At 45.9% G+C, this 72,089-nt stretch overlaps 1 protein-coding gene across 1 annotated transcript; it reads left to right on the top strand.

Annotated features, from left to right (window-relative positions):
• The first annotated feature begins 15,186 nt into the window (after window positions 1-15,186).
• On the top strand, window positions 15,187-39,196 carry mpc1 (mitochondrial pyruvate carrier 1). The gene is made up of 6 exons (XM_033026263.1): window positions 15,187-15,202; window positions 15,240-15,399; window positions 26,867-26,870; window positions 29,092-29,188; window positions 31,954-32,086; window positions 38,719-39,196. Exons 2-6 carry the CDS (start codon window positions 15,329-15,331, stop codon window positions 38,756-38,758), a joined length of 345 nt encoding a protein of 114 aa, XP_032882154.1. The 5' UTR covers window positions 15,187-15,202; window positions 15,240-15,328; the 3' UTR covers window positions 38,759-39,196.
• The last annotated feature ends 32,893 nt before the right edge of the window (window positions 39,197-72,089 follow it).

Genomic DNA, 72,089 nt, shown 5'->3' with positions numbered 1-72,089 from the left:
AGGCACAAATACAGAACAGATCAGTGTGTCCATATACCATTGTATAAATATATACACACACGAATAAATAAACTGATAAAGTGCAAATAAACAGATTATGGGCTATTAATGTTCAGAGTTTTGTCCGAGCCGAGTTTAATAGCCTGATGGCTGTGGGGAAGGAGCTATTCCTGAGCCTGGTCGTTGCAGTCTTCAGGTTCCTGTACCTTCTACCTGAAGGTAGCAGGGAGATGAGTGTATGGCCCGGATGGTGTGGTTCCTTGATGATGCTGCCAGCCTTTTTGAGGCAGCGACTGTGATAGATCCCCTCGATGGAAGGGAGGTCAGAGCCGATGATGGACTAGGCAGTGTTTACTACTTTTTGTAGTCTTTTCTGCTCCAGGGCGCTCAAGTTGCCGAACCAAGCCACGATGCAACCAGTCAGCATGCTCTCTACTGTGCACCTGTAGAAGTTAGAGAGAGTCCTCCTTGACATACGACTCTCCGTAATCTTCTCAGGAAATAGAGGCGCTGATGTGCTTTCTTTATGATTGCATCAGTGTTCTCAGACCAGGAAAGATCTTCAGAGATATGCACGCCCAGGAATTTGAAGCTCTTGATCCTTTCAACCATCGACCTGTTGATATAAACGGCACTGTGGGTCCCCATCCTACCCCTACCGAAGTCCACAATCAGTTCCTTGGTTTTGCTGGTGTTGAGGGCCAGGTTATTGTGCTTGCACCATTTGGTCAGTCGGTCGATCTCACTTCTGTACTCTGACTCGTCCCCATCAGTGATACGTCCCACAACAGTGGTGTCGTCAGCGAACTTGATGATGGAGTTCGCACTATGACCGGCTACGCTGTCATGAGTATAGAGTGAGTACAGCAGGGGGCTGAGCACGCAGCCTTGAGGTGCTCCCGTGCTGATTGGTATCGAGGCTGACACATTTCCACCAATACGAACAGACTGTGGTCTGTGGATGAGGAAGTCGAGGATCCAATTGCAGAGGGATGCGCAGAGACCCAGTCCTGCGAGTTTGGTAACCAGCTTGGAGGGGATGATTGTATTAAATGCCGAGCTGTAATCAATGAATAACAGCCTGACATAAGAGTTTTTGTTGTCCAAGTGGTCCAGAGCAGAGTGGAGGGCCAGCGAGATCGCATCCACCGTTGATCTGTTGTGGCGGTAAGCAAACTGCAGAGGGTCCAGGTTTTTGTCGAGGTCGGAGTTGATTTGCTCCATGATCAACCTCTCAAAGCACTTCATCACCACCGGCGTTAGTGCCACTGGTCGATAGTCATTGAGGCACGTCACCTTGCTCTTCTTGGGCACGAGTATAATTGATGCCCTTTTAAAGCAGGTGGGAATCTCAGACCTCAGAAGTGAGAGGTTGAAATGTTGGTCTGCACAGGTTTTTAGAGCACAATCGGGTATACCATCAGGTCCAGGTGCTTTTCGAGGGTTCACCCCTCTGAAGGATTTTCTGACGTCGGCCTTCGTAATTATTCCTTCGTAATTTATTCCTTCGTAATTAAGAAATATATCCGCTTTATTAAATGTATTTAAAGATTTGACCTCCACTACCTCTTGTGCTGGAGAAACCCACAAGATCACTACCCTCCTGAGTAAAGACATTTCTTGATCTTAGTTCTGAATGCCAGAGCACATATCCCGTAGCTGACTTTGAGGGCTTGGGAGGTATGAGCCCCGGGTCTTTTCACCAGCCCTTTGTCCAGCATCTGTTGCAGTCGCCGTCTCTCTCCACCTCCTCTCCGATTCCCGGTCCACAAGGGCCGGACTCGCCAGCCATCCCTCTCTGGGTGAGCTATCGGTTTTATGTTGGTCAAAGTCGGGCTTGCGGTTGGGATACAATCGCAGCTTACCGGGCATCCGGGTCGAGTCCCAGGCCGACCCCTTACTCGACTGCCGGCCCGGCCTCGATCTCCGGCGCCTTCATCGACGGTCGGCCCGACCTCGATGTCCTCAGCAACCCGATACCCTCGACGACTGCCAGTGCCCTCACCGACCGCCGGCCCGACCTCAACCGTCGCCGGGTCCACTTCTAAGTCTGGCCGCGGTGATCCGCCGCCCGACTCCTCCGCGGCATCTTGGGAGGCGTTTGCCACTTACGGCCTTCTGGGCATTGTTTCGGTAAATGTTAAAAATCCTAATACAGATCTTTAATTTCCTCTTTCTCCCCTCTACTACAATCATCTGGGAAAGGGCCCCAACCCAAGGCACTGCCTCTCCATTTCTTACACAGATGCCACCTGATCGGATGGGTTACCCCAGCTCTTTGTGTTTTGGACATATATATGGATAGTAAGGGCTCATTGAATTGAATACAGGGGCTATGGGTCAAATGCAGGCAAATGTGACGAGCTCAGTATGCCAGCATGGTCGGCATGAAAAATGTGGGCCGAAAGGCCTGTTTCCATGCTGTACAGCTCTATGATTCTATGACCCTATTCAGAAGAAACACAAGAAAATTATCCCCAGCTTCCTGACCACTCTTTATCGCCCAGGGTATATTATTGAAGCAACTCATCTGGTCATTATCCCATTACTGTTTTTGTTTAGTCATAGAGTGAAACAGTATGGAAACAGGCCCTTCAGCCCAACTCGCCCACACCGGCTAACAATGTCCCAGCTACACTAATCCCACTTACCTGCGCTAGGTCCATATCTCTCCAAACCTGTCCTATCCATGCCTAACTGTTTCTTAAACGATTGGATAGTCCCAGCCTCAACTACCTCCTCTGGCAGCTTGTTCCAAACACCCACCACCCTTTGTGTGAAAAAGTTACACCTCGGGTTCTTATTAAATCTTTTCCCTTTCACCTTGAACCAATGTCCTCTGGTCCTCGATTCCCCTACTCTGGGTAAAAGAATCTGTGCATCTACCCGATCTATTCCTCGCATGATTTTATACACCTCTATAAGATCGCCCCTCATCCTCCTGCGCTCCATGGAATAGAGACCCAGCCTGCTCAACCTCTCCCTATAGCTCACACCCTCTAGTCCTGGCAACATCCTCTAAAATCGTTTCTGAACCCTTTCAAGCTTGGCAATATATTTCCTATAACATTGCGCCCAGAACTGAACACAATATTTTAAATGCGGTCTCACCACCATCTTATACAACTACAACATGACCTCCCAACTTCTATACTCAATACTCTGACTGATGAAGGCCAAAGTGCCAAAAGCCTTTTTGAGCACCTTATCTACCTGCAATTCGACCTTCAAGGAACCATGCACCTGTGCTCCTAGACAACACTACCGAGCCTACCATTTCCTGCTGCAATCGTTCACAACCATCTTCACTATCTGCAAAACCACTAACTTTTGTATCATCAGCAAACTTGCTAATCTTGCCCTGTATGTTCTCATCCAAATCAGTGATGTAGATGACAAACAGTAACGGGCCCAGCACCGAACTCTGAGGCACACCACTAGACGCAGGCATCCAGTCTGAGAAGCAACCTTCCACCATTACCCTCTGCTTCCTTCCATGGAGCCAGGTTGCTATTCATTCAGCTATCTCTCCTTGGATCCCATGCGATCTAGCCTTCCAGAGCAGCCTACCATGTTGAACGCCTTACTGAAGTCCGTGTACCTTTTTGGTCATGTCTTCAAAAAAATCAATCAAATTTGTGACACACAACCTCCCACGTACAAAACCATGCTGACTATCCTTAATCAGCCCTTGCCCATCGAAATGCCTGCATATCTTATCCCTCAAAATACTCTCCAGTAACTTACCAATCACAGATGTTAAACTCACCGGCCTATAGTCTCCAAGGTAGACAAAAATGCTGGAGAAACTCAGCGGGTGAGGCAGCTTCTATGGAGCTAATGAATTGGCCTATAGTTTCCAGCATTTTCCGTGCAGCCTTTCTTGAAAAGAGGTACAACATTTGCCACCCTCCAGTCTTCCGGCACCTCTCCTGTATTGAAGGACGAGTCATTGTCAGGGCCCCCGCAACTTCCTCTTTAGTTTCCCACAATGTCCTCGGATATATCAGATAAGGCCCTGGAGATTTGTGTAGCTTCAGTACTTTTTTGACAGTAACCTTGACTGCTCTCAAGACACTTCCAGTGACTGCTTTAAATTTCCTCCGTCCTACTGTCTTTCTCCTTGGGAGAAACAGAGGAGAAATACTCATTTAGGACCTTGCCCATCTCCTGTGGCTCCACGCGGAGGTGACCGCTTTGATTCCTGAGAGGTCCCACTCTCTTTCTAGTTACCATTTCCCCCCCTTATGTATTTATAAAATCTTTTGGGATTATGCTTAATGTTACCCGCCAGAACTATCTCCTGGCCCCTTTTTGCCCTTCTGATTTTCTTTTTTAGTTTACTCCTTATGCCCCTGTCCCACTAAGAAACCTGAACGGAAACCTCTGGAGACTTTGCGCCCCGCCCGAGTTTTCCGTGCGGTTCCCGGAGGTTTTTGTCAGTCTCCCTACCTGCTTCCAGTACCTGCAACCTCCGGGCAACCACCTGCAACCTCCGGGAACCGCACGGAAACCTTGGGTGGGGCGCAAAGTCTCCAGAGGTTTCCGTTCAGGTTTCCTAAGTGGGACAGGGGCATAAGTTCCCGAATCTTTCAGTGCGCACCTTTACTGCCATGCTTCCTACAATACAACAGCGATTGCATTTTAAATGTACTTCCTTGTCTATAAAGGTCATGAGAGCTGCTGTACAAATACAAACTCTTTGTGTTAAGTTACTGATTTACAACCATTTTTCCAGGAAGTGAGCTGGAGTTAATCTGTTCCTTCTGATTGAAATTTGAACCAAAGTGTTTTTAATAGTCTGTTATTTAAGCAAAGCCATCTCCTCAATCCATAGGATAATTCCTCCTCAACTGAACCATTGCACGCAAGTCTGATTCATTGTCATTTCAATTATTCTGCAAGAAGCACATAAAAGGCAGATTCACCACATCAGTAGTCATCTCTGCTGCCAGTAATCTGACTAAGTTTGACCAATTAAGGCAGACGAGCTGTAATGTGGAAAGGCTTTGCCTACTAGGTAACTTAAAAGCTATACCCCCTGGGTTACCAGACAACCTCGAGGCATATGACATAGTTCCAAAGAATACACTACATTAGTTTCAACACGGGACGGAAGATCAATGGGACCAGGCAGTCAAGAACCATGTTGTCTTGTTCTGGCTGTTTTGTCAATATGGGAAAAAAAGAGACGAGTTTATAATCACACATTTCACATCAGCTCCTAGTCATGTATAGCCAATTAAGAACTTTTGAAGTAAAGTCACTATTGTAATATAAGAAATAAATTAGCCAATTTACACTCGGCAAGCTAATGGAAACAGCAATGGTTCAATGCGCCAATTGCCTTCGCTCTGTACTGTAGTTTACTTTACATGTCTAAAGTGGCAGAACCTCATACAAATGCTTTAACATCAACACAGCAAAAAACCAGGCTGCTCAACCTGTGAAATTTTATCAACTTGTTACCACTCTCTTTATACATAAAGGTAAGTGCACTTGTTCTACAAAAACAGTAGGTCATCGTTTATTTCTCTAGATTTCCTGAATGTTCAGATGAAGTTAGCTTCACATGCATGTGTGTGCACACTCCTTCATAGATGAAAACATTTCTCAAACATTTTACTTTGCTAAATGCATCAATAATCCATGAAAGCTGAAACTGCCCATGAATAGCTATACCCACTACACCATTGTGAGTCTCAGCCAATGCATAGAAATAATTGGCTCGGATTGTTTATTGGGCAATGAACCTAAATGTTGTTTCTTCCATTCCGATGCCGGAGCTCCATCATCCCAGCGAGAGGGCCTGAAACATCGGGCCGCCGTTGCGGCAACTGCGGAAGGCTCAATAGGCACCGGCCACGGGTGAACAAGAGGAAGATGACTGAACTATGTTGCCTTTCCTCACAGTGGGAAACGTTAATTCCGCTGTGGGGGGGATGTTTTTATGTTTTATGTTAAATTTTATAGTGTTGTTTATCTTGTTTGTGTGCTGCATGGTAACTCAAATGTCACTGCACCAATTGGTGTATGTGACAATAAATGTCCTTGCCCTTTGTCCACTTGTATAAAACAGGTTTGGCCACATTTGGAGTATTGTGCAGTTCTGGCCATCATATTGCTGGAAGGCTTTGGGGAGAATGCAGAAGCAGTTCACCAAGATGTTGCCAGGATTAGAGAGTAAAGTCCATAATGAGAGGTTGACTGACTTGGATTGTTTTCTCTGGTGCATCGGAAGCTGAGGGAAACCTGATAGAAGAGTATAAAATTATGGAGAGGTATAGATAGTGTAGATAGTAAGAGCTTACTATAGGGGAATTCAAAACTTAAGGCAATAGGGGAAACATTTTAAAAGGGCTACTTTCAATGACTAGGTGTCATGGTACACCAGTCATTGAAAGTAGGCATGCAGGTGTAGCAGGCAGTGAAGAAAGCGAATGGTATGTTAGCATTCATAGTAAAAGGATTTGCGTATAGGAGCAGGGAGGTTCTACTGCAGTTGTACAGGGTCTTGGTGAGACCACATCTGGAGTATTACGTACAGTTTTGGTCTCCTAATCTGAGGAAATACATTCTTGCCATAGAGGGAGTACAGAGAAGGTTCATCAGACTGATTCCTGGGATGTCAGGACTTTCATATGAAGAAAGACTGGATAGACTCGGCTTGTACTCGCTAGAATTTAGAAGATTGAGGGGGGATCTTATAGAAACCTACGAAATTCTTAAGGGGTTGGACAGACTAGATGCAGGAGGATTGTTCCCGATGTTGGGGAAGTCCAGAACAAGGGGTCACAGTTTAAGGATAAGGGGGAAATCTTTTAGGACCGAGATGAGAAAAACATTTTTCACACAGAGAGTGGTGAATCTCTGGAATTCTCTGCCACAGAAGGTAGTTGAGGCCAGTTCATTGGCTATATTTAAGAGGGAGTTAGATGTGGCCCTTGTGGATAAAGGGATAAGGGGGTATGGAGAACAGGCAGGTACAGGATATTGTTGGATGATCAGCCATGATCATATTGAATGACGATGCAGGCTCGAAGAGCCGAATGGCCTACTCCTGCACCTATTTTCTATGTTTCTATGTTAAATGACAACTGCTTTACACAGAGGGTGGTGCGTTTATGGAATGAACTGCCAGAGGAGGCAGTTAAAGCAGATAAAATAAAAACATTTAAAAAACATTTGGACAGGAACATAGATTGGAATGATTTAGAGGGATCTGGGGCCAAATGCAAGCAAATGGGACTAGCTTATCTTGGTTGGCACGGACAATTGTGGCGAAATGGCCTGTTTCCCTGCTGTGTGACTCTATGACACTACTAGAATTATGTTTACAAGAACCGTAACAAACTTTGATAATTTATGTTAATATATATAAAACTAGCAAATAAATAGCAATACAGATAACAAGTAAGGCTTATGAAGTTTAATATTTAGCTAAGAGTAAAAAAACAATGCAACTCCAAATATGAAGTTTAACAAGATCTTGTGTGTTCAACAAACAGACCACAAATACAGTAAATAATCACACAGCAGATAGTACCAGTTCTGCTTGTGTCCAAAACTGTAGTTTATTCAGAGAATTATGTGCCAGCCAAATTCCTAAAGCCCAGAAATGGAAGCAAAAGCGGACTTTCGGCAAACAAGTAATGTGTTGTCACATTTTCAATCGTTAAATTTGGGAAGATTCATGCAGCAACAAATTATAGTGGCCAATGACATCAGCTGGGTTGGATGTGAATGGGCTTCCATGCCACTTGTCGTTCTTGTTTTGCTGCAGGGGTCAGCATGGTGGCCCAGCGGTAGAGCTGCTGCCTTATAGCGTCAGAGACCAGGATTCGATCCCGACTACGGGGGCTGTCTGAACGGAGTTTGTATGTTCTCCCCGTGATTGCATGGGTTTTCTCCGCCTGCTCCGGTTTCCTCCCACACTCCAAAGTCATGCGGGTTTGTAGCTTAATTGGATTTAGTAAGATTGTAAATTGTTCCTAGTGTGCAGGGTAGTGTTAGTGTACGGGTGATCGCTGGTCGGCGTGGACTCGGTGAACCAAAGGGCTGTGCTGTATCTCTAAACTAAACAAAACATTATACAACTTTCTTGGATTGAAGTGTGAAGATCAAGGCTCCCAACTTCTGCTTCCCCCCCCCCACCTGAAACATCTAGCAATGAAGTGTCGCCCCTTCTACTTCCCAAGGGAATTCATCGCCGTTGTCATGACTGCAGACTATATCCTGTCCCAGGCAGATGTTCAGCTAGCACTTGAAGCACTACACACAGTGGTCAACAAACACTAACCAGCATAACTGAATGCCTACTCCATCTTTGCTGGGGACTTCAACAAGGCTAGCTTGAACAAGCTATCATCAGCATGTGTCCTGCAGCATGTAAGCACTATCGACCAGTGCTACTTCACCATCAGGGATACCCATCCCTCACCCACACTTTAGAAAATCGGACAACCTAGCCGTGCTCCTTCTTCCTGCATAAAAGCAATGACCGAAGAGTGCAGCTCCAATGATGAACACTTTACAGAGCCGGTCGGAGAGGCATAGGAGCGACTTTGTGACTGCTTAGACTCGATTGACTTGCCGATGATCAAGGTCACGGCAGTTGACGAATGAAAATGCCATGGTTATTACTAACTTCACAAGGAAATGGCTGGAGGAGTGTGTTCCTACCAAGATCATCCAATGTTCCCTAACCAGAAGCCTTGATAAATTGTCAATTCCATTATCTATTGAGATCGAGATCTGTGGCATTTAAGTCCAGTGATCCAGGGTCGTATGAGAAGTCCAGATACAACTCCAGCAAGCCATCGCAATGCAAAGAGATACTTCCGGACTAAACTGGAGGCTCGTATGGACTTACTTCAATTGTGCACGCCATCATTTCCTACAATGTGAGGCCGACTAGGACATCTGACAGTGACCCATCACTCCCGGACTAGCTCAGTGTTTTCTAGGCTGGAGTCAAAGGAAAAACAACAGTTTATCTTCAATAGCTTCCAGAGTCCGATCGCTCCTGTGATCTCAGTCTCGAAAGCTGACGTCAAGCTGACTGGTTGCATCATGGCCTAATTCGATAACTCAAACGTCCAGAAACGAGGTTGCAGAAAGTGGTAGACATTGCCTGGTTCATCATAGATACTAATCTCCCCACCTTCAAAGGGATCTACAGGAAGCGTTGCCTTAAAAAAGCAGCTAATACCATCAAAGACCCACCAAACCTGACCACATTCTCGTTTTGCTGCTAGCATTGAGAGAAGGTACGGGACCGAAGAACCGTGACCACCAGGTTCAAGACCAGCTTCTTCCCATCAACCATCGGGTCTAGCACCACCCTACACAACCCTAACCAAAATCTTACCTCAGCACCAGACTGGTGGAAGGTTTCAATTGGAACGTTTCAATAGACAATAGGTGCAGGAGTAGGCCATTCGGCCCTTCGAGCCAGCACCGCCATTCAATGTGATCATGGCTGATCATCCCCAATAAGTACCACGTTCCTGCCTTCTCCCCATATCCCCTGATTACGCTGTTTTTAAGAGCCCTATCTAGCTCTCTCTTGAAAGCATCCAGAGAACCTGCCTCCACCGCCCTCTGAGGCAGAGAATTCCACAGACTCACCACTCTCTGTGAGAAAAAGTGTTTCCTCTTCTCCGTTCTAAATGGCTTACTCCTTATTCTTAAACTGTGGCCCCTGGTTCTGGACTCCCCCAACATCGGGAACATGTTTCCTGTCTCTAGCCTGTCCAAGCCCTTAACAATCTTATATGTTTCAATCAGATACCCTCTCATCCTTCTAAACTCCAGAGTGTATAAGCCCAGCTGCTCCATTCTCTCAGCACATGACAGTCCCGCCATCCCTGGAATTAACCTTGTAAAACCTACGCTGCACTCCCTCAATAGCAAGAATGTCTTTCCTCAAATTAGTGGACCAAAACTGCACACAATACTCCAGGTGGTCTCACTAGGGCTCTTTACAACTGCAGAAGGACCTCTTTGCTCCTATATTCTATTCCTCTTGTTATAAAGGCCAACATGCCATTTGCTTTCTTCACTGCCTGCTGTACCTACATGCTTACTTTCATAGACTGATGTTTCAACATCATCCCACAGATGCTCTTTGACCCACTGAGTTCCTACAGCATTGTTTGATGCTCCATGTCATTCTTATTTTCTCCAGCCTATTTGCTGTTTTGAATTTGCTGGAAGTAGAATAACGTATTCGGCTAGAAATCTAATTTTACTAGATTCTGGTCTATGACCCATCCAGAGTGCTCGCATTATATTCCTTTGATGTACAAGACGCAATGTCAGGAGCGTGAATTAGTACACTGACCTTATTTTTACATTATTTTTTCCCTAACATGGAATGTTTTGAGCTTAAAATACAGTAGATAAACTGTTCAACAATGAGCTCTATATTGCTGGGAGATTTGCATTTTAATTTACTTATCATTCAGCTTCCCTTGAATATTTAATTACACATCGCAACAGCCAAAAATTACTTCTCTGTCTTTTATAAATAAATCAAAATAAAAATCACAATCATTTAGATGGATAAAATACCCTGAAGGACTGTGAGGAACTATGGAAGGCTTGAATATCCATATAGATGGGAAAAAAATTAAAACTATATTCATATATTTATAATCATGCAGGTGCACAGTATAAGGTATTAGATCTTGACAGGAAATGAAAGAGTATCTATCATATATGACTTCGAGAAAGAAACCATTTTATGTAGATAAGGAAAGGTATCAGGGAGAGGGGGAGGTTACAACACAAAGATTACTAAAAGTGGAGAGGTAATGCCAAAACATTAATCAAATTGTAGATTGATCACACCTTCTGTACTGTACATTTCTAGTTTCATAATGGAATTATAGAAAATGGTAAAACTAGATGTACACGGATAAAACTGGAAATTCTTTGTCTTCTTTCTGCAAAAAAGAAAAGATGAATGTGCAATCTTAAAGAGGTTTTAATATACAGAAATGGACACAAAGTGCTGGAGTAACTCAGCGGGTCAGGCAACATTTCTGGAGAACATGGATAGGTAATTTCTTTGGTGTCGAGACTCTTCTTCAGACTGACAAAGGATATAAAAAAAGAAGCCATTAATAGGAGAAAGTTATGGTGAACAAAAATAGCAAATTCAGAAGGCAGTCTCCTGACAGTATGAGAGTCTTAAGAATGGGCACAGCCCTGGCAAGGATGAGCGAAAAGGGATTACAGGACTTCACTGACAGAGATGCATGAGGAAAGGCTTAACTGGAGCATTAACGCTGGCACCGACTATTACTGTGCTATATATCCTATTACATGTGTCATTCCTAGAAGTTGCAGCAAGATAGAATATGAAATTACAGGTCGGATTAAAAGGCCAGTGTATGTCTTGTGCCATCCAGTGGCAACCAATAGTAAAAGCAATGAAAAATAAATTGTGCAGCAAAGCCTCTCGTCATACTTCTCCCAAACGAAGAAACAATTTACGTTTGAAATGCTATTGCAGCTGTGCAGGCAAGATGTGGCAAGCATGTAGCACTTTGTAAGGCCCATAAATATCAATAAGATCAATGGCTGTTGTCCAAACCCTTTAGAATTCATTCTCTGAACCTCGGCACCCCTTTACTCCTTTAAGCACTCCTTAAAACTCTTTGACCAAGACTGGGGTAATACTAGCCCTGGATTATGCCCTAACATCTCGATTGTGGTTCTGTGTCAAGTTTTATTAAATAGCTGTCCATTGAAGCATCATCTGATATTTCACATTCTTAGAGATTCTTAGTACATACAAGTTATTTCAGTTGATGTATTTTAACATTTTTAATGAGTAGGATTTGGATCTTTAACATCCATTGATCTAACAAATAAGGGCCCTGTCTTAGTAACTCATCCAGAGGTTGATATGATTGAAATGTAAACCTCGATTACCACCTCAAGACCAGGAGATGGACTAAAAGCCACAACATGGGGTGCAGGAGGCTGAGGGATGATATTATGAGGTGTCTAAAATGTTGAGGGGAATTTGATTAATTCCCCTCAACATTTTAGACACCTCATACTATCATTCCAAACTGATTCAGTGGATGCTACATCTTTTGGGTGCTGAACACCCCATAATCCTGAAATGAACACTCTACTCCTAGCCCGTGCAGGTGGAGTGTTTTCTAGGAGAGAATAAATGCTCCAAAGATGCTTTTAAAGCCTCCCTGAGAAACATCTATCATCTTTGACTCATTTGAATTCCAGCTCTGTGAGATCTCAAAGTAGAAGAGCATCTAGTAAGGCTCTGAGCTTCTCAAATGACACTGATAAAGCTGCTGCCTCACAATGCCAGAGACCCGGGTTTGATCCTGACTGTCTGTGTGGAGTTTACACGTTCTCCCAGTGACTACGTTAGTTTCCTCTGGGTGCTCCGGTTTCCTTCCACATCGCAAAGACTTGTTGGTTTGTAGGTTAATTAGCCTCTGTCCTTAGTGTGTAGGGAGTGGGAAACTGGGGTAACACTAGTATGATCAGGTGTTCACTGGTCAGTGTAGACTCGGTGGGCCGATGGGCCTGTTTCCATGCTATATCTTCAAACTAAACCAAACTAAATTAAACAATCACTAGAACACGGTGAGACCATTCAAAAAAGGCAGAAGGACAAAGCAGCTACAGTTTAGTTTATTGTCACGTGTGCCGAGGTACAGTGAAAATCTTTTGTTGCTGCTATCCAGGCAGCAGAAAGACAATACATGATTACAAACGGGCCATTTACAGTGTATAGATACATGATAAGGGAATAATGTTTAGTGCAAGGTAAAGCCAATAAAGTCCGATCAAGGATAGTCCGAGGGTCACCAAAGAGATAGATAGTAGTTCAGCACTGCTCTCTGGTTGTGGTAGGCTGATTCAGTTTCCTGATAACAGCTGGGAAGAAACTGTTCCTGAATCTGGTGGTGTGCGTTTTCACACTTCTATACCTTTTGCCTGATGGTAGAGGGGGGAAGAGGGAGTGGCCAGGGTGCGACTGGTCCTTGATTATGCTGCTGGCCTTGCCGAGGCAGCGCGATGTATAAATTGAGTCAACAGAAGGGAAATTGTGTGACGGTGTGAGTTGCGTCCACAATTCGCTGCTATTTCTTGCGGTCTTGGATGGAGCTGTGGGTGTATGGAACAAGCTGCCAGAGGCGGCAGTTGAGGCTGGGACTATCCCATCGTTTAAGTAACAGTTAGACAGGTATATGGATAGGACAGGTTTGGAGGGATATGGACCAAGCGCAGGCTGGTGGTACTAGTGTAGCTGGGACATTGTTGGCCGGTGTGGGCAAGCTGGGCCGAAGGGCCTGTTTCCGCACTGTATCACTCTATGACTAATAGCAATAATGTCCTTCCTCAAATTAGGAGACCAAAATTGCACACAATACTCCAGGTGCGCCTCACCATGCCCCTGTACAACTGCAGTAGGACCTCCTTGCTCCTAAACTCAAATCCTCTGGCAATAAAGGCCAACATGCCATTAGCTTTCTTCACTGCCTGCTGTACCTGCATGCTTACATATATTTCATTTCGTGAAACTTTAATTTAATGTTTCATGTATTTTGTTGTGTTTTTTTTAATGGCTGTCAGCAGATCAAATTCCCTGCTGGAATAAATAAAGTTCTATCATATATTGTATCTCGTATCGAATCTCGTGTCGTAAATCATATAACCATATAACAATTACAGCACGGAAACAGGCCATCTCGGCCCTTCTAGTCCGTGCCGAACACTTATTCTCCCCTAGTCCCATCTACCTGCACTCAGACCATAACCCTCCATTCCTTTCCCGTCCATTATCTATTTATATATTTTATTTATTTTTTAAATTTATTATAATATATTTTTTAATCATATCGTATCGTATCTCATATCGTATATCATATCGTTTATCATATTGTATATCACATCATATATCCTATTGTATCTCATATCGTATCTTGTGTTGTATATCATATATATCATATCATATCGTATATCAAATATCGTATATCAAATATCGTATCGTGTCTCATATCGTATCTCGTGTCGTATATCATATCGTATATCATATCATACATCGTAAGTATCTCTTATCGTATCTCATATCGTATCTCATATCGTATCTCATATCGTATCTCATATCGTTTTTCGTATTGTATCTCGTATCATATATCGTATCTCGTATCATATCGTACTCATATATAGTATTTCGTATCTCATATTATATATCGTATCGTTTGTATCTCATATCGTACCCAAGCGAAGCTGAATAAGAGATGCTGGTCAACCAGACTCTCACACATAAAATGGACATAGACATGAGCGCCGCCGCCGCCGCCAGTGGGAGCTTGCTGTGCTGTGCAAAGATCTTATAGCGGAGCAAGATAGGCTACTCCTGCGAAATGCAATGAGCTGACGTGTAGTACGCTATGGAGGGGATCATGGGCATTTTTCCCCGCCCATTTTAGTAACCTGAGCCTACCTGACCCGACCCGACTCGCAGTGTAATCAATGTCGCGGGGCAACAGTTTGTGTGGGTTAGATTTGTCAGTTCATACTTCTTGTCAACAATAAAATTTGACTCTGGTAATTGTCTTTTTTAATGTTTTTTAAATCATTTCTTTTTAAATGGCTCACAAGCAGTGTTTGAGTTGATTTTGTAGTAACCGGAACCGACCCGACTCGCAGGGTGATTGACATTGCGGAACTTTGCGTGATATAGGGTTAGATTCATAATTCTGTTAGTTCATAATTCTGTTAATTCTTGTTAAAGAATAAAATGTTTATAAACACACATACATGAAAATTATATAAATGTATATAATCATATAACACACACAATTATATTTCTTCTGATCCAATAATGAACTTTATTTCAGACTAGACAAGGGACATTAAATAAGAAACAGTGTAAATAAGAAACATTGTAAACCTCCCCGCAACTTCACACACACTAGGCCTTATCCCCCCCTGCACTCCCTCGCCTGCCCCCTGTGGAGGGGTGGGGAGGTGAGGGAGAGGGCGAGGGGAAGACGGCGGTTAGCTCACGTGACCCCGCGCCCTCTCCCGGGTCGCCCCTGGCAACGCTACACGCCCGCGCTCACGCGAACGAACGAACGGGCGGGGAGCGCACGCGCGCGCGCACGCACGGGGACGGGGACGCGCGCCTGCTCGACCTTGACAGCCGATTGGTCGGCCCGGGGCCTCGGTCCTCCGGTGGAGGCGTGTCCGTTATCCCGGCGTGCAACGCGGTGGCGGCGGCGGCGGAGAAGAAGGTCGTTGTCGTCGTCGTCTTCTCCTCACCGTCATCGCCATGGCCGGAGTGGTGGCCCGCAAGGCGATTGACTATGTCAAGAGCAAAGACTTCCGCGACTATCTGATGAGGTGCGCTGTCCCCGGGCGGTCACTGGGGGCTGGAGGGGAGGCCTGAAGCCTAGTGGGGGTGGAGTGGGTGGCTACCGGGTTAATACTGGACTTGGGGAGGAGGAAGTGGCGCCCCGTGGTCGGGGTGGCTGCTGCTGCTCCGTGGACGGGAGGGGGTAGAGGGGGTAGATACTGCCCTGTGGGCGGTGGGAGAGCTGTGCCCTATGGGGTAGAGGGTGTAGATACTGCCCTGTGGGCGGTGGGAAAGCTGTGCCCTATGGGGTAGAGGGTGGTACTGTCCCGTGGGCAGGGTGGGGACGTTGTTGTCCCATGGGTGGGGTGTTCTCTGTGTGTGTGGGTGGGGGTTACTACCCTGTAGATGGAGGGAGTGGGGGACAGGGACGGACTGCCCTGTTGGCAGGGAGAGATTAGAGTCCCTTCACCCCTCTTCCACCTGTGGGCGGATGGAGAGTTGCCCACCCACCCCTGTGGCACACAGAATACCAACTACTGAGATGTAGGTCATTGGAAGTTTTGTGTACAACCAAGGTCATTCAGCCTTTCAGTCTCTCCACTGCCTGTAGGAGAATGAATTAACCTTTTGAATTTCCCTGCTTTGAGCCATACATCACAGAAACAGGCACGTTTTTCCCAACTCGTCCATGATGCTCAAGATGTCCCATCCAAGCTAATTCTATTTGCATATTTGGCCCATATCCCTTTAAACCTTTCATACATAGATACATAGACAATAGGTGCAGGAGTAGGCCACTCGGCTCTTTGAGCCAGCGCTACCATTCAATGGCTGATCATCCACAATCAACACCCCATATCATCCACAAGCCTTCTCCCCATATCCCTTGATTCCGCTAGCCCTAAGAGTTCTATTTAACACTCTATTGAATGCATCCAGTGAATCGGCCTCCCCTCCCTTCTGAGGCAGAGAATTCCACAAATTCACAACTCTCTGGGTGAAAAGGTTTTTCCTCATCTCAGTTCTAAATGGCCTACCCCTTATTCTTAAACTGTGGCCCCTGCTTCTGGACTCCCTCGACATATGAAACATGTTTCCTGCATCTAGTGTGCCCAATCCCTTAATAATTTTATATGTTTCTAAGACCCTGCCTCTTCCAGTGAATACAAGCCCAGTCGCTCCATTCTTTCACCATCTGACAGTCCCGCCATCCCGGGAATTAACCTCGTGAACCAATGCTGCACTTCCTCAATAGTAAGAATGCCCTTCCTCAAATTAGGATACCAAAACTGCACACAATACTCCAGGTATGGTCTCACCAGGGACCTGTACAACTGCAGAAGGACCTCTTTGCTCCTACACTCAACTCCTCTTGTTATGAAGATAGGTTGTCCACTTTGGTGGCAAGAACAGTAAGGCAGGTTATTATCTGAATGGTGTCAGATTAGGAAAAGGATAGGTTCAACGAGACCTGGGTGTGCATCCTCACGTATGCAGGTACAGCAGGCAGTGAAGAAAGCTAATGGCATGTCGGCCTTCATTGCAAGAGGATTTGAGTTTAGGAGCAAGGAGGTCCTACTGCAGTTGTACAGGGCCCTGGTGAAACTGCACCTGGATATTGTGTGCAATTTTGGTCTCCTAATTTGAGGAAGGACATTATTGCTATTGAGGGAGTGCCGTGTAGGTTCACCAGGTTAATTCCCGGGATGTCGGGACTGACATATGAGGAAAGAATGGAGCGACTGGACTTGTATTCACTGGAATTTAGAAGGATGAGCGGGTATCTTATAGAAACATATAAAATTCTTAAAAGATTGGATGCGGGAAAAATATTCCTGATGTTAGGGGAATCCAGAACCAGGGGTCATAGTTTAGGAATAAGGGGTAGACCATTTAGGACTAAGATGAGGAAAAACTTCTTCACCCAGGGAGTTGTGAATCTGTGAAATTCTCTGTCATGGAGGGCATTGGAGGCCATTTCACTGGATGTTTTCAGGAGAGATTTAGCTCTTAGGACTAACGGAATCAAGGGATATCGGGGGGAAAAAGCATGAACGGAGTGCAGATTTTAGATGATCAGCCATGATCATGCTGAATGGCGGTGCTGGCTCAAAGGGCTGAATGGCCTACTCCTGCACCTATGTTTCTATGTTAAATGTTTTTTATTTGTTGTTGTGGTACTTGTTTCACGTTAGAAATTATCTGTTTTATCTGTTGTCACAATGTCACATTGATGCTGACTACTAGAATTTTAAAAGTTTATATTAGATTTCCAGCATTCTGCAGCTTTTAAGTTGGTTATTAATTTAATCTTGGCTGGAAATCATTGGCATTGCTGGAGGGGACAAAGGTCAATAATTGGTTGTTCATCTGTAGAAAATTAGTGCCTTTCACCAGCTTGGTTTGCCCCAATTATTTGTTTTGTGCTATTTTGGATATGTTATGGAAGCCAAGTTATTTGTTGCAAGGCTCCACAATTGATAGAATTAAATTACATCTCCTCTGTTTTTCATGGTAGTTATGGAGACAGAGAATTAATTCCCTTCTTCTTGGAGACATGGGAGGAGTGAATTGGCGATGAGGAACTTGGATTAAAAGATTAGTAGAAAAAAATGACTCTTAATAATGGAATTCACGATTAACGAGTAGCTTTAGGAAATAGTATAGGTGGAAGTAGTATAACTGGGGTAACATTAGAATTAAAGATGGCAACCGATTAAGGTTCATATGACAGGAAGGTTTGGAGGGTTTTGAAAATCAATTAGAAGTGACTGAGAAATTGACAAAGAAATATGTTAGCTAGCAAGATATAAACAATATCATAAAACTTTATGAAAAGTGCTGGAGGAACTCAGCGGGTCAGGCAGCATCTGTGGAGGGGATGGACAGATTATGTTTCTGGTCGGGACCCTTCTTAACACTGAATTAAAGATGTATAGGTGATGTTTTGGGTCAGGACCCTTCTTCGGACTTGTCCCATCCCGAACATCACCTATCCATGTACTATAGAGATGCTGCCAGACCCACTGAGTTATTAGAAAGTTTAGTCTAGGAACTGTATCCGGGCCAGTTACTTTCTAGGGTTTTACTCTCGGAAGGGGTGATTTGATGGTGACCGTGGGTACAGCTGCACCCAAGGCTAGCAGGCCAGGAGATGTCTTTCCATTGACTTTCCATCCAAAGCTGGCATTGAATGCATTGTTGCTCATGAAACTGCTGGTCTTCGGTCTGTAGCCTATTTTAGCTTGCCGGCCTTGCCACAATTGGGTATCTGTGTGGTTATCCTGGGACTCTAGCTCGGTCCACAATTCTCCCTTGATAGCTTTGCCAAGGTCATACGTAGATTTCTTATGCCGCTCTGGATTGTTTGACTTGAATGCTGCAGACTTGGACTTCACCCGGGAATGGACCTTGCGGTTCATCCATGTGGAACACTCATATTGTTGTCTTTGGCGCGCATTCCTCTGCAAACTTACTGATGAAGCCTGAGATGGCAGTGGTAGTCTTAGTTAAGTTGGCTGCTCAGTCCTTGAATATGAACAAGTCCATTGGCACAAAGCGAAGGACCTCATCTGTTTCCTCAAACCAGCACTGTGACTCTCTATACCATAAACTCTGCATCCGTTTTTACTAGTAATTTGCTGTTAAGTGGTTGCGGATGACCAGAGACTGGGAATGGTGCTGTAAAAATGATACTTTTATTCTTTTACTGAAATCAATGAACCGTAGTCATTCTTATCGCATTGAGCTGTTCATACTCAATGCTGAGGACAGTCAAGACGGGATCAGTGAACTTTTCAAAACTAAGTGTTGAGCCTAATGGCAAGAAATTGGTGGTAGAAGATTAGTCATGGGGCTTTGGGCTCGCATAAAGCATCCAATATGCAACTATCTATGATTATAAAATAGTATGTCATATAATTTAAGTGACCTAGTATGGTTTCAAGTATTTTGCATGCAATTTGCAGAAACATGACCAGAGGTGATCTATTGATTTTAATTAGATTGATATTTTTCATTTGTTTAAAAGACTATAGTAGCACAAGATGCCACTAATAAATCCAAGTAGAACTTTGGGAGAAACAAGTTTAATCAATGAGAATTTATATTGCGAACGTTGCAACCACAAACAATTGTGGTGAGTTGCTGGTAGATTTAAAGGAGAACTGTGTATGATGGAGGAAAAAAAACATGATATAGGAAGAAAATATTGAAAGAAATAAAGTTGGGCGAGAGATCCTTGTGTGGAATGTAAAGATTTCTTCGGCTAAATTCCTAATTTGTTGCGAACTCCTATTTTTTTTAATTGATTTGTGGGCGAGTCCAGAACCAGGGGCCACAGTCTTAGAATAAAGTGGAGGCCATTTAAGACTGAGGTGAGAAAAAAACTTTTTCACCCAGAGAGTTGTGAATTTGTGGAATTCCCTGCCACAGAGGGCAGTGGAGGTCAAATCACTGGATGGATTTAAGGGAGAGTTAGATAGAGCTCCAGGGGCTAGTGGAATCAAGGGATATGGGGAGAAGGCAAGCACGGGTTATTGATTGGGAACGATCAGCCATGATCGCAATGAATGGCAGCGCTGGCTCGAAGGGCCGAATGGCCTCCTCCTGCACCTATTTTCTATGTTTCTATGATTTGAAAGTGAAGGTTAAGTGGACATTTTCTTGGGGACATAACATATTTACAACAAGGATCGGAAAATACAATTTATTTCAAGCCGGGTGGAATTCTATTACATTGTGCATTAGCTCTCCAAATGTGCTGTGTTTGGACAGCTAGAAATGTAAATGCTCAGAGTCCAGCAAACAAGATTTGAAAATGCTAGTGAATATCTTGTTTCTTAATTCATTATTTGAGGTGTGGATTTCGCTTGCAAGGCCAGCATTTGGCCTGCTGAGCCAATTTGCAGGGTAATTAACAATCAACTCGCATTACTCTGTGTCTGAAGTCGCATTGCATGTGGATTTCATTCAATGAGCCAGATATTTTTACACCAACCATGTAGTTTTATTGTCATTGTTACTGAGGCTACTATTTGTTTATGGTTCCAGGTTATCAAATTAAATTACATAGCTTCAATGATAGGATTTAAACTTCTCAACTTTTATCCATTGTAATTGAACCACTGTGTTGTCAATGCGTCCTGTAAATGTGTTCTACTGCCTTTTAGCAGAGTGAAGTTCAAACATGGACATTTCTAACAGTTGGGACAAGATAGCAATGCATTTGACCCTTTATGTTTCCCATCATCTTAAATCAGTATGATGTTTTCAGACGCCTTACTCTGAAAATTGCTTTTCACGTGAATTGGTTTAGTTTTGAGATACAGCATGGAAGCAGGCCCTTTGGTCCACCAAGTCCACACCGACCATCAATAACCTGATCACACAAGTTCTGTGTTATCCCACTTTCACATCCACTCTTCATGCACTAGGAGGAATTTACAGTGGCCAATTAACCTACAAAGCTGCTCGTCTTTGGGACGAGGGAAGACACCGGAGCACCCGGTGGGAATCCGTATGTCACAGGGAGAGTGTGCAAACTCCACGGACAGCAGCTGAGGTCGAGGTCAAACTTGGGTTTCTGGTGATGAGAGGCAGCAGCTCTACCAGTTACTCCATTGTGATGCAATTGTAATCTTAATGTAGCGCTAAACAATTGCCATCTTGAAATCTTTATTTTGGATAATTAGAATTAGATCCTTTATTTGTCATTCAGACCTTACGGTCTGAACGAAATGTCGTTACCTGCAGCCATACATACAATAATAAACAACAGAACAGACAGTAAACACAAATTAACATCCACCACAGTGAGTCCACCAAGCACCTCCTCACTGTGATGGAGGCAAAAATCTTAGGGCTGCTGTCTCTTCCCTCCTCTTCTCCCTCTGCGCTGAGGCGATACCCCACCGGGCGATGGTAAGTCAGTCCCGCGGCTCACCGTTCTCCGCGAACGGGCCGGATCAAACTCCGCGGCCCAGGGGTGGTCGAAGCTGCCGCCCGTCAGTCCAGCGGACGCAGCTGTTGACAATGTCGTCCACTGGCCCGCGGCCGAACCCCGGACTCAGGCCGCCGCCGCCAGAACGCCGTCTCAGCCACCGGAGCACCGTTCCAGCCCCGAGCCGGGTCGCCCTCACGTGAGCGCCGTTCCACCCTCGAGCCAGGCCGCCCTCACGGGAGCGTCTCAGCCCCGCGCCAGGCCGCCCTCACGGGAGCGCCGTTACCCTCGAGCCGGGCCGCCCTCACGGGAGTGCCGTTGCCCTCGAGCCGGGCCGCCCTCAAGGGAGTGTCTCAGCCCCTCACGGGAGCGCCGTTACCCTCTAGCTGGGCCGCCCTCATGGGAGCGCCGTTACCCTCGAGCCAGGCTGCCCTCACGGGAGCGTCTCAGACCCTCACGGGAGCGCCGTTACCCTCGAGCTGGGCTGCCCTCACGGGAGCGTCGTTACCCTCGAGCTGGGCCGCCCTCACGGGAGCGAGTCCTGACAGGCTCTGCCACCGGAGCCTCGAGGTCGCCAGCTCCGCCATTAGGCCTCAGCGCAGACGGAGGCAGAGAAGGGGGATACGACAAGAAAGTCACATTCCCCCGAAGGGAGAGACAGCAAGCCCTGTTTCAACCCCCCACCCCCCCCCCCCCCACACACATAACACAAACCTAAAAACCAAAAACTTAACTAAACAAGACGGAAAAAACAACACAAAAAAGTAAAATACCTTTGTAATACAAGGTATTTATTTAAAAATCAATTCTGTTTTTCCGCTCAATAATGGAGTACTTTGTCACTCGTCTAATTTCTATGCACGATCCCGTGGTTGATTCAAAAATAGCCCTTTGTTACTTTTGGTTATATGAGATCAGTGGTCTCATTTTAACAGATCCCTTGTTATTTTTGAAAGCTTGATGTTGGTTGTTCTTTATTGCCTGTCAGGCTGCATGTAATTGGGATTCAGTGCTGAGGATCCACCAATGGATTTGGAGGGCTTTGACGGGGGCAATTGTTGTGGTATCTCTACATTGCATTGAATTGTCTCCTGTAAGCAAATAATGTCTTGGAAGCCAAGGGGCTTTGTGCCTTGTTTGAAGTCTTGACCTTAATATTGTTTTACTCGGACGCCCAGCACGTCCATCCAACAAGAGAACGCTGGAGGAGAGAGATCTATAACTCATCTGTGAAAGTGAAAGGTGTCATTTCATGGCCAAACCCTGTATCAGGACCTAGAGGAATGATTACCAATATGTCAGAGGTGGGAAGAGGCTGGTAAGTGATAGGTGGAGCCTGATGGGAAGGGAGATGATAGGCATATAGAACCAGCCAGGGAAAGGGGTATTGGATTGAAAATGTATCCAGGCCTCGAGGGAAAGGAAACCATTCCGCGGGTGTCTGAAGGCCAAGGTGCAAGAGCAGAGAGCCATGAGCTAAAGAATGATGGTGGGCGGCAAGTCGACAGATTCAGCATCGATTGCTGACAATCGTGTTGTGTCAAATCTCCAGTGTTGTGAAAGCCATCCAGAGCTTAAATACCGACGGGTTCAAAGCCTAAGTGGCGTCGAGCACCATCAGGAGCTCCTCAATTTGGATCTCTGCCTCCTGCTCCATCCCAAAGTACACTTTCTGGTCTATTTCCCCCCTGCCCCCAACCAACATGGAGAAACTATGGAACAGACTGTGCAATTTTTAATGTAGAAACAAAGAGATGGAGATGCTGGTTTATACCAAAGATAGACACAAAGTGCTGGAATAGCCAGTGGATCAGGCACCATCTCTGGAGGCCGGTTCTCTGGATACTTTCAAGAAAGGGCTAGATAGGGGTCTTAAAGATGGCGGAGTTAGGGGATATGGGGTGAAGGCAGGTACGAGGTACTGATTGTGGATGATCAGCCATGATCACATTGAATGGCGGTGCTGGCTCGAGCGGCCGAATGGCCTACTCCTGCACCTATCGTTTATTGTCTATTCATCTCTCATCCCTGGGAAGAGGAAAGCATGTCAAGTGGTCTCAGCATCACCATAATCTTTAAAAAGGGAAACATACCCATTTGTGGTAACCACAAGAGGTGTTTACCCATGTCATTCATTGCCACTGAACTTAACTGTCTCCTCAAACCCCAGTTCCTAAGGGGGTGTTCCTGAATTTATACGTGTTTATTTTGACACACAATGGGCTTAACCTTGTCTGGGTCTCTATTCCATGGAGCGTGGGAGGATGAGGGGAAATCTTATAGTGGTATACAAAATCATGAGAGGAATAGATCGGGTAGATGTACAGAGTCTTTTACCTATAGTTGGGGAATCGAGGACCAGAGGACATTGGTTCAAGGTGAAGGGGAAAAGATTTAATAGGAATCTGAGGGGTAACTTTTTCACACAGAGGGTGGTGGGTGTCTGGAACAAGCTGCCAAAGGAGGTAGTTGAGGCTGGGACTATCCCATCGTTTAAGAAACAGTTGGACAGGTACATGGATAGGACAGGTTTGGAGGGTTATGGACCAAGCGCAGGCAAGTGGGACTATGGTAGCTGGGACATTGTTGGCCGGTGTGGGCGAGTTGGGCCAAAGGGCCTGTCTCCACACTGCATCACTCTATGACTATGACCAGTAGTATTTGAATGACAATCGTATCCTTCACACGGAACATTCCCATCCCTAACCAGTCTGAAGAAGGGTCTCGACCCGAAAAGTCACCCATTCCTTCTCTCCAAAGATGCTGCCTGTCCCGCTGAGTTACTCCAACTTTTGGTGTCTATCTTCCCATTCTACATCTTGACTGAAGATATTATAATGGAGGAAAACCATAACTAATCACGGCACTGCAAGTGTTAAGAGAGAAAATGCCCTTCTTCGTGTCCTCTAACTTAGTCTTTTGTTTTGCTTCTCTTGTTTAATCCACTTAATGTAAAACACATCAGGGTATCCTTCACATTGTAAGGATATATATTTAAGTCATTAGTAAATTTCAATATTATGTGTACTTTTCTTTGACCATTTGGTTAATTTGCTTTTATTTACATTTTCTAGTAGAGTAATTGCAGTGAAGCACATCAGATATTATTTAAGGAGTTGCAGTTTAAACAATTTTAATTTTCAATAATCTTAATTTTAGATTTCAATTAATATATGCCTTTTTATTGTAAACCTTGCATAACATCCAGTATTTTAATTAAACTTGAGTGATACATATGCAAGCAATTCCTCTACAACAATTTGGTTATTTTTATAAAAAATAATGCTGCAAGGGATTTAAAATAAATCAACAATGGAAGTGTGTCTTTCTAACTTTTATAAAATTACAACGGGAGCATGTTTAATTGGGAATCATGATTATGAAGTTGACGTCTATCTCAGCAAACAACAGGCTACAGGTTATACATAAATCATGTGAAGTTATTCACACATCTAAATTTAGTTCAGAAATTTGACCTTCAGTTCCCCTTGCTTGAAGTATTAAGTCAGTGTAACAGCTGAGACAGATCTCAGTTGATTTTTGATGAAAGTCAATTTCCATTTTCAAATAATTATCAAGTGCATTGACTCATTGTGTGTTCCCAACCATGCAGTCTTGTCAATGTTGAATGTTTTGAGCATGACCGAGTTAAGGACACTGAAGTGGACAACTTGTTCAAATTTGACTTGTTAACTCTCAGTACAACTACACAAGAAACTGCAGTTGCTGGGTTACAAAAAAAGACACAAAGTGCTGGAGTAGCTCAACGGGTCCAGCAGCATCTCTGGAAAACATGGACATGTGACGTTTCAGGTTTGGACCTATCTTCAGCCTGAAGAAAAGTCCTGCCCCAAAACGTCATCTATCCATGTTCTTCACAAATGCTGTGTGGCCCGCTGAGTTAAGGACCTGTCCCACTTACGTGTCCTTGGCACGCAAATTACGCGACCTCGTGGTCGCGTTGAGGCGCATGGGCATCGTGTGGCCGCGCGGGGCTGGTCCCACTGGGAAACGAGGAGGTGTATGACGTTTCGCGTCAAGACCCTTCTTTTAAGACTGAAGAAGAGTCTCGACACGAAACATCACCCATTGCTTCTCTCCAGAGATGCTGCCGGTCCCGCTGAGTTGCTCCAGCTTTGTCTCCAGCAAATGACGTTCAGGCGCATGAAATTGCGCGTGACCTTTGCGGGACCGTCACGGCTCAACGCGACCACGAGGTCGCGTAATTTGCGTGCCAAGGACACGTAAGTGGGACAGGCCCTTTACTTTGTGTCTTTTTTAGTACAACTACTTTGTCCTGTGCAGCAAGTCTTTGACAGTTAAGTCCTCTATGGTATTTTCTACTTGGAGAACCCAATAATTTACAATTTAAGTGTTATCCTGAAAGAAAATTCCTTAAAGCAAACTTTGCACGATATTAAATTTAAAAAATATATAATTTTGCATTTATTCATTTTGTTTTAAAAAAACTAATTTTTCTGCTTACTCTTAAATAAAAAACAGCTTTAACATTTGGCAATCTTTGACTATGTGGCTTTCAAAGTAAGTGAAATCAATCCATGAAACCTCAGGCAATTCAATTCAATTTGCATTTTTATGCCAGTTTTGTCAACTGACTGTTTTGTGATTACAGATGAGCTGTTTTTAATGCCATTGCCTCATTATCAAACACGTCCTGTATTGGAAGCCAATTTCGCTTAGTCAATTTCAATTCAATACACCTATGGTAAATCAAGTCTCTGAAGCTCCATCGAATCTGTCCTCTCTACCTTCATGTCTCTATTATTGTTCCATCTAGAACATTACAAAAAATATAGCATAGGAATAGGCCCTTCGACCCACAATGTCTGTGCTGAACATGATGCCAATAATCTCCGCTGCCTGCACATGATCCATATCCAACCATTCCCTGCATATCCACGTAGCTATCCAAAAGCCTCTTGTACTCCACCATCTGCCTTCTCCACTGCCAGCATGTTACAGGCACCCACCAGCCTCTGTCTGTTTTTAGTTGGTACTCAGCAACACATCACCCATGTAAGTAATATTGGGGAAACAATTGAGGGCTAGACGTGGCTCAGTGGTAGAGTTGTTCCCTTACAGCGCCAGAGATCTGGGTTCGGTCCTGATCTTAGGTGCTGTCCGTGCGGAGTTCATACGTTCTCCCTATGACCGCGTGGGTTTTCTCCGGGTACTCCAGATTCCTCCCACACTCCAAAGACATACAGGATTGTGGGTTAATTAGCTTTGGTAAGTTGTAAAAATTGTGCCCGGTGTGTAGGATAATGCTGGTGTACGGGGTGGTCGCTGGTTGGCATGGACTGGGTTGCCTGAAGGGCCTGTTTCCACGCTGTTTCTCTAAAGTCTATTTATCGTCAGATTTAACTTGCTGAGGATGCTGGAAACCTGATATAAAAGCTGAAACTAGAGAATTGCCTCCATTATCTATCTTTACTCAGATTCCACAAAACTGGTAATATTTTAGATTATATGAACACCACAGAAAATAACTTTTTCTTTTTTTTCTTTTTCCTTCCTTCAATGAACATTTGCCTTGGCTAACGATTAACCAGTACGGTAAGTGGAAGTCATTCTTTTACAATTACAGTTTTCATATTAAGCTTTGTTTTCAGTTTGGTGTTATGTGTGAAGATGATGGACACTTAAATGAATCTGGCCATCTGTGTCTGTGCGTATCCTACATCTCAAGGGGAACCAGTTTTATTTCGCAAAGCAGGTGACTGAAACCAGTTAATCCTGGCAGTCATTTCTGTTGAGGTTCACCATCTATATTTTATGACCTAGATGAACTTGTTGATGGTTCATTAGATAAAGCATTATTTTCTTTTACTGATCCTTGCAGACTAATTACAGTTCGCCTCTTGAGCACACAGGTATTTTGTATTGCGGGTGTGAAAAGCCCTTTGCTGCCATGCACTTAACTCATGGCTGGACTGCACCTCAATTCTATTTATCTGCCACAACAGGTGGCACAGTGGTGCAGCAGTAAAGTTGCTGCCTTACAGCGCCCGAGACCCAGTTTCAATCCTGACTACAGGTGCTTGTCTGCACAGACTTGGTACGTTCTCCCCGTGACCTCCATGGCTTTTCTCCGGGATCACCAGTTTCCTCCCACACTCCATAGATGTACTGGTTTGCAGGTTAATTGGCTTGGGATAAATGTAAATAGTCCCTTGCATGTGTAAATAGTCCCGTGCGTCAGTGTGCGGGGATCGCTTGCCAGCGCGGACCCAGTGGGCCGAAGGGCCTGTTTTCATGCTGTATCTCTAAACTAAACTAACATCTATCTTTTAATATTGACAAAAAAAATATTGATCTTGCTCTGCTCTCTTCTGGTGGTTATGGGTAAGTGTTTCAAATATCCTTTGCCTGGAAAGACATTTACTGCGTTTTTATAGCTCAGCCCCCAAACCATGATGCTAAAGCATTTATTCCCTCTGTTTGTCCTAGATTTATCTAATCTCTAGCTGGTCTTCCGTCTTCTATACTACAGAGTTTATTTTGAGTTCTGCTATTAGCCTAATGTATTAAAGTTTGGCACAGATTTCATTTGATTTAAACATTCATTTCCATGGTTACTTTATTTGATCATTCTGTAGCTCCTGCCTTCCTATATCTGTGGTATACTGCATTGATAAAGCCCACTACAATCTCATGCTACTCCATTTATGGTGGCTTCCCTCTTGGTCAACATCTATGGCTTCAGCTGCCTGCAACGGAAGCTCCATAATTTCTTCCCTGACTCTTTAAAGAAGAGCTTTTAAAAAATATATTCCCATCATCAAGCTTGTGATCACCTCTTTAGATGTCTCTTCTGGTTTGGTGTCAGATTTTTGCATCCACCCGCTGCACACTAGAGGCCGTTTTTCAAATGCCAATTAACCTACAAACCAGCACGTCTTTGGGAAGTGGGAGGAAATCAGAGCACCTGGACAAAGCCCAGGCGGTCACAGGGAGAATGTGCACATTCTGTGCAGACAGCACCAGAGGTCAGGATAGATCCCGGGTCTCCGGTGCTGTGAGATGATAGCTCTCTACCAGTTGTGCCACTGTGCCGCCCAAGTTTCAATACTTTTGTTCTACTATTTTATTAACAATTTATTTAAGAAGAAATAACTTTCCTATATTGGCTGTTTAATTTTAAAGGGTATAATTCCGTGATGCAATGTGTTACTTTTTGTAATCTGCAAGAATATTGTTACGTAAAGAATTAGTCAATCAAGTGCAAGCTCAACGGTGCAAGCTGCTTTTTAAACTCACATGTGCCTCATCTACCTTGGAAATGTCTTCAATCAGACTTCGAGGGACTTCATTGTTATACCTTGCACTAAATGTTGCATCCAGCTGTGGACTGCTTGATTAAGAATAAGGCATTTAAGACTGAGATGATGAAAAGCTTTTTCACCCAGAGAGTTGTATATCTGGAATTCACTGCCACAGAAGGCAGTGGAGACCAATTCACTGGATAATTTCAAGAGTGAGTTGGATATAGCTCTTGAGGCTAACGGAATCAAGGGAAATGGGGAGAAAGCAGGCTTGGGGTACTGACTTAGGATGATCAGCCATGATCATATTGAATGGTGGTGCTGACTTGAATGGCCTACTACTGCACCTATTTTCTATGATCTTATTCATAGTCTTTTCTGGATAGCATAGAAACAAAGACTTTTTACTGTATCACGGTCCATGTGACAAAAAGAAACTCAACTAATGTTGTGATTTAAATGATTTGAGAAAGTAGCGTGATGTTTTGATTTTTGGTTCTCTTGTTCTGCAGCACTTTTGGGGTCCTGTGGCCAACTGGGGTCTGCCCATTGCTGCTTTCAGTGACATGAGAAGAAGTCCTGAGATCATCAGTGGCAGAATGACATTTGGTAAGTCAAAGCAAGTGTAAGTGTATGCGTGATTTGAAGGCTCTGGGCCTGTACTCGCTGGAGTTTAATAATAATAACTTTATTTATAGAGCACTTTAAAAACAACCACAGTTGCAACAAAGTGCTGTACATGACTAATCATGGACAAGAAATTATTACATAACAATAAAAACATTAAACGAAAGAGTAAAAACAATAAAATTAAAAACATTAAAAAGCACTAAAAACAGGAGCAAAGTCTCAAGCAGTGTCAAAAGCCAAGGAATATAAATGTGTTTTAATACTGGTTTTGAAGATGGACAGCGAGGGGGCCTGTCTGATGTGCAACGGCAGGGTGTTCCAGAGTGCCGGAGCAGCAACAGAGAAGGCTCTATCCCCTCTGAGCTTCTGCTTAGACCTCGGTACCTCCAGGAGTAGCTGATCAGCTGACCTGAGGCACCGGGCAGGAGCGTATGGGTGGAGCAGTTCCGAGAGATGAGGAGTAACCTCTGAGGGTACAGAGAGATATAGAACAGATGAATGAAATATGCAAAAAAATTACTGGAGCTTCCAGCCCGCGGGCGGCGCTGACTTTGACATCGGGGAGCCTGGGATTTTTCGCCGAGGTCGCCAGTGTTGAATCTCTGCCAGCTCGGACTGTGGACTTCGGGAGCCGCGGTCTCCGGTAGGAAGCGGCCGATTTGCAGGCTACGGGACGCTGAGAGTATTCTTCCGTTCGGGGGCATGAAACATCGTGCTGTCGTTGTGGCGACTGCGAAGGCCTCAAAGGCCCCGCACACGATCAGCCATGATTGAATGGCGGAGTAGGCTCCGTGGGCCGTATGGCCTAATTCTGCTCCTGTGATGCCTCTGATAAAGTCTGCAGTTGCCGCCTTTTTAGGCAAGAAGATAAATGAATGTTGTGTTCAGGTTGGAGGGTTGCATGGGCCATGACGGGGAAATTTAAACTATTTGAATCGCACCTGATTTAAAATAACCCGTGTGGTTTGGGAGTCCGTCCATGGTTTACACGTACAAGTAAACCTTGAGAAAGAAAGTTGTACATGTAAAAAAACATTTCTGTAGTTTATACTCTCCTTGGTTTAAAATCTCTGCTTAAATAAGCTCGCATTAAACACGCAACCAGAGAGCAGTGCTGAACTACTATCTACCTCGTTGATGACCCTCGGACTATCCTTGATTAGACTTTGTGTTTAAGAAGGAACTGCAGATGCTGGAAAATCGAAGGTACATAAAAATGCTGGAGAAACTCAGCGGGTGCAGCAGCATCTATGGAGCGAAGGAAATAGGCAACGTTTCGGGCCGAAACGTTGCCTATTTCCTTCGCTCCATAGATGCTGCTGCACCCGCTGAGTTTCTCCAGCATTTTTGTGTACCTTGATTAGACTTTGCTGGCTGTATCTTGCACTAAATGTTATTCCCTCACCATGTATCTGGTACACTGTAATGGCCCAATAGTAATCATGTGTTGTCTTTCTGCTGACTAGATAGCACCAATAAATAGTTTTTCACTGTGCCTCGGGACATGTTTATTGCAATGTTTGTTGATTTTGTAACCTTTTGAATGAATGAATGAATAGGTTTATTGGCCAAGTATTCACATACAAGGAATTTGCCTTGGTGCTCCGCCCGCAAATGACAACATGACATAGTGACAGTTAGGGATGACACATAAAACATTAAACATTTTGATGTATTGATATATGTTACAGATTCACAAACTGTTCTACATAAACAAATGAATATAATGTAGAACTTTTATTAATTATCCTTATTTAAGATGGAGATTTTTGGCAAAGTCAAACCCTACTCTATTTTGTACATGATCGATTTCTTATAATTAATAATGTCATTACAAAGAAGTTATACAATCTGTTCATTTTAAGCTTTTATAATTTTGGGTATTAGCTGAGATTTTATTCAAAACTCTTGTTTCCTCGCATTATTTATCTTTAGGATAACTGAAAGTTTCTTAAAGAAATAGAAGTTTAATAGATCCATTGCACAAAAGATTTTTATCTTTTGGTAGAAGGGCTGGGAGTTGTTTAATAATTTTTTTTTTATAAATACCATTTCCAATCATTTTGGAGTATTGAAATTAGTTATTAGATTGACTTATTCAAACTGTTATCATTTCTTTTTCCTACATAGATTGCATCTAATTTTTAAAATAATTCTCTAACTTGCAATTGCTCTAACTTGCTCTAAATGGTCTCGAACTTGCAATTGCTTCAGCGTACTTACGAACATTACTGTAGTTTGAGCCTAACACTGGCTAAATTGGGTAAGAAAGAACTGCAGATGCTGGTTTAAATCGAAGTTAGACACAAAATACTGGAGTTAAAAAGTCCTCAACCAGTTGGGCAGTACGGGGCAGGCAAAGAAGAGGGCCATTCAATCCGCAAGAGAAGCCACAGAGAAAGCCACTAGGTGGCTTTGGATTAAGATGGCTGATCCGCGGGCGGTTGCTGCTGGGACACAAGTCGGGGCCTGATCAACCCCGGCTGGGTCGCCTGGGCGAGGGTGTCTGATGTTGTGAGACCCAAAACACCCGATGACCCCAGGTCACTTCACTGAGGATGCGTCCCAGCGCATCTAGAAGATGTATCTTTCACACACTCACAGTGGGTTAGGCAGCATCTCTGGAGAGAAGGAATGCATTTTGTGTCCACTGGTTAAATTGGCATCTCCATGAAGTTAGCACTTGTCCCATAATCTGAAGGCTGGTGTGTTACGAATTAACCGACTTCTGTTCTCTTTTGCAGCTTTGTGTTGTTATTCCTTGCTTTTCATGCGATTTGCGTACAAGGTCCAGCCTAGAAATTGGCTCTTGTTTGCCTGTCATTTCACGAATGAATCGACACAGATCGCACAAGGGTGCCGCTTGATCCATTACAAGTAAGCGTTCTTGCCATTCTAAAATGCCATCGGGTGGGTCAGTGTGGCAGTTTGTTTTAATTTCAGACGTGTTTGAGTAATTAAATGGAGTAAGTAATATTTTATGGAATAGTTAATGCTTTCAGATTCTGTACATGCATCTAATAAGATGGGCTTAAACATTTACCGTACCTCAGAAGTATTAAATTGTGAAATTGAAGCTGCATTCATGTTTTGAGACTGGGTAACACTTTGATCCAAGAAGAGTATAAATGACTAACAAACTGTTAGTCGGCCGGTGGAGCAGCAGTAGAGTTGCTGCCTTGCAGCGCCAGAGACCCAGGTTCTATTCTGCCTAAAGGTGCTTGTCAAGTCTTCTAATGTTTTTGCAGATTCCCCGCTTGAAAGGGATTTGATTTATCTACCCCGAAATGATGGACTGGATTCACTCAGACCAAACACTTCTTTTCCACTTTTTTTATTTTCTCCTTCTTTTATTTTGGCAGATTAGTCTTTAGCAGTTTTTAGCAGTTTTAGTCTTTACCAGTTTTGGTCTTTATCAGTTTTGGTCTTTATCAGTTTTGGTCTTTATCAGTTTTGGTCTTTATCAGTTGAAAAACCGGCTGCCAATCTGGTCTGTAGAAAATCAGTCCTGCTTGCCTTTTCTGGCTATTGCGGCAGTCTTTTTGGACAGTCCTTTTGATTTACTGTTCAAGTTTTGCCGCTCGCACGTCTCTTGTGTCTTCTTCACTGGCTTCTGGTGCTGTGTGCCCTTTTGACCCCCAGGCAGAACTCGGCAGGCTGGGGATCCGCCCACTTTAATCACTGTCTCGTGATTTCAATGTAGCATTTCTCTGCACCTGTTCTTTCATTTTAGTTTGACTTGACACCTCCCACTCGATCTTCCAATGGAACCACTTGGGAGATCGACGCTTTAAAGTCAAACTTTGAAGTCTAGGTTTCAACTTGGTCTTTATAGGCTACCAGTCGATCTGTTGTGGTGCTTGGGAAAGTTGTGCCCAATTGCGCAGCACAAAAAAAATGTCTTTTAGAGCATTTTCTCGTTCTCTTATTGTAATGACTCCTGTCAAAGAGATGGCCTCCCACTTTGGATTGTTTAGGGCTTTGTTCTTGCCAAGAAACCTCTTCGCTGCTCTCCAAATCCATGCGACTGTCTTGATCAGTCGAGTTAGAACGCTGAACCGCTTGACATCAACAAGGTTCTGAATAGCTGACCCTGCAGGTGGTCTCTTTGGGCTTGTTGGTTCCGGTTCTTGGTTCTCTACTTTGGCTCTTGATAGTGCTGCAACAAAAGCTTTCTTCTGTAACTTGTTGATGTTCTCTCTGGCAGTGGCAGCCAGTTCTTTAGCTGATTTTATTGGCCACTCACTCACAGGCAATACCAGGAACTTCGGTCCATTTTGCCACTCCGAATACTGATCAAGGTCTTGAGGGCTGGCACCTCTGGTGATTACATCAGCGATGTTTTGTGGGCCAGGAATCCACCGCCAGTCCTGAATGTTGGTGCTTGTTTGAATCTCTCCAATCCGATTGGTGAAGAATGTCTGAAATCCGTAGCTTTCTCGCTGTATTGCATCAAGGATGGTTTGGCTATCCACAAGATGATACCACTTCTCCACTTGAATTTGACTCTGTAGCTCAAAATACTTCTTTAAGCGTGAGGCGAACACTGCTCTGCACATCTCTGCTTTAACAGCGTCTCCTCTGTGGTCCAAGGGAGTTAACTTGGCCTTGGATTCCACAAGTCTGACAATTGGGCCATGGTCTGAATCCCATCTCAGGTACATCACTGCCCCGTAGGTGTGCTCACTTCCGTCAGAAAAGGTGATTCCCAAGGGTTCAGTTGCGGAGCAAGAGGGAGTCAGTGCCCTGACGAACTTGACTTTTCCAAGTTGTACGTACTCTTCAAAGAGCTTAATTGCATCCTCCCCGAGTCCATCTGAGAGTGCCATGTCCCATGTGTCTCTGACCGAACAGCTTCCCTCTTTTGCTTCTTGGAAAGCTCTGCGTACTAGAATCGCTCCTTTTTGCTTAACAGGAGCCACTATGCCGATGGGATCATATAGCCCTGCTACCTGGCTGAGAAGCTCTCTTCTTGTTAGGGGATTTGGCGTCTGAGTTTTGATTTGCTCTTGTAGAAGGCCTTGACCAAGCCGCATCTTTTTCTTTCTCTTGGAGAAATTGATTCCCACCATAACGTGGAGCATGTCCTCTTCAACAATGTAGCCCAGACCAAGTGCCTTGTTATCATCATCATGCATTTGGTTTGGTAGGATCATGCTTTTTGTTTTACTTTTCTTTAAAGCATCACTGTCCTCCTTCCTCCCACTTTGACCAGACAGAACCCAAGGCTTGAGCTCAAAACCACCAGCTTTTAGGATTCGTTCCACATTTGCTGTGATGATTCTCAACTGGTCGAGGCTGTTGTGAGATGTGAGGATGTCGTCAACATAGCTGTCTTTCTGGAGTACTTGCTGCTCATCCTTGAGGTGGGTAAAAGAAGGAAGATTAGCAGTCTCACGCATTGCCAACTGTGCAATGCACCCCGCAGGTTTGTCTCCGATGTTCACTCTTGTGATAGCATACTCTCCCAGCTCCTCGTCCTCGGAATCTCGCCAGAGGAATCTGTGTAAGTGTACTTCACGGTCCTCCAACCAGACTGAGTTATACATCTTCTTTATGTCTCCCAGAGCAGCATAGATTCCGCCTCTGAATCTGAGGAGGACGGCGCGAATTTGGTTGAGGACGTCTGGACCTTTCATCAGCAAATCATTTAAGCTGACACCATTGTACATTTGGCTGCTGTTCCACACTAGTCTCACTGGGGTTGTGACAGAGTGGGGGTTTGGAGCAATAAGGTGACTCACATACCACACTGGTCCCTTCCATTTTGCAATCATGTCTTCGGACAATTTGATTGCAGCCTTTCGGTCCACCTTGTCGTGCACCTGAGCTGTGTAGGCACTTTTCCATTCAGGTTCTCTGGATAGCTGCCTCTCCGTCCTGAGATATGTGGCTTCCACTGTCCTTTTATTATTTGGTAGAGAAGCTGGGTCTTCCAACCAAGGATAGCTAGCATGCCAATGTGGGTCTTTACTGTGGCGGTCTCCTGTTACGTAGGTGAGGCCTTCCCTTACCACTTCGAGCTCTCTCTCTTCAGCAAGAGTCATTTCTTTTCCGCCTGGCTGGCAGTTTCCACAGCGGCAACCCCCGCACTTTGGCTCGCATGCTGCTCCAATGCTATCCCACTTCCACCAATCCAAGAAGTCCCGATTGGCGGTTGATGTACGTGACTTCTGAACTTTGACGGCGACCTGTCCGTTTGGTGAAAGTTCCTCAGGGACTGGGGCAGTGAGCTCCTCATACTTTAAAGCAGCTGCTCTCATTGATCTTGCGAAGTGTGTTTTGGACATGTGGGCTGACATGGTAAGCTTCTCAAACAACTCATGATGACAACCTCCAACAGTCTTTCCCAGTGGTCCATCCCACAGAATGAGATCTCCAACAGTTCTAATCCTCTGAGGCGCTAGCTGACCTTCTCTATGGCTTATGAGCAAATGTATCTCTTTTGGTCTCACAAGTTCCTCAAGTGGGACGTCTGGAAAGAACTTTTGCAGCTGCTGTGGTGTCACATGTTTGTGAACATCTGCAATGCTGTCCAATCCATAACAAACTAACTGGTGCGACTTGAGTGTGCCCTTGGGAGTCTTCACTCGGATCTTTAGAAGGTAGCGCCTCGTCTCTACATGGACCTTCATCCCCCCAACTCCATGGACGATAAGCGTGATGTCTTCACTCCTAAGGTTCAGTCTACTCGCAGCCTTGTGAGTTATGTAGTTGGTATCTGAAGCCAAGTCAATTAATGTCCCAACCTTTTGTCCAGCATTTGCTACGACCTCCAGAAGCATCATAATCACTGGATGCTCTTGCAGTCCACCTTCCTTTAGGAGGCTTGGCTGATGCTTTGCAGTGTTGAAGGCTCTTGATGCAGTGTTGGAGAACACATCTCGGCATTGTTTTGCCAACTCTGGTGGAAGTTTGCTGAAAAACTCCTCTTGGTGCACTGTATATTTCTTCTTGCCTTTATCTTCCTCTGGACCAAATTTACTCCTTCTCTGATCCACACTGCTTTTCCTCATCTCATAATTGGGGCACAGATAAAAATGATGCTCAGGAGTCTGTTCATCCTTGCAGATTTGATTTTTACACAGATATGCAGGTTTGCAGTATGAACCATCATCATGAACTTCAAGACACTTTTTGCATGCTCCCAACTTCTTTACTGCAGCTCTTTTCTCTGTCAGCTTTAGCCCTCGAAACTGCTTGCAGAAGTACAGCTTCCTTTTATGCTTTACGTCACCACAGACTACACAACTTGTGTGGTAATTTCCTGACTTGGTAGACTTGGTTCTGGCATGTCTTGGTTCAGTCCGAGTTTCCTTTCTACTCGGCTCCTCGTCCCTCAGTTGCTCGAGCTGTTCGTATATGCTCTCCTGCTCTTTGAGAAATGACAAGAGACTGTCAAACCGTTTCTCTGGTGCCACAGCATTCCTCTTGTCAGCTACATAAACCAGCCATTCCTTCTTGAGGGTTTCTGGAAGCTTGGTTTCAATTGATTTTGTCATCAGTGGATTTTTAATAGCGCATGTGTCTCCGAGATCGCTCAAGTCATTAAGCGCCTTTTCCACAGCTTGAATTAATTCCACTATTTTACGTGGCTGATGTCCTCTGACAGGTGGGATTCTCTGAAGCTCCTCCACTATCTCAATAGCAATAGCTGTTTGATTTCCAAACCGGTTCTCTAGGACACGAAAGATATCATCTGCAGTGTTATAACTTGTGAGGCGGAGATCTCTTGTAATTTTGTCCTCCAGACTGTCCAGCAATTGAACCTTCTTCACCTCATTTGATCCAGTGGGTTCACCTTGCTTTTGCAGTGCTTCCCAATCCTTCCTCCATCTATAAAAGTCACGCTTGTTTCCAGTAAACCTAGGAAGGGCCGTGGGTCTCAGTCTGATGGCTGGTGAAGGATAATTGAAAGCATTCGCCGCTTGTGCTAATCCTTCAGCGTCCTTCTTTATTCTTGCCTGTATGAAGTCAGCCTTCCTGGAAACCAGCTTGGGGACGAGAAGCTCGAGTGTTCTTAGGTGTTTCTGGAAGCTCTCTTGCTCATCCAGAGGGACCCAACGTTTCCACCGACTATACGTCTCCTTTGCAGTCTCTACCAGTTTCTGCAGGTGGTTAAGCATGAATTCATATGCTTCTTGGTTGCTATTTGATGGTGCGGTGGCAGCAGCAAGTTCACATGCACCATCTGCTGTCTGTAGTGAGGTGGATAATTCAACATTTCCAAAGTTTGCCCATAGAGTGTCCTGGATGAGCCCTTTGACCTCCTCTTGTTTCGACTCACACTCCTTTGCAGTCTTTGCCAGGTCGGCATTTTGCTGTTCGGTTAACGCAGTTTCTTCATCTGCGTCCAGCTCCGCCTCCAGCTCTGCAATGAGTCCAGCCTCCACATCGTCATTGGCTTCCATTACTTTTTCGGCCTCCTGCATGAGTTTGTTGAAATTGTTCCTGAGCTCCTCTTCAGACATTTCTTTATGGTTCCTAATGATGCTGTTAACAAGACGAGAGAATGCCCGTTTTGCTGTTGTCCTCTCCACCTTGAGCTGCTCAGCTGACTTTCCAGCAACTTCATCAGCCATGTTTTATCTTGACTTAACTGTCTCTTTTCCAGGTTTCCAGATCTCCTGGCCCCGCCCGGTTTTTCACTGTCAAGTCTTTCTGGTCACAGCGGTTTTTCACTGTCTGGTCTTCTAATGTTTTTGCAGATTCCCCGCTTGAAAGGGATTTGATTTATCTACCCCGAAATGATGAACTGGATTCACTCAGACCAAACACTTCTTTTCCACCTTTTTTATTTTCTCCTTCTTTTATTTTGGCAGATTAGTCTTTAGCAGTTTTAGTCTTTACCAGTTTTGGTCTTTATCAGTTTTGGTCTTTATCAGTTTTGGTCTTTATCAGTTTTGGTCTTTATCAGTTTTGGTCTTTATCAGTTGAAAAACCGGCTGCCAATCGGGTCTGTAGAAAATCAGTCCTGCTTGCCTTTTCTGGCTATTGCGGCAGTCTTTTTGGACAGTCCTTTTGATTTACTGTTCAAGTTTTGCCGCTCGCACGTCTCTTGTGCCTTCTTCACTGGCTTCTGGTGCTGTGTGCCCTTTTGACCCCCGGGCAGAACTCGGCAGGCTGGGGATCCGCCCACTTTAATCACTGTCTCGTGATTTCAATGTAGCATTTCTCTGCACCTGTTCTTTCATTTTAGTTTGACTTGACAGTGCTGTCTGTACGGAGTTTGTACCTTCTCCCCGTGACATGCGTGGGTTTTCTCCGGAATCTCCGGTTTACTCCCACACTCCAAAGACGTACAGGTTTGTAGGTTAATCAGCTTGGTATAATTGTAAATTGTCCCCAGTGTGTGTAGAATATCGTAATGTGCGGGGATCGATGGTCGGTATGGATTCGGTGGGGCAAAGGGCCTGTTTCTACGCTGCATAACTAAACTAAACAGCAGTTCTCGTATCTGAAGCTGCACTGATTCTATATCGTCGTGCTTAATGTGTCTATATGTTCAGCTTGCAGCAGAAGAAATTATCTGAAGGAAGCCACAACTAGACTCTCGAAGCACTTTATCTCAATCGCATCAACATGCTACCAACATGCCATAATGTTTCTATATTATTTTTCACGCACAAGTTTCTCGTAAGTCCAGCCCTCGAAATTTTTGATGGTTTTTCAAAGATATTTAATTCTAATTATATTCTGTAATTAATATTTGGATTGTTTTAGCACAGTTTCTACAACTGCCTGAAATTAAATTTGTAAGTAACATCATTAAACATGGATTTTCAAACGGTCATGTACAGTTTTAACTGTATGTTTATTATGCGATACATTGAGAAAAATGTCAACGTTGCAGGAAATGGTGATTTGATCATGGCTTCTGTAATCAGTATATTTTGGAAAGGAATATTTGCAGTTTAAAACTGTTTTTAATAAAGTGTGACAAGAGGAATTGCTGTCGACAATTAAAAGTGTGAATTAATTACCAGGTGACTGCCTGTTGTATCTTTGTAATGTTCCATTGGGCTGAAGGACCTGTTTCCATGGTGTATAACTATTAATATATTTCTAAATTGAATGCTTACTACTAAGGTCATAAGGTCATGTGATAGGAGCAGAATTAGGCCATTCGGCCCATCAAGTTTACTCCGCCATTCAATCATGGCTGGCCTATCGCTCCCTCCTCACCCCGTTCTCCTTCTCATAACCGCTGAAACCCATACTAATCAATAATCTATCTATCTATGCCTTAAAAATATCCATTGACTTGGCCTCCACAGCAACAAATTTCACAGATTCACCACCCTCTGACTAAAGAAATTCCTCCTCATCTCCTTCTTAAAAGAACTTCCTTATTCTAAACCACTGTATTCATTACTGTCCCAATATCTCTTGCAAAGGTTTTTCCTGAGTTTGCAGTCACCTCGGTTGTGCTACAAAGCTCCAGCCTTGGTCCAATTCCGTGTGTTACCTTCCTGCTGTTATCGGTAAGGTTTCAGCTTGCTTTGAACTAGCAATGAAACCCTTCATCTGGAAATGAACTGTGAATTTCCTTCAGCTTAACATAAGCACTGTGAAAATCCAGTCAAGGATCAATTATGACCTTGAACTCCTTCATGGTGGCTGGCAAAAGCTGTGATAATTATTGACTTCCCGAGTGTTTTCCCCCCTCTAGATGTCTTTTGCATTGTGCTGCTTAGAGTATTAAACGAGTCTGTGCTCGACTGGTAAATCCACAAGCAATGATTTAAAGTTTGGGCAAAGGTCATGTCGGTTCTGAGGTTGAAGCATCAAATGATAATGTTCCATAGCAGATACTTTAGTGATAGAGTGCAGAAACCAGCCCACCAAGCCCACTCCGACCAGCGATCCCCATGCACTAGTGACAATTTACAATTTTACCAAAGCCAATTAACCTACAAACCTGTACGTCTTTGGAGTGTGGGAGGAAACCAGAGCACCCGGAGGAAACCCACGTTGTCACAGAGAGAACGTACAAACTCCGTACAGACAGCACCCTTAGTCAGGATTGAACCCGAGTCTGGTGCTACGAGGCAGCAATTCTACTGCGACTCCCTGTTTTAAAAGAGAGTTTTTGTTTCTTCATCATGTCCGACTTGTTAAGTCATGTTGGTTTTTCTGGATGCAATATTACAGCCAAATTCCTTAATCTCTCCAATATATTTCCAATTCTTGATATTAAATTTAATAACTAATAGCATTAATTTCCCATCCACAAAAATAATTAATGGAAGATTTTAAAATGAGACACGAACGTTGTTGCTTCTAAGCAATGTTTAATCATGACCACAACCGGTGGCTATTCGGGTTTCCTCTGGGTGCTCTGATCTCCTCCTACAGCCCAAAGATGTGTGTGTTGGTAGGTTAATTGGTCACTAATTTCATAACCATAAATCATAGTTTATTAGCGAAGTATGTTCTGCAACATACGAGGAATTTGATTTGCCATACAGTCATACCAATAAAAAGCAACAGAACACACAAAATACATTTTAACATGAACATCCACCACAGTGACTCCTCCACATTCCTCACTGTGATGGAAGGCGAAAAAAAGTTCAATCTCTCCCTTCTTTGCCCTCTAGTGGTCGGGGGCATCTAACTTTCTGTTGACAGGACGATCTTACTCCCGTAGCCCGCGGCAGGCCTCCTCGTCGAGGCGATCCTATATCGAGGGGGAGGGGGAATCTCTTCTCCTCCGCGCCGGGCGATCTACCCCCCGGTCAGGGCTAGTCGAACGTTGTGTGGCTTTTGGAGTTTCCCGATGCTGGTCTCTTACCCGAGACTGCGAGCTTCATGATGTGAAAGTCGGTTGGTGCGTCGATCCCAGGCAAGGGATGGGCTCCGATGGTAAGTCCACGTCCCCGCGGTGGGGCTCAAAGTCCGTCCCGAGCGAGGCCTCCAGCTCCACGACGTTAGGCCGCAGAGCGGCCGGAGATACGATCCGGAAAACAATCGCTTCTCAGCCAAGGTAAGAGATTGAAGAAAAGTTTCCCCCGACCCCCCTCCCCCACCCCCCACATAAAACAAACCAGAGAACATTAACACATACTTTTAAACACACTAAAAATAACAAAAAGGGCCGACAGACTAGGCGAGGATGCCATCGAAGCACCAACCGGTGGAATTGTAACTAAATTGGGAACATGGGAAGATTTAAATAATGGAAATGGTTGAAAGTTGGTGTGTACTTGGTGGGTCAAAGGGCCTGTTTCCATGCATCTCTCTATCTATGGCCCTTGGTAGGCTTTTTGCAATGGCTGAGACAGTTTGGACCCGAACTGAAACGTCACATATCCATGTTCTCCAGAGATACTGCCTGACCCGCTGTGCTACTCCAGCACTTATTTCTTCGGTCTAAGCCAGCATCTGCAGCTTTGGACAGTTTTGGTTCCTTTACACCGATGAACCCATCTCAATGAAAGGGTTTAATTGTATTGTATTGTATTCAAATTTATTGTCATTGTCTCAGTTAGAGACAACGAAATGAATTTCCCTTACAGGCAGTATCATAAAAATAAAAATAAATAAATAATAATAATAAATAATAAAACATATTAAAAATAAAATAGAATTTAAAAAAAAAGCACAAACACTGAAAGTCCACGACACAACATAACACAGTGGCACCAAGGTGAGGAAGGCACCATAGTCCAGCCAGCCTCCCCTCCGTTCTTCCCAGATTTTCACTCGTGGTCGAGGCCTTCCTAGCACCCGCAGTCGCCGCCCCGGGCGGCCCGATGTTCAGGCCCTCACGCCGGGCTGGTGGAACGCCGCCGCCGAACCCCGACGGTGAACATCCTCCTCCTCAGCGGCCTGGACCTCCTGATCAGCCGCCTCCCGCAGCCGTAGTCCGCAGCTCCCGAGTCCGCAGCTCCCGCCTCCTGCAGCCGGAGTCCGCAGCTCCCGAGTCCGCAGCTCCCGAGTCCACAGCTCCCGAGTCCGCAGGCGGAGTCGCAGGACCCCGCGTTGTTGATCAGCTTAACTTCAAGTTCGAATGTATTTGCCACATGCACCATAAGGTGCAGTGAAATGATTTTACCATGCAGTCATAACAGTAAAAAGCAACAAAACATAGAAACATAGAAAATAGGTGCAGGAGTAGGCCATTCGGCCCTTCGAGCCTGCACCGCCATCCCAGGCTCTGAGATGGTAAGTCCGCGCCTCACCCGCGGCTTGAAGCTTGAATTGGTGGAAAGGTGGAATATTGCGTTGGGGGACCAGCCCTCCCGTGTGAAGCTGGGACCCAACGGGTCCCACTTAGTCTAGTAAAATAATAAAAACAGAGAAGGGACAAGACAGACTGCTGGCGAGGCGGCCATTATGGGCGCCACCTGGTGGTGGAGGGAGAGTACAAACTCTGTACAGACAGCACCCGTACTCAAGATCTAAGCCGGGTCTCTGACACTGTAAGGCAGCAACTCTACCGTTGCGCCATCGTGTGGCCATTATTCAAGAATCTAATCTAAGTTTTGGCACATCATCTGTTTCACCCTGGTTGAGACTTCCCGGGTTGGAGGGAGCAGGATTGCGCAGTGCCAAAATTTGTGCAGTCGGGGTGGTAAGATATGACTCGAGCTCATCTTCCAATGCACTCAGGACACAGACCCCATTCACTTCTACGAGCCTGCAAGGAAAACGAGAATAAACAAAATAGTGAAGGTAGACACAAAATGCTGGAGTAACTCAGCGGGACAGGCAGCATCTCTGGAGAGAAGGAATGGGTGACGTTTCAGGTCGAGATCCTTCTTCAGACTGATGCAGCGGAGGGGGGCGGGACAGAGATAGAATGTAGTCGGAGACAGTAAGACTGGTGGGAGAACTTAAAGCACACGGCATTGGGGGTTCAGTATTGATGTGGATAGAGAACTGGCTGGCAAACAGGAAGCAAAGAGTAGGAGTAAACGGGTCCTTTTCACAATGGCAGGCAGTAACTAGTGGGGTACCGCAAGGCTCAGTGCTGGGACCCCAGCTATTTACAATATATATTAATGATCTGGATGAGGGAATTGAAGGCAATATCTCCAAGTTTGCGGATGACACTAAGCTGGGGGGCAGTGTTAGCTGTGAGGAGGATGCTAGGAGACTGCAAGGTGACTTGGATAGGCTGGGTGAGTGGGCAAATGTTTGGCAGATGCAGTATAATGTGGATAAATGTGAGGTTATCCATTTTGGTGGCAAAAACAGGAAAGCAGACTATTATCTAAATATTGGCCGATTAGGAAAAGGGGAGATGCAACGAGACCTGGGTGTCATGGTACACCAGTCATTGAAAGTAGGCATGGTTAGAAGGGTTTCGGCCCGAAACGTCGCCTATTTCCTTCGCTCCATAGATGCTGCTGCACCCGCTGAGTTTCCCCAGCAATTCTGTGTACCATTGAAAGTAGGCATGCAGGTGCAGCAGGCAGTGAAGAAAGCGAATGGTATGTTAGCTTTCATAGCAAAAGGATTTGAGTATAGGAGCAGGGAGGTTCTACTGAAGTTGTACAGGGTCTTGGTGAGACCACACCTGGAGTATTGCGTACAGTTTTGGTCTCCAAATCTGAGGAAGGACATTATTGCCATAAAGGGAGTACAGAGAAGGTTCACCAGACTGATTCCTGGGATGTCAGGACTGTCTTATGAAGAAAGACGATAGACTTGGTTTATACTCTCTAGAATTTAGGAGATTGAGGGGGGATTTTATAGAAACTTACAAAATTCTTAAGGGGTTGGACAGGCTAGATGCAGGAAGATTGTTCCCGATGTTGGGGAAGTCCAGGACAAGGGGTCACAGCTTAAGGATAAGGGGGAAATCCTTTAAAACTGAGATGAGAAAAACTTTTTTCACACAGAGTGGTGAATCTCTGGAACTCTCTGCCACAGAGGGTAGTCGAGGCCAGTTCATTGGCTATATTTAAGAGGGAGTTAGATGTGGCCCTTGTGGCTAAAGGGATCAGAGGGTATGGAGAGAAGGCAGGTACGGGATACTGAGTTGGATGATCAGCCATGATCATATTGAATGGCGGTGCAGGCTCGAAGGGCCGAATGGCCTACTCCTGCACCTAATTTCTATGTTTCTAACTGGGAAGGAGGGAAGGGATGGAAAGAGAGAGAAAGCAAGGGCTATTTGAAGTTAGAGAAGTCAATGTTCATACCGCTGGGGTGTAAGTTGCCCAAGCGAAATATGAGGTGCTGATCTGGAGTGGGCTTGGTGGGTCAGATTGTGAATGGGAGGGGGAGTTGAAATGCTGGGCCACCGGGAGATCAGGTAGGTTAAGGCGGAGTTAGTGGAGGTTTTCCGTCAGGTAGATTAAGACGGACTGAAGGTATTGGTTAGACTTTAGAGATACTACGGGAAAAACAGTTGATACATAGACATAGAAAATAGGTGCAGGAGTAGGCCATTCGGCCCTTCGAGCCTGCACCACCATTCAATATGATCATGGCTGATCATCCAACTCAGTATCCTGTACCTGCCTTCTCTCCATACCCCCTGATCCCTTTAGCCACAAGGGCCACTAGTGGATAAAGGGATCCCTTTAGCCACTTGAGACAGAGATACTACTGAAAAACGGTGCCCTGGTTAGCCCACAGAGTCCACACCGACCCCCATACATTAGCACTATCCTACACAAATTTACAATTTTACAGAAGCCAATTATCCTACGAACCTATATAGAATGTGTTATGTAAACGGAGCACCCGGAGAAAACCTGCTCAGGTCACGGGGAGAACGTACAAACTCCGTACAGACAGCACCCATAGTCAGGATCGAACCCGGGTCTCTGGCGCTGCGCCACCGTGCCACCCTCCGCAGTGTTCAGGAATGTGATGATAAATGTGAATCCTTGAACGCCACAAACTGACGTCACAAGTTCGAGCACTGGAAAGGTAAGTGTGTTTTAATTAGTAGAGAAAGAAAAAAATATCGAAGAGAAAGAGAATGCCATAGTTGTCCAAGGTTATTATGTGCAAATAAATCTTTGCACATAATGATAATCTTGGACAACATCGGCATGTTGACAACATCTACTAATTAAAACACACTTACTTTTCCAGTGCTCGAACGTGTGATGTAAGTTTTATGTTGATAACCTAAATTATCATTTTAATGTAGACACCAGGAACTGCTGGTTTACAAAAATAAAAGACACAAAGTGCTGGAGTAACTCAGCAGGTCAGGCAACATCACTGGAGAATAGTCTTAAGAAAGGTCCCGACCAGAAACATCACCTTTCCATGTTCTCCAGAGATGCTGCCTGACCCGTTGAGTTACTCCAGCACTCTGTGAAACGTCACCTATCCATGTTCTCCACAGATGCTGCCTGACCCGCTGAGTTACTCCAGCACTCTGTGAAACGTCACCTATCCATGTTCTCCACAGATGCTGCCTGACCCGCTGAGTTACTCCAGCACCCTGTGAAGCGTCACCTATCCATGTTCTCCACAGATGCTGCCTGACCCGCTGAGTTACTCCAGCACTTTGTGAAACGTCACCTATCCATGTTCTCCACAGATGCTGCCTGACCCGCTGAGTTACTCCAGCACTTTGTGAAACGTCACCTATCCATGTTCTCCACAGATGCTGCCTGACCCGCTGAGTTACTCCAGCACTTTGTGAAACGTCACCTATCCATGTTCTCCACAGATGCTGCCTGACCCGCTGAGTTACTCCAGCACTCTGTGAAACGTCACCTATCCATGTTCTCCACAGATGCTGCCTGACCCGCTGAGTTACTCCAGCACTCTGTGAAACGTCACCTATCCATGTTCTCCACAGATGCTGCCTGACCCGCTGAGTTACTCCAGCACTTTGTGAAACGTCACCTATCCATGTTCTCCACAGATGCTGCCTGACCCGCTGAGTTACTCCAGCACTCCAACACAGTGTCATTCTATGATTATTTGAATGTTCCAGTTCGATGTCTGATGAATCATCGTTGACCTGAGACATGAATCCTGTTTCTCTCTCCATATACGCTGCTGGTCATGTTGGGTGTTTTTAATACTATCTGTTTTGGTTTCAGATTATTAAGACATTGACAGTACAAACCAATTCTCATGAGGTCATAAGGAATAGGAGTAGAATTAGGCCATTCGGCCCATCCAGTCTACTCTGCCATTCAATCATGGCTGATCTACCTCTCCCTCCTAACCCCATTCTCCTGCCTTCTCCCCATAACCCCTGACACCCGTACTAGTCACAAACCTATTTATCTCTGCCTTTAAAATACCCACTGATCTGCATCTGCAACATTTTCGATGTTGAATTGGTGTGAATGTGATTACCTATCATTAAGCTGGAGACCTGTGTCCTCTGCTGTCTCGATCTGCAGGCCATGATCCCCACTCCATTTCACAGTGAACCCGTACCCATCTGGTCTTGCGGTTAGCTGCACTCTCACCAGCACAGCAGTGGAATGGGGCGCAATGAGCTGTGACAACGTCACTGATTGCCAGTTGCTGTTTGCCTGCAAACACATGCGCACATGTCATGAGTTCCACGTTCCACCATTCTATGGTTACAAGGAAATGCAAACCTTCACAAGAATCAAAAGCAGATTTCGAACAACATATCACGGTGAAATTAGGGCGGCACAGTGGCGCAGCGGTAGAGTTGCTGCCTTAAAGAGACAGAGACCCGGCTTCGATCATGACCATGGGTGCTGTCTGTATGGAGTTTGCACGTTCTCCCTGTGACCTGCGTGGGTTTTCTCCGGGTGCTCCGGTTTCCTCCCACACTCCAAAAACATGCAGGTGTGTCGGTTAATAGACAATAGACAATAGGTGCAGGAGTGGGCCATTCGGCCCTTCAAGCTAGCACCGCCATTCAATGTGATCATGGCTAATCATCCATAATCAGTACCCCGTTCCTTCCTTCTCCCCATATCCCCTGACTCTGCTATCTTCAAGAGCCCTATCTAGCTCTCTCTTGAAAGTATCCAGAGAAGCGTCCTCCACCGCCCTCTGAGGCAGAGAATTCCACACTCACAACTCTCTGTGTGAAAAAGTGTTTCCTCATCTCCGTTCTAAATGGATTACTCCTTATTCTTAAACTGTGGCCCCTGGTTCTGGACTCCCCCTCACATCGGGAACATGTTTCCTGCCTCTAGCGTGTCCAAACCTTTCATAATCTTGTATGTTTCAATAAGATGCCCTCTCATCCTAAACTTCAGTGTATACAAGCCCAGCCGCTCCGTTCTATCAACATATGACAGTCCCGCCATCCCGGGAATTAACCTTGTGAACCTGCGCTGCACTCCCTCAATAGTCCCTAATAGGCTTCAGTAAATTGTAAATTGCTCCTAGTGTGTGTAGGATAGTGTTAGTGTGCGGGGAGAGTGTAACACATGACGGAGTGGGAGGCAGGGCCCCAGCCTACTCACAGGCACAAGCAAACAACAGTCACCCGACTCTTTTATGCATTACAGGAGTTTGACAGCAGATGGCCACCCCAGTATTATTTGGTGGTCCCTCAGTTAAGCTTTCCAACTTCATTCAACCTTTTAGTTTTAGAGATACAGTCTGGAAACAGGCCCTTCGGCCCACCGAGTCCGTGTCGACCAGCGATCACCCCGTACACTAGCATTATCCTACGCACCAGAGGCCATTTACAATTTTACAGAAGCCAATTAACCTACAAACCTTTATTTAACAAGGAACTGCAGATGCTGGAAAATCGAAGGTAGACAAAAATGCTGGAGAAACTCAGTGGGTGAGGCAGCATCTATGGAGTGACGGAAATAGGCAACGTTTCGGGCCGAGACCCTTCTTCATCTCCTTCGCTCCATAGATGCTGCCTCACCCGCTGAGTTTCTCCAGCATTTTTGTCGAACCTACAAACCTGGAGTGTGGGGAGAATCCGGAGCACCTGGGGAAAACCCACACAAGTCACAGGGAGAACGTGCAAACTCCGTACAGACAGCACCCATATTCAGGGTTGAACCCCGGCTCTCTGGCGCTGCGGGACAGCAACTCTACCACTGCCCCACCGTGTTGCCCCTAATTTTGTTTCTCTTTGAGAATTTATCCAGTTCACTTTGTAAAAAAGTTCTTGCCGAATCTAATTTTTCTATCCCTTCAGGCGGTACATTCCAGATCACAACAAACTCACTGCATAACAAAGTGTTTCCACATGTTCGGGCCTGGTTCTCTTGGCAGCTCACAAAGTGGGCATGGAATATTAATGAAACAAAGTGGTTCCACTGCAGATATACGGTCCTCCTGTTCATCGATATTATAACGCGTGGGACTTTGGCGAAATCTTTTAAGCCCCTGTCCCACTTTCCCGAGTTATTCACAAATTCTCCCGAGTTTTCCCCTTGATTCAAACTCGGAGAATGTCCGTAGCGAGTCCGTAGGAGGCGGTAGGAGTCCGTAGATATTTCGAAGCGGCTCGTTATGCCAGCTGTAGGTACTCGGGGCATCAGGTAAGTCGGGACGTTTTTACCGCATTTATGCCTACTATATTCTGTTGTGCTGAAGCAAAGCAAGAATTTCATTGTCTTGAATCTTGGTACGCAAAAGAATTTCACTGTGACACATCACATGTGATAAAGCATTCATTCCTTCATTCATTCATTCCTTCATTCATTCATTCATTCATTCATTCATTCATTCATTCATTCATTATTCATTCATTCATTATTCAAAGGGGCCATATTCTCAAATCACCTTTACAGGAAGGGCAACATATTCAGTGATTTGGAATCTACCTGACCACGCTGGAACTCTTGAAGACTGTTCCAGGCTGTTAGTGGCTGCTTTCGGTGAAAGGTATGGATCCTTTCCTTCAACATCCGATAGTCCAAGTTCAAGAGCTCCAGGAGATTTTTGTCTGTGGAGCTATAACTTAAAATGAAGATACAAGCAACATCATTAGTAAGCACTGGTTGAGAGTAGCAGCATAATCAGGACCACCATGCTGGTTCACAAAGTTATAGGTCGTGCAGATGTACATATGTGCTGCCGTCAATAGTCCAGGGTATCTCCTGGATTTCAGGTTTGATCAGCCAGATCTGTTCTGAGTCGACGACATAAAGGGAAATTGGAGACACAAGGAACTGCAGATGCCGGAACCTTGCATAGAACACAAAGTGCTGGAGTAACTCAGTGGGTCAGGCAGTATCTCCGGAGGACATTGACAGGTGATGTTTCGGATTAGGACAGCGTAGGTTCACGAGGTTAATTCCCGGGATGGCGGGACTGTCATATGCTGAGAGAATGGAGCGACTGGGCTTGAGAAGGCAGGAACAGGGTACTGATTGTGGATGATCAGCCATGATCACAGTGATCTCCCCATATCCCCTGACTCCGCTATTTTTAAGAGCCCTATCTAGCTCTCTCTTGAAAGCATCCAGAGAATCCGCCTCCACTGCCCTCTGAGGCAGTGAATTCCACAGACTCACCCCTCTCTATGAGAAAAAGTGTTTCCTCGTCTCCGTTCTAAATGGCTTACTCCTTATTCTTAAACTGTGGCCCGTGGTTCTGGACTCCCCCAACATCGGGAACATGTTTCCTGCCTCTAGCATGTCCAAGCCCTTAACAATCTTATATGTTTCAATGAGATGCCCTCTCATCCTTCTAAACTCCAGAGTGTACAAGCCCAGCTGCTCCATTCTCTCAGCCTATGACTGTTCCTCCATCCCGGGAATTAACCTTGTAAACCTACGCTGCACTCCCTCAATAGCAAGAATGTCCTTCCTCAAATTAGGGGACCAAAATTGCACGCAATACTCCAGGTGTGGTCTCACAACTGCAGAAGGACCTCTTTGCTCCTATATTTGATTCCTCTTGTTATAAAGGCCAACATGTCATTCGCTTTCTTCACTGCCTGCTGTACCTGCATGCTTACTTTCATAGACTGATGTACAAGGACCCCCAGATCCCGTTGCACTTCCCCTTTTCCCAATTTGACGCCTATAAAGGATGAGGTTACGGAGTGCTCAGAAGTTCTCGATAAATTAGGCCGGTCAGCATGGCTTTGTGGTGGGGAGATCTTGCTTGACGAATTTGCTGGAATTCTTTGAAGAAGTAAAGAGCAGGACAGACAAAGGAGAGTCAGTAGATGTTGTATACCTAGATTTTCAGAAAGTCTTTGATAAGTTGCCACACGTGAGGCTGCTAAGGAAGATGAGAGCACACAGTATCAAAGGGCAGATACTAACCAGCATGGATAGCAGGTTGGTTGGATGGCAGAAGGCAAAGAGTGGCAATAAAGGGGGGGTTTTCTAGTTGGCTGCCAGTGACTAGCGGAGTCCCGCAGGGCTCGGTGCTGGGGCCGCTACTCTTCATGTTGTATATTAATGATTTGGACGCGGGGATTGAAGGCTTTGTGGACAGGTTTGCGGATGATACGAAAATAGGTGGAGGGGCAGGTAGTGTAGAGAAAGCAGGGACTCTGCAGAAGGACTTGGGCTGGTTGGGAGAGTGGGCAGAGAAGTGGCAGATGGAATATAGTGTAGCAAAGTGTGGAGTATAGTGTAACAAAGTGTGGAGCATAGTACAGGAGCCTGAAATCTGTAACATCCAGGTTCAGGAACAGCTACTTCCCCACAGCCATCAGGCTATTAAACACAACATCAAATAAGCTCTGAACAATAACAATCTATTATTATTTATCTGTTTATTTATGTGTATATATATGGTCTATGGTCTATAGACACCCTGAACTTGTATCTACCGTTCTGTATTATGTTCGCATATTCTGTTGTGCTGCAGCAAGTAAGAATTTCATTGTCCTATCTGGAACACATGACAATAAAACTCTCTTGACTCTTGAGTCATGCATTTTGGTAGCAGGAATAAAGGCGTGGGCTATTTTCTAAATGGGGAGAAAATCCAGAAACCCTCTCCAGTGCCAGCACATCCTTCCTTAGATAAGGGGCCCAAAATTGCTCACAATACTCCAAATGCGGCCTGACCAGCGCCTTAAATTCTGAAGAAAGATTTCGGCCCGAAATGTTGCCTATTTCCTTCACTCCATAGATGCTGCTGCACCCGCTGAGTTTCTCCAGCATTTTTGTGTACCTTAAATTCTCTCTCTCTCTCCCTCTCCCTCTCTCTCTACGTATGGATCCCAGGCAACGTTTACCAGCGTCCCCTCATTTTTATTTCCTCTGTGTGCATCTGACTTGTAACGCTTTATTGACGTGATGGAGAGAGGCTAAAGGCACGATGTGGCAAAAAGGAAATGCTTCACGCTTGTCACATGGTAATCATCTGCCTTTCCATCGCTCACTTCTGGCTTCAGTTGATCTGACCGCTAGGAATCGTGACTGAGTAAGATTAACGCCGACTTGCCGCGCCCAACGTGAGGCTCGTCCCTTGCGCTTCCCTTTTAAACAGTGAAGTCTCTTAATGGGAGACGGGCTTTTCACTCAAAGTAAGTCCCACTGATTTGAATTTGTCAGGCCTAGGGAATTCCTTCAGGCAGACTGATCCAGTCGCCATATGGCATTAATTCATCAGGTCATCCCATTTGCTTGGATCGCGTCATTCACTGTGTGTTCCAGTTAAATTAATCAAATCTATTCAATCCTGGAAACTTGTTTTAACAGCTCATCCGTGAGTAATGGATTTAATAATCATTCTGCATTGTTAATGAATAATCCTGTCAATCATCGCATCATAATGCGGTTCACAAACTAACTCGTTAATACTGATATTAATTTTACACTTGCTATCACTTGTCCCCCATTTAGATGCTAGGATAAATAATGCCACATATTTTCTGAACGATAATCTTTTATCTATGGTATAGTTTTATATACTATTGCTATATTTAAGAGGGAGTTAGATGTGGCCCTTGTGGCTAAAGGGATCAGGGGGTATGGAGAGAAGGCAGGTATGGGATACTGAGTTGGATGATCAGCCATGATCATATTGAATGGCGGTGCAGGCTCGAAGGGCCGAATGGCCTACTCCTGCACCTATTTTCTATGTTTAGTTCCGTTTAGTTTAGATATACTGCATGGAAACAGGCCCATCAGTCCACCGAGTCCATGCCGACCATCGATCACACGTTCACACTAGAAAAATAGACATAGACAATAGGTGCAGGAGTAGGCCATTTGGCCCTTCGAGCCAGCACCGCCACTCAATATGATCATGGCTGATCATCCAAAATCAGTACCTCGTTCCTGCTTTTTCCCCTTATCCCTTGATTCCGTTAGCCCTAAGAGCTGAATCTAACTCAAGTTCTATGTTCTAGTTCCAGCTGTTATCCAACTAGTTCTATGTTATCCAACGTTACTCAGAGTTGGGGAATCCAGAACCAGAGTATATCGGTTTAAGGTGAGAGGAGAAAGATTTAATAGGAACCTAAGGGGCAACCTTTACACATAGAAGGTGGTGAGTATATGGAACGACTTGCTAGAAAAGGTGGTTGAGGCAGGTACTATAACATTGAAACAATATTAACATTATACTTGACTCCATGGCCAATATTCATCCCTCATAGATAGAACCAAAATGTCGGAGTAACTCAGCGGGTCAGGGAGCATCTGAGGAGTAAAAGGAATGGGTGACGTTAGGGATGAGACTCTTCTTCATAAGTTCACAAGTTCCTAAGTGATAGGATCAGAATTAGACCATTCAGCCCATCAAGCCTACTCCACCATTCAATCATGGCTGATCTATCTCTCCCTCTTAACCCTATTCTCCTGCCTCTTCCCCATAACCCCTGACACTCATACTAATCAAGAATCTATCTATCTCTGCCTTAAAACTATCCATTGACTTGGCCTCCACAGCCTTCTGTGGCAAAGAATTCCACAGATTCACCACCCTCTGACCGAAGAAATTCCTCCTCATCTAAAGGAACGGCCTTTAATTCTGAGATGCTGGTGAAACTCAGTGGGTGAGGCAGCATCTATGGAGCGAAGGAAATAGGTAACGTTTCGGGTCGAAACCCTTCTTCAAACCCTTCTCCAGGATAATGAATAGGAGGTTCGGAGGGAAATGGACTATATGCAGACAGGTAGGACTTGTGTATTCATTGACGAAGTCTGAAGAAGTGTGGCAACCCGGAGGTCCTCGACTCTCCCACAAGTGGGAACATCCTCTCCACATCCACGTCCAAGCCTCATCCCTGAGCATAGGTTATAAAACAAGGTCCGAGCTACAGAGTGGAACATCAGGAGCTTGGCATTGAACTGCCCTCACCTCTCTGCATCGGTGCAACAGAATGGGGATCCCCACAGGTGGATGTGGAAGTCCCACACAAGAATTCCCCCACCCCAGGCACTCCCCTGCTCAGTTACAGTTTCAGTTTGGTCTATTGGGACGACAGATGGCACAATGGGCTAAGTGTTCGGCTGGCAACCGGAAGGTAGCCGGTTCGAATCCCGCTTGGAGTGCATACTGTCGTGTTCTTGGGCAAGACACTTCACCCACCTTTGCCTGTGTGTGAATGTGTGTGAGTGATTGGTGGTGGTCGGAGGGGCCGTAGGCGCAGATTGGCAGCCACGCTTCCGTCAGTCTGCCCCAGGGCAGCTGTGGGTACAGAGGTAGCTTACCACCACCGAGTGTGACTGAGGAGTGAATGAATAATGCGATGTAAAGCGCCTTGAGTATTAGAAAGGCGCTATATAAATCCCATCCATTATTATTATTATTATTATTATTGTCACATGTACCGAGGTACAGTGAAAAGCTTTTGTTGCATGCTAACCAGCCAGCGGAAAGGCAACCCATGATTACGATCGACAGTGTACAGATATATGATAAGGGAATAACGTTTAGTGCAAGGCAAAGTCCGATCGTAGTTCAGGACTGCTCTCTGGTTGTGGTAGGATGGTTCAGTTGCCTGATAACAGCTGGGAAGAAACTGTCCCTGAATCTGGAGGTGTGTGCGTTTTCACACCTGTACCTTTTGCCCGATGGGAAATGGGAGAAGAGGGAGTTGCCGGGGTTGAGACTGGTCCTTGATGATGCTGCTGGCCTTGCCGTGGCAGCGCGAGGTGTAGATGGAGTTGGTTGGTCTGTCTGATGGTGCAGCCAGGGATTCACCAATCCGACTCCCCCTCGTCCCTGCTCCATGATCACTTCCCCAGATCTCCCTGACACCCTCACTCTACTTTAGTTTAGTTTATCGTCACATGCCTTGGGAGGGGAACACATCATTCCAATACAGATGCTCCTTGACTTACGATGCTTTGACTTTAACATGGTGCAAGAGCGATACAGATTGAGCAGAGACCGTACTTCGAATTTTGAATTTTGATCTTTTCCCGGGCTAGCGATATGCGGTGGATGGAGAGGGGGGGATAAAGAGATAGGGGGATGGAGAGGAGGGGGTGGAAAGAAGAGGAGAAGGAGAGATAGAGAGGACGTTCCCATTTCTCGGCAGCTGGTACAAGGGTGTGGGGAGCAGTGACCACTCGGGACGGAGGGGACAGTCCGGGCCAATAGACAATAGGTGCAGGAGTAGGCCATTCGGCCCTTCGAGCCAGCACCGCCATTCAATGTGATCATGGCCACAGTTTAAGAATAAGGAGTAAGCCATTTAGAACGGAGATGAGGAAACACTTTTTCTCACAGAGAGTTGTGAGTCTGTGGAATTCTCTGCCTCAGAGGGCGGTGGAGGCAGGTTCTCTGGATGCTTTCAAGAGAGAGCTAGATAGGGCTCTTGAAAATAGCGGAGTCAGGGGATATGGGGAGAAGGTGATGATATTGAATGGCGGTGCTGGCTCGAAGGGCCAAATGGCCTACTACTGCGCCTATTGTCGATGTTTCTCTGTGTAACATACCATGTGCCAGTAATTTAATACCTATTATTATCAAGGACTTGCTGTGCCAGTTCTAAGTGCTGGATTAACTGTTCTTTCGGCTCACAGCCCTTAAGGTCAGGCCGTGGGTTTGTTGGGAACGCCCGCTCCGCGAACAAGCCTGCTGCCTCTTGCCGTAGAGAGAAGAAACGTTTCCGAAGCCCTGCAATCTGAACAGAAAGAAATATTTGTAGAGTCACACCACAATGGTCCCTCATCTGAGTTCAGTAAACCATTGCAATGACGGACACACGGAGGAGAGGGGGTGGGAGGTGGGGGGAGGGAGGAGGGGAGTGGGGGGGGTGGGAGGAGGGGAGTGGGGGGGTGGGGAGGAGGGTAGGGGGGGTGGGAGAGGGTAGGGGGGTGGAGGAGGGGAGGGGTGGCAGGAGGGATGTGGGGGGGTGGGAGAGGAGGGTAGGGGGGTGGAGGAGGGGAGGGGTGGGAGGAGGGGAGGGGGTGGGAGGAGGGGAGTGGGGGGGTGGGAGGAGGGGAGGGGAGTGGGGAGTGGGGGGGAGGAGGGTAGGGGGGTGGGAGGAGGGGAGGGGTGGGAGGAGGGAGGGGGGTGGGAGGAGGGGAGTGGGGGGGTGGGAGGAGGGTAGGGGGGTGGGAGGAGGGGAGGGGGGTGGGAGGAGGGGAGGGGGTGGGAGGAGCGGAGTGGGGGGGGGCGGTGGGGGAGGAGGGTGGAGGAGGGGAGGAGGGTGGGAGGAGGGGAGTGGGGGTGGGAGGAGGGGAGTGGGGGTGGGAGGAGGGGACGTGAGGGGGGGGGGGGGGGGGGGGGGGGGTGGGGGAGGATGGTGGGAGGATTAATATTATAACATTGCTCCTCAGAGTCCTATTAAATCTTTGCCCTCTCTCCTTAGAACGATGTGCTCTGTTTTTTGCATCCCCTCTCCTGAGAGAATAAAGACTGTGTGTGTTCAAGACCATCTTAGATTTATTGCAAAGTTCGTGGTGACACAATGGCACAGTGGTGGAGTTACTGCCTAAGGGCCTGTCCCACTCTACACGACCGTTACAGGCGACTGCTGGCACCCGTCATAGGTCGCCGAAATTTTCAACATGTGAAAATTCAGCGGCGACCAGAGAGAATCTTTGGAGACCTCTCACGGAGACCACACAGGCTGTCTGGTCGTGAGAGGTCTCCTATGGTCGTGAGAGGTCACCCGCGACATGTCGCAAGGATCGCTTGCTTGTATGTCGTGAGTGGTCTCAGAATGGTCGTTTAGAGGTCGCCAAAGAGTCGTAGCGTCTTTCTGGTCGCCGCTGAATTTTCAACATGTTGAAAATTTCGGCGACCTATCACGGGTGCCAGCAGTCGCCCTGTAAAGGTCACGTAAGTGGGACAGGCCCCTTAGAGGCCACAGACCGGATTTCAATGCTGACTATCATGCTGTCTGTACTGAGTTTGTACGTTCTCCCCTGTGACCGCGTGGATTTTCTCTGTGCGCTCGGTTCCCACACTCCAATCACGTATATTGTAGGTTTGTAAGTCAATTTGGCTTTGATATTAAATTTGGCTTTGATATCGCCCCAAGTGTCCTAGTGTGTAGGATGGTGCTTGTGTATGGGGATCGCTGGTTTAGTTTAGTTTAGTTTAGCGAATCAGCGCGGAAACAGGCACTTCGGCCCACCGGGCCCGCGCTGACCAGCGATCCCCGCACATTAACACCATCCGACACCCACTCGGGACAATTTTCTTTTCATTTACACCAAGCCAAATAAACTACAAACCTGCACGTCTTTGGAGTGCGGGAGGAATCCGAAGATCTCGGGAGAAAACCCACGCAGGTCACGGGGAGAAACGTACAAACTCCATACAGACAGCACCCGTAGTCGGGATCGAACCCGGGTCTCCGGCGCTGCATTCGCTGTCAGGCAGCAACTCTACCGCTGCGACACCATTGGCGCGGGCTCGGTGGGCCAAAGGGCCTGTTTCTACGCTGTATCTCTAAACTAAACTAAACTAAACTAAATGTGTAGCAACATCTGAGGCAGAGATAGATAGATCTTGATTAGTACAGGTGTCAGAGGTTATGGGGAGAAGGCAGGAGAATGAGGTTAGGAGGGAGAGATAGATCAGCCGTGATTGAATAGCGTAGACTTGATGGGCCGAATGGCCTAATTCTGCTCCTATCACTTATGATTTTATGATCTTATAAAGACCAGAACTGGATATATTGAACGAGCTGCCCCGTGAGGTATATGAGGCAGGTACTATAACAACATGTAACCGATATTTGGACGTACATGGATAGGAAGGGTTTAGAAAGATATGGGTGAGATACGGCAGGCTTGACTAGTGTAGATGGAACATGTTGGACGGGTGTCAGAGGTTATGGGGAGAAGGCAGGAGAATGGGGTTAGGAGGGAGAGATAGATCAGGCATGATTGAATGGGGAGTAGACTTGATGGGCCGAATGGCCTAATTCGGTTCCTATCACTTGGGAACTTAGGAACTTATGAAGAAGGGTCTCGACCCGAAACGTCACCCATTCCTTCTCTCCACAGATGCTGTCCTGCTTGGTTACTCTGCTATGTTGTGTCTATCTTGGCCAAGGATAATTCCCCTCATCTAAATTGTTCAACGATTCTCGAAACTGAACTAGACATCATATCAATGCGTATGACAATAGACAATAGGTGCAGGAGTAGGCCATTCGGCCCTTCCAGCCAGCACCGCCATTCAATGTGATCATGGCTGATCATCCACAATCAGTACCCCGTTCCTGCCTTCTCCCCATATCCCCCGACTCCGCTATTTTTAAGAGTCCTATCTAGCTCTCTCTTGAAAGCATCCAGAGAACCTGCCTCCACCGCCCTCTGAGGCAGAGAATTCCACAGACTCACCACTCTCTGTGAGAAAAAGTGTTTCCTCATCGTAAATGGCTTACTCCTTATTCTTAAACTGTGGCCCCTGGTTCTGGACTCCCCCAACATCGGGAACATGTTTCCTGCCTCTAGTGTGTCCAAGCCCTTAACAATCTTTTATGTTTTAATGAGATACCCTCTCATCCTTCTAAACTCCACAGTGTACAAGCCCAGCTGCTCCATTCTCCCGGCATATGACAGTCCCGCCATCCCGGGAATTAACCTTGTAAACCTACGCTGCACTCCCTCAATAGCAAGAATGTCCTTCCTTAAATTAGGTGACCAAAACTGCAAACAATACTCCAGGTGTGGGCACAAAATGTGTCTTTATGGTGTGGGCAAGTTGGTCCGAAGGGCCTGTTCCCGAGATGTGTGTGACTCTACGCCTCTATACTGTCGTTGTGTCCTTGGGCAAGACACTTCACCCACCTTTGCCTGTGTGTGAATGTGTGTGAATGTGTGTGAGTGATTGGTGGTGGTCGGAGGGGCCGTAGGCGCAGATTGGCAGCCACGCTTCCGTCAGTCTGCCCCAGGGCAGCTGTGGCTACAGAAGTAGCTCACCACCACCGAGTGTGACTGAGGAGTGAATGAATAATGCGATGTAAAGCGCCTTGAGTATTAGAAAGGCGCTATATAAATCCCATCCATTATTATTATCATTATAACTGATGATTGCACGCTGCTTTCATTCACTTGCCTCGTTTTCTTCAGTCTCCGCTTCCTTCTGGTGTCCACTCTGCGGGGAACCTTGCGGTGAAGTTTGAACTCTGCGGGGAACCTTGCGGTGAACCCTCGCCGGCTCTGGTGCTCGGTCAGGAGGAGGAGGAGACCCATTTCCCACTTGTGTCTCGACCTGCCCCATCCGTTAAAGACACAGAGACTGTTACGCACAGCGTGACCAAACCTAAATAGCCGCGTAAACACCCGATCCAAACACTGGCTGGCAATAATTGATCTCCTCCAGGTGTGCATTTACAATTAAATGATAAGGAATCTGGGTGCCACAAGGGTCAGGTCAGCTTGGTTTGGGAACAAATTTCAGAGTTGTAGATGTAGCCTGGTGCGTTACACAGACCAGACTCCCACCGTTGACTCCATCTACACTTCACACTACATTCAAGATTCAAGAGAGTTTATTGTCATGTGTCCCAGATAGGACAATTAAATTCTTGCTTTGCTTCAGCACAACAGAATATAGCAGGCAGAAATACAGAACAGATCAGTGTGTCCATATACCATTGAATATATATATATATACACACAAATAAACATATAAAGTGCAATAGGCTAATTAAAGTTCAGATTTTGTTTGTGTTGAGTTTAATAGCCTGATGGCTGTGGGGAAGTAGCTATTTCTGAACCTGGACGTTGCAGTCTTCAGGCTCCTGTACCTTCTACCTGAAGGTAGCGGGGAGATGAGTGTGTGGCCAGGATGGTGTGGGTCCTTGATGATGCCTTTTTGAGGCAGCGACTGCGATAAATCCCCTCGATGGTGGGGAGGTCAGAGCCGATGATGGACTGGGCAGTTTTTACTACTTTTTGCAGTCTTTTCCGCTCCTGGACGCTCAAGTTGCCGAACCAAGCCACGATGCAACCGGTCAGCATTCTCTCTACTGTGCACCTGTAGAAGTTAGAGAGAGTCCTGCCACTACCTCAGAGAAGCAGGCAACATAATCAAAGACTCGTCCCATCCCGGTCATTCCTCCTTTTCCCCGCTCCCGTCCTCAGAAAGCGCACACCACCAGACTCAGGAACAGCCTCGTCCCCTCTGTTATCAGGCTTCTGAATGGTCCTTCCATAAGCTAGGGTACTGCCTGAATCACTACTACCCCATTGGACTTTCCAATGCAGTAGACTTTAGGAGAGCTCCCCCTCCCCTCCCTCCACTCACCATCAACAACACCACAGTCACATCTGTGGAGTCTTTTAAGTTCCTTGCAACTATCATCTCCAAGGACCTGAAATGGGGGGGCCACCATCGACTCCACAGTCAAAAAGGCACAACAGAGGATGTACTTCCTGCAGCAGCTGAGGAAGCACAATCTGCCACAGGCAATGATGGTCCAATTCTACACGGCCATCGTAGAGTCTGTCCTCACCTTCTCCATCATGGTCTGGTTTGGCTCGGCCACCAAGCACGACATCCGGAGGCTGCAGCGAATCGTCCGATCAGCTGAGAAGGTTGTTGGCTGCAACCTTCCCTCCATTGATGAACTGTACACTGCAAGGGCCAGGAAGCGAGCAGGCAAGATCATCTCTGACCCCTCTCACCCTGGCCACAAACTCTTTGAATCACTTCCCTCTGGAAGGCGACTCCGGACTGTCAAAGCTGCCACAGCCAGACGTAAAAACATTTTTTTTCCACGAGTAGTAGCTCTACTCAATAACCAAAAATCTGGTTCCTTTTGCTCTGGTATTTTATTTAATTCCTCACATGTTTAAATTATGACGTTTTATTTTTAATTGTCTACTGTATATCATGTTGTTACTTGCGAGCAAAGCACCAAAGCAAATTCCTTGTATGTATACATACTTGACTAATAAAATGTATTCAATTCAATTCAATTCAATTCATTAAGGAGAGATTATTTTCACAAACACACCATAAAATCAAATATTATCCACGGGAAAAAGATCCGAGAACTCGGGGAATTTAAACTTTATGCAAATTCCGAAATTATGTAAATTTTGGCCCGGGCCCAAAACTCCTCAGCTGGCCCGCCGGCTGGGCTTTGTGTGCAGTCCAGCACCCGGGCCAACTCATCATTCACCCAGCCATGGCCCAGTCGGTCAATGAATTGCCGTCGGGAATTTGTCCCTTATTTTGTTGGCAACGCTGGATAGAACTAGTGTACGGGTGATCGCTGGACTCAGTGGGCCAAAGGTTCCTGAATCCATGTTGTATCTCTAAACTAAGCTAAACTAAAATTTACCCCACTTACTCAGTTATAGTGGACCATGGTCAATAATGGACATCATTCCCCCCTGTTGTAACGTGCGTTATCTGTTTGCGTTCTTGCATTGAACCTACCTCTGTATCCAGCCCAGTGAAATTGTCGCTGGGCTTTTTGCACAGCTGCAGTTTAAACTCTTTTCTTCCCAGAAGCTTCAGTTCCCCTATTTGTTTGTCCGCATGGAGTTCCTCGAGCACTGAGACAAACACATTTCCCATAATTAGTCTTGTGGTGGCATAGAGAGAGACAGAGAGTGTGAGAGAGAGTGAGTGTGTGTGTGTGAGAGAGAGTGCGAGAGTGACCTGTCCCACCAGCATGCGACTGCATGCGTCCAAAACGTGGTGGCTTGAGGCGTACGGCCTCGCGGGGCCGGTCCCACTTCCACCCGCGGAGCTGTATGGAGTTGTGTGGGGCTGGTCCCGACATCAAACTCACCAATCAGCCGGGCAGGAGGAGGGCAGACTGAATTTGGACTTAAGCCGGGCAGTGACCTCATCGCGCAACGCCACGCGCTAGGCGTATACCGTCAAGGCGCTGCGCACGCCCGTCGAGACGCTGCGTACGGCCTCAATGCGGCTGCGGGCCCGGCAGGCCGTTGCCGCGCAGATATTTTAGACAGCGTCAGTTTTCCGGAGCCCCGCGCGATGTCGGGACCAGCTCCGCACAACTCGGCTCACGGCTCCGGCGATCGAAGTGGGACGGGCCCCGCGAGGCCGTACGGCTCAAACGACCACGTTAGGTCGCGCTAGCCGCATGCAGTCGCATGCTGGTGGGACAGGCCCTTTAGTGAGTGTATGTGTGAGAGAGAGGGAGAGAGAGAGACAGAGAGAGAGAGACAGACAGACAGACAGACGCAGAGAGAGTGGAAGAGCGTGGACATCACTGCCACAATGAGGGACATGTTTAGAAAAAATACCGTCCAAAGAAACCATTTCATAAATAAAAATGAACGAACAATATTGTCAAGAGGAAAGGAGAAGGTTTCCAGTATTCATTACGAGCCCTGCATGCATCTAACTTGTCCAATCCCGTATTGAATCAATACTGAAAAATGATCTTGAACCAAGCCAAATATTTGTATCAACGATTGTGAGATTTTACGGGTCATGTTGGTCGGCGTGGGCAAGTTGGGCCGAAGGGCCTGTTTTCACACTGTACGAGTCTATGACTCTAGATTACCAAGATAACAGGTTTTAGAAACATAGAAAACAGGTGCAGGACTAGGCCATTCGGACCCTCGAGCCAGCACTGCCATTCAATATGATCATCCAAAATCAGTATCCCTCTCCACCCCCTCCCCCTTCCCAGTTCTCCCACCAGTCTTACTGTCTCCGCCTACACTCCATCTCTGTCCCGCCCCCTCCCCTGACATCAGTCTGAAGAAGGGTTTCTAAGACTGTGGCCCCTGGTTCTGGACTCGCCCAACATTGGGAACATTTTTCCTGCATCTAGCTTGTCCAGTCCTTTTATAATGTTATATGTTTCTATAAGATTCCCCCTCATCCTTCTAAACTCCAGTGAATACAAGCCTAGTCTTTTCAATCTTTCCTCATATGACAGTCCCGCCATCCCAGGGATCAATCTCGTGAACCTACGCTGCACTGCCTCAATCACAAGGATGTCCTTCCTCAAATTAGGAGACCAAAACTGTACACAATGCTCCAGATGTGGTCTCACCAGAGCCCTATACAACTGCAGAAGAACCTCTTTACTCCTATACTGAAATCCTCTTGTTATGAAGGCCAACATTCCATTAGCTTTCTTCACTGCCTGCTGTACCTGCACGCCAACTTTCAGTGACGGGTGTACAAGGACACCCAGGTCTCGCTGTACCTCCCCCTTACCTAACCTAACCCCATTGAGATAATAATCTGCCCCCTTGTTTTGGCCGCTAAAGTGGATAACCTCACATTTATCTATATTATACTGCATCTGCCACGCATCTGCCCACTCACTCAACTTGTCCAGGTCACCCTGCAACCTCCAAACATCCTCTTCACAGTTCGTACTGCCACCCATTTTAACATTTTATCTCTGTTTGCTTTGGTGTTAGCTTCTCCTAGCTAACAATGATCGATTCTATATTTTCCTTGATCTCCCATCTGAAACTTCCTTATCGCTGTATCTCCCCTTTCCCCTCCCCTGACTCTCAGTCTGAAGAAGGGCCTCTACCCGAAACGTCGCCCATTCCTTCCCTCCAGAGATGCTGCCTGTCCTGCTGAGTTGTGGGCCTGTCCCACTTACGCGACTTTTTCGGTGACTGCTGGCACCCGTCATAGGTCGTTACAGGTCGAACATGTTGAAAATCCAGCGGCGACCAGAACAAGGTACGACTCTTTGTGCGACTCTACATGTCTCAAAGGACTGGACAAGCTAGATGCAGGAAAAAATTTCCCCAATGTTGGGCGAGTCCAGAACCAGGGGCCACACAGTCTTAGAATAAAGGGGAGGTCATTTAAGACTGAGGTGAGAAAAAAACTGTTTCACCCAGAGAGTTGTGAATTTATGGAATTCCCAGCCACAGAGGGCAGTGGAGGCCAAGTCGCTGGATGGATTTAAGAGAGAGTTAGATGGAGCTCTAGGGGCTAGTGGAGTCAAGGGATATGGGGAGAAGGCAGGCACGGGTTATTGATAGGGGACGATCAGCCATGATCACAATGAATGGCGGTGCTGGCTCGAAGGGCCGAATGGCCTCCTCCTGCACCTATTTTCTATGTTTCTATGTTTCTATGTCGCCAGGGTGTCGCCTGGATGGCCGTGAGTCGTCTCCTCAGTCGCCCAAAGAGTGGTAGCATCTTTCTGGTCGCCGTTGGGTTTTCAACATGTTGAACATTTCCGCTGACCTGCAACGACCTATGACAGGTGCCGGCAAGTAGCCGAAAAAGTTGCGTAAGTGGGACTGGCCCATTACTCCAGCACTTTGTGCCTGTCTCCAAGGGGAAAGGTTGTGCCTGAAATGATGGGCTGACAGGAGAATCCGTTACCTTTCCCTGCCGAGCCGGTCACTGTGTTCAGGGTGAGAAGACTCAAGTCTTCCTTCAGCCCCAGGATTTTCCAACAGGCTTCAATCACGTCAGTGGCTGTAGAATCTCTCGGCACTTTTAGCTTCAGCTTGCGCTCGAAAGCTGTGGCAGAAAACAGGAGTCAACGGCAAAGGAGAAGAAATTCAAAATCATGGTCTATCTCCAATCCAAGATAAAAGAAATACAGTGTAAGAAAGAACTGCAGATGCTGGTTTAAATCGAAGATAGACACAAAATGCTGGAGTAACTCAGAGGTAAACAAAAAATGCTGGAGAAACTCAGCGGTTGCAGCAGCATCTATGGGGAGGGGAGAAGAAACCATATAATATAACCATATAACAATTACAGCACGGAAACAGGCCATCTCGACCCTTCTAGTCCGTGCCGAACACATAATCTCCCCTAGTCCCATATACCTGCGCTCAGACCATAACCCTCCATTCCTTTCCCATCCATATAACTATCCAATTTATTTTTAAATGATAAAAACGAACCTGCCTCCACCACCTTCACTGGAAGCTCATTCCACACAGCTACCACTCTCTGAGTAAAGAAGTTCCCCCTCATGTTACCCCTAAACTTCAGTCCCTTAATTCTCAAGTCATGTCCCCTTGTTTGAATCTTCCCTACTCTCAGTGGGAAAAGCTTTTCCACGTCAACTCTGTCTATCCCTCTCATCATTTTAAAAACCTCTATCAAGTCCCCCCTTAACCTTCTGCGCTCCAAAGAATAAAGCCCTAACTTGTTCAACCTTTCTCTGTAACTTAGTTGCTGAAACCCAGGCAACATTCTAGTAAATCTCCTCTGTACTCTCTCTATTTTGTTGACATCCTTCCTATAATTAGGCGACCAAAATTGTACACCATACTCCAGAATTGGCCTCACCAATGCCTTGTACAATTTTAACATTACATCCCAACTTCTATACTCAATGCTCTGATTTATAAAGGCCAGCACACCAAAAGCTTTCTTTACCACCCTATCTACATGAGATTCCACTTTCAGGGAACTGTGCACAGTTATTCCCAGATCCCTCTGTTCACCTACATTCTTCAATTCCCTACCATTTACCATGTATGACCCCCTGCCAAGAAAGGCCCCCCTGCCACCCCCCCATCAGTCTGAAGAAGGGTTTCGGCCCGAAACGTTGCCAATTTCCTTCGCTCCATAGATGCTGCTGCACCCGCTGAGTTTCTCCAGCATCTTTGTGTACCTTCGATTTTCCAGCATCTGCAGTTCCTTCTTAAACAAAATGCTGGAGCAACTCAGCCAGACAGGCAGCATCCCTGGAGAGAAGGAATGGGTGACGTTTCGGGTCAAGACCCTTCTTCTCGACCCGAAACATCACCCATTCCTTCTCTCCAGAGATGTTGCCTGTCCCGCCGAGTTACTCCGGCATTTTGTGTCTGTATAAGAAATACAGGCTTAGTTTAGTTTACTTTATATTAAATGTGTAGGGAGGAACTGCAGATGCTGGTAGACAGGCACAAAAAGCTGGAGTAGCTCAGCGGGTCAGGCAGCATCTCTGGAGTCAAAGTCAAAGTCAATTTCATTCATCACATGCACCCGAAGGTGCAGTGAAATGAATTTGCCAGCAGCGACACACTTAAATGAACACACAATAGGGTGATTTCACGAAAGGTCACTGGAGCGTAAATCCCCACTCACGTGACCGAAAATTTTAACTGGGGGACAAGCGTCACTTCCGGTACATGTTAGTGAATGGGAAAACACGCACTTTCACACCCGTTAAAAACATCGAAAACGGCCAGGTTTTGAGCTGCAATTAACTGTGCCAGTCGGGGTGACCGTAAGGAACAGCTACTTCAATTTACAGTCCAAAAAAAAGATAGAAACTAAGGTAAATACAAGAGCGAGCTGAAGGTGTAAAAAAGGCGGAAGTGCTAGCGGACTTTTTTCTTGGAGATTTAAAGATCCAAAATATCGGGAATTATCGCGTTTGCTCGCTGCATTTCATCAAAAGTGGCATTATTGACTTTTTTATCTTTATTCATTTGTTATATGAAAAGTATTAAAAGTTAGAAACCGTCAGTAAAATTGCAAAATCGCCCATGGTTCTCAGGTGGGTTTTAACATGCAAAATGAAAACGCTTCTGAAGCTCCATTTACCATTTAAATAATCGTAAGCTTGCATCTCAGTAAAATTGATTTCCAAACGCATTGAGAGTTTACGATTATTTAAATGGTAAATGGAGCTTCAGAAGCGTTTTCATTTTGCATGTTAAAACCCACCCGAGAACCATGGGCGATTTTGCAATTTTACTGACGGTTTCTAACTTTTAATACTTTTCATATAACAAATGAATAAAGATAAAAAGTCAATAATGCCACTTTTGATGAAATGCAGCGAGCAAACGCGATAATTCCCGATATTTTGGATCTTTAAATCTCCAAGAAAAAAGTCCGCTAGCACTTCCGCCTTTTTTACACCTTCAGCTCGCTCTTGTATTTACCTTAGTTTCTATCTTTTTTTTGGACTGTAAATTTAAGTAGCTGTTCCTCACGGTCACCCCGACTGGCACAGTTAATTGCAGCTCAAAAACTGGCCGTTTTCGATGTTTTTAACAGGTGTGAAAGTGCGTGTTTTCCCATTCACTAACATGTACCGGAAGTGACGCTTGTCCCCCAGTTAAAATTTTCGGTCACGTGTGTGGGGATTTACGCTCCAGTGACCTTTCGTGAAATCACCCTATACACAATAAGAAATAGGAAGTGAGAAGGAATAGGTGATTACACGGGTCGGAGAAGGGTCTCGACCCGAAACGTCACCTATTCCTTTCCTCCAGAGATGCTGCCTGACCCGCTGAGTTACTCCAGCCTTTTGTGTCTAAATTTGTTTCGTTTCATTTATTATTGTCAGATGTACCGCTTTTTGCTTACGTGCTATCCAGTTAGTGGAAGGACACGGGAAAGATATTGCCAAGCTTGAAAGGGTCCAGAAAAGATTTACGAGGATGTTGCCAGGACTAGAGGGTGTGAGCTATAGGGAGAGGTTGAGCAGGCTGGGTCTCTATTCCTTGGAGCGCAGGAGGATGAGGGGAGATCTTACAGAAGTGTACAAAATCTTCAGAGGAATAGATCTGGTAGATGCACAGAGTCTTTAACCCAGAGTTGGGGAATCGAGGACCAGAGGACATTGGTTTAAAGTGAAGGAGAAAAGATTTAATCCGAGGGGTAACTTTTTCACACAAAGGGTGGTGGGTGTATGGAACCAGCTGCCAGAGGAGGTAGTTGAGGCTGGGACTATCTCATTGTTTAAGAAACAGTTGGACAGGTACACGGATAGGACGGGTTTGGAGAGTTATGGACCAAGCGCAGGCAAGTAGGGACTAGGGTAGCTGGGACATTGTTGGCCGGTGTGGGCGAGTTGGGCCGAAGGGCCTCTTTCCATACTGTATCACTCTGTGACTCTCTATGACAATGCATTATCACAATCGAGCCGCCCACAGCGTACAGATACAGGATAAATGCAATAGACAATAGACAATAGGTGCAGGAGTAGGCCATTCGGCCCTTCGAGCCAGCACCGCCATTCAATGTGATCATGGCTGATTATCCCCAATCAGTACCCCGTTCCTGCCTTCTCCCCATATCCCCTGACTCCGCTATTTTTAAGAGCCCTATCTAGCTCTCTCTTGAAAGCATCCAGAGAACCGGCCTCCACCGCCCTCTGAGGCAGAGAATTCCACAGACTCACCACTCTCTGTGAGAAAAAGTGTTTCCTCGTCTCCGTTCTAAATGGCTTACCCCTTATTCTTAAACTGTGGCCCCTGGTTCTGGGCTCCCCCAACATCGGGAACATGTTTCCTGCCTCTAGCGTGTCCAAGCCCTTGACAATCTTATATGTTTCAATAAGATATCCTCTCATCCTTCTAAACTCCAGAGTGTACAAGCCCAGCTGCTCCATTCTCTCAGCACATGACAGTCCCGCCATCCCTGGAATTAACCTTGTAAACCTACGCTGCACTCCCACAATAGCAAGAATGTCCTGCCTCAAATTAGGGGACCAAAACTGCACACAATACTCCAGGTGTGGTCTCACTAGGGCTCAGTACAACTGCAGAAGGATATCTTTTCTCCTATATTCGATTCCTCTTGTTATAAAGGCCAACATGCCATTCGCTTTCTTCACTGCCTGCTGTACCTGCATGCTTACTTTCATAGACTGATGTACAAGGACCTCCAGATCCCATAGAAACATAGAAACATAGAAAATAGGTGCAGGAGTAGGCCATTCGGCCCTTCGAGCCTGCACCGCTATTCAATATGATCATGGCTGATCATCCAACTCAGTATCCTGTACCTGCCTTCTCTCCATACCCCCTGATCCCTTTAGCCACAAGGGCCATATCTAACTCCCTCTTAAATATAGCCAATGAATTGGCCTCAACTACCTTCTGTGGCAGAGAATTCCGCAGATTCACCACTCTCTGTGTAAAAAATGTTTTTCTCATCTCAGTCCTAAAAGATTTCCCCTTTATCCTTAAACTGTGACACCTTGTTCTGGACTTCCCCAACATCGGGAACAATCTTCCTGCACCTAGCCTGTCCAAGCCCTTAAGAATTCTGTAAGTTTCTATAACATCTCCCCTCAATCTTTTAAATTCTAGCGAGTACAAGTCGAGTCTATCCAGTCTTTCGTCATATGAAAGTCCTGCCATCCCAGGAATCAGTCTGGTGAACCTTCTCTGTACTCCCTCTGTGGCAAGAATGTCCTTCTTCAGATTAGGAGACCATAACTGTACGCAATACTCCAGGTGTGGTCTCACCAAGACCCTGTACAACTGCAGTAGACCCTCCCTGCTCCTATACTCAAATCCCGTTGTACTTCCCCTTTTCCCAACTTGACGCCATTTAGATAGTAATCTGAATAACGTTTCGTGCAAGATAAAGTTCAGTAAAGTGCAATTAAAGATAGCCCAAGGGTCTGCAATGCAGTAGATAGTAGCCTAGAATTGCTGTCTAGTTGGTGATAGGATGGTTCAGTTGCCTGATAGCAGTTGGGAAGAAACTGTCCCTGAATCTGGAGGTGTGCGTTTAGTTTAGTTTAGTTCCACGTGTACCGAGGTACAGTGAAAAGCTATCCAGTCAGCGGAAAAACAATACATGATTACAATCGAGCCGTCCACAGTGTACAGATACATGACAGACATTGCATACCTGAACCAAACACATATCATAAACCGCAAGAGTAGATTAAAATTTAACACATTTCACCTTTCATGGACAAATTGACCAAGTTGGACTTTTTTATCGGTTTTTCTTCTGTGTGTTTATCTTCCCTGAAAAAAACAAACATAATGACATGTGATTAATTCATATAGAAATTGAGATGTGAGGCTGTGGTTTCTTGGTTACCTGAATGTGTGACACTCCTCGAGGCAGACACAACAGACAATAGACAATAGGTGCAGGAGGAGGCCATCCGGCCCTTCGAGCCAGCACCGCCATTCAATGTGATCATGGCTGATCATCCCCAATCAGTACACGACTCACGTTTGATCACTGAACCATTTTGGGCTAATTTATCTCACTTTGGGGCCTATCGATTGCTCTTTGTGCTCAAGAACTACACAGGGCATGGACTCGATAGGCCAAAGGTGTCTCTAAACTAAACTAATATTAAAAGTAAATTCTTAATCACCAATTTTAAAAATAAATATTCATGAGCATATCAGATGCTATTCCCTCTATCTCAAGCATCGACAGACGGCAGCTCCTTCATCCTTCTCCTTTATCTTGTATATTATGTCGTAATTGCATCTTAAAAACAAAGTTTTTAGTTTTTAGTTTTAGAGATACAGCACGGAAACAGGCCCTTCAGCCCGCCGAGCACACACTGACCAGTGATCCCCGCGCACGAACACTATCCTACACATATTAGGGACAATTTAGGATTTTACCAAAGCCAATTGGTCCAGTACGTCTTTGGAGTCGTATAGTCATGGAGTGAAACGGTGTGAAACAGTGTGGAAACGGGCCCTTCGGCCCAACTCGCCCATACTGGCCAACATGTCCCATCTACACTAGTCCCACCTGCCTGCATTTGGCCCATCTTCTATATAATACTAAAAGTCTCATCTTGTTTGTGATTCTGTCTGTCTGCGTGCGTGTGTGCCCATGTGCTCCCGGAGCTGTGGCAAAACGCTAGGGAGTGTTGGGGGATGAGGGGAAATGAGCTGTGCCTGCGCAGTGGCGGACTATGGGTGTGTGGTAGAATATTGCGTTGTGGGCTATGGGTGAGTGGTGGAATATTGCATTTGGGGCTATGGGTGAGTGGTGGAATATTGTATTTGGGGCTATGGATGAGTGGTGGAATATTGTGTTGGGGGCTATGGGTGAGTGGTGGAATATTGCATTTGGGGCTATGGGTGAGTGGTGGAATATTGTGTTGGGGGCTATGGGTGAGTGGTGGAATATTGCATTTGGGGCTATGGGTGAATGGTGGAATATTGTGTTGGGGGATCGGGTGAGTGGTGGAATATTGTGTTGGGGGCTATGGGTGTGTGGTGGAATATTGCGTTGGGGGCTATGGGTGTGTGGTGGAATATTGCATTTGGGGCTATGGGTGAGTGGTGGAATATTGCGTTTGGGGCTATCGGTGAGTGGTGGAATATTGTGTTGGGGGCTATGGGTGAGTGGTGGAATATTGTGTTGGGGGATCGGGTGAGTGGCGGAATATTGTGTCGGGGCTATGGGTGAGTGGCGGAATATTGCGTTGGGAGAACAGGTGAGTGGTGGAATATTGCGTTGGGGGAATGGGGCCCAACGGTTCCCACTTGGTCTAGTATCTCTCTAAACCTGTCCTATCCATGTACCTGTCTGGATGCATCTTAAACGTCGTGATAGTCCCTGCCTCGACCACCTCCCCCGGCAGCTCGCTCCATACACCCACCACTCTTGTGTGTGGAAAGGTCACCCCTCGGATCATGATCAAATCTTTCCCCCCCCCCCCCCCTCACCTTAAACCTATGTCCCCAGGAGTGTGGGAGGAAACCGGAGCACCTGGAGAAAACCCCCGCGGCCACAGGGAGAACGTACAAACTCCGTAGTCAGGATCGAACCCAGGTCACGGGTGCAGTGGGGCAGCAACTCTACCGCTGCGCCACCGTGCCGCGCGTAAAAGTTCTTTCGCAGCTGAGTGGCGCGTCGGGATGTCGATGTCAGGAAGGGCTCTGTATGACCCTGCCTCCCTTTCTTGCAGCATGAGGTTGTCCCGCAGATTGTCCAGGAAGGCATTAGGAGGGTGGATGTGGGCAGGAACTAGCGTGCTGCGGAGAGGAGAGCCCAGCGGCAAGAAGCAAGCATTTACCACCCCAACGGCCTCCTTAATCTGTCCCCATTGTTGCAAAGACTGGGCAGCCACGGTGGGGCAGCGGTAGAGTCGCTGCCTTAAGCGGCTTTTTCACGGGGCGACTTGACGCAAGAGTTAACCAGAGTTTAACATCGTGGGAACCTCGTGCGATAACAGTACGGCATTCGTGGACCACCGTGGACCACCGTATCGCTAACGGCAGGTAATCGTGTAACTTGGTGACTCGGGAGAAAATTCAAGCAAGTTTGAATTTCTCCAAGAGTGACTTGTACACTTGTGGTTGAGCATTGCAACATTATATGAACGTAGTGGCCAGTGCGATATCCGTAATAACTCTTGCGTTTACCGTAGGAACTCCTGCGAACGGTGAACCCGGATGCTGGACAGAGGGGACAGAAGGTGAGTAAAAATTGTCTTCTGTGGGATTGAATTTAAAAAATAAAGATTTGCATCCGCATATGGACATCAACTTATTCATGCCCAAGTTCTTTAGTAACTTGTCAGTTTTTTTGTTGACCTAAATTAAGGCGCATGTTGCAATCAAAAGTGCTTGAACAATTGGTTGGGAAGAAAGCCAAACTGTAAGAAAGACAACTGCGTCTTTCAAGATTCAAGAAAATAACTATAATCTTTAAAAGGGACTTTACTGAAAGGTCCCACATTTTTATGGTCCGTGAGGAATTTTTCACATGTACTTCTTTGAGAGATACAGCTCGGAGTCATCGCCGACTAGCGATCGATGCCTTTCCGAAGCAGGGTCCGGAACGCTACCAATCAATGTTCTCCAGAGACCCGTGTAAGGAGTGAACTGCACATGCTGGTTTAAACCGAAGACAGACACAAAAAGCTGGAGTAACTCAGCGAGTCAAGCAGCATCTCTGGAGAAAAATAGCTGATGTTTCGGGATGAGACACATCTTCAGACTCAATT

This window comes from Amblyraja radiata, chromosome 8, assembly GCF_010909765.2.
Source record: "Amblyraja radiata isolate CabotCenter1 chromosome 8, sAmbRad1.1.pri, whole genome shotgun sequence".
NCBI lineage: Eukaryota > Metazoa > Chordata > Chondrichthyes > Rajiformes > Rajidae > Amblyraja > Amblyraja radiata.
This window is presented reverse-complemented; position numbering and strand designations above follow the sequence as displayed.

Coding starts and splice junctions, on each gene's coding strand:
- mpc1 (XM_033026263.1), top strand. CDS start 15,329: ATGGCCGGAGTGGTGGCCCGCAAGGCGATTGACTATGTCAAGAGCAAA. Junction 29,189..31,953: donor CAGTGGCAGAATGACATTTG/GTAAGTCAAAGC, acceptor TCTCTTTTGCAG/CTTTGTGTTGTTATTCCTTG. Junction 32,087..38,718: donor TGCCGCTTGATCCATTACAA/GTAAGCGTTCTT, acceptor CTATATGTTCAG/CTTGCAGCAGAAGAAATTAT.